At 43.5% G+C, this 72,089-nt stretch overlaps 1 long non-coding RNA gene and 1 pseudogene across 1 annotated transcript; both read right to left on the minus strand.

Moving 5' to 3' along the window:
- Window positions 1–14,406: 14,406 nt before the first annotated feature.
- Window positions 14,407–39,950, minus strand: LOC120931691. The gene is made up of 4 exons (XR_005747891.1): window positions 39,646–39,950; window positions 38,243–38,302; window positions 26,596–26,673; window positions 14,407–15,434 (listed from the first exon to the last, which is right to left on the minus strand). It is a non-coding gene; the product is annotated as an uncharacterized LOC120931691 (long non-coding RNA).
- LOC120925236 lies at window positions 24,461–24,596 on the minus strand (annotated as a pseudogene).
- Window positions 39,951–72,089: the final 32,139 nt, after the last annotated feature.

Raw genomic sequence — 72,089 nt, forward strand, 5'->3', positions numbered from 1 at the left:
TTCCAGAGGGCAAATAACAGGCGCTGAGGGGGCTTTATATCACCTCCTCACCGCCTGTTTTAACCCTTTAAAATCACATTCAATGCCACAACCACATGCATTGAATGTGATTCTGGGGGCTCCCCTATTCAGTTGAATGGGCATCATTTTTCCTGCACATCTGTGGCATATACTGTATACACGGCCATTCACTGCCTTTGTAGCTTAAGAGGGAGTGGTTGGGGGGCAATAAATACAGCTCAGCAACATGTTTTTACCACCCCAACCATAAGTTTAAACAAGGTCTTATTGGAGGCATTGAACGAACGGTATTGCTGCAGTCCTGGCACAGTTTGCCATGTGAAATCCTGGAAAGGACAGTACATGTTTAAAGGAGTTCTCTGGTCACAACATACACTTTCATTTTGAAAACATCAGCATTGTAATAGCAATACAAACAATAGTTATATTTGTTAACCCAATATAAATTAAATTAAAAAATCACCTTTTTTTGTTGTGAGTTCTGCCTGTCTAAAGCCCATCTCTTTCCACTCCATCCTGGATCCCTGCATCTTTTGCAGCTTCTCATCTGCTGCTTACCTTCAATTTCAAAGAACTACATATCCCATAGTGCAATGCTGCCTCCTCTTCTCAGCACCTCTCTACAGTAAATACATGTCACTGAATTCCAGGAAGTAAAAGTGTGGGGATCTTCACAAAGTAAGTTTACAAACTTCAAGATCATTCAGTTTAATATGAGCAGGCTACAAATCATTTTAATTAAGTGTGCTCAGGACCACCAGGATGCCAGAATGGACCATCAGGGATGCACCACCAGGTATGCCACATAGACCACCAGTGAAATGCCAATCTGTGCCCAGGCAGTTGCCAATCAATGCCCATCCACAATGCCTGCCAGTGCCATAAGGGATGCCCATTAGTGCCATCTATCAGTGATGCATAACAGTGCCCATCAGTGCAAAGTATCAGTGCCCAGCAGTGCCGCCTATCAGTGCCACTCATAAGTCCCTATCAGTGCAGCATTTTAGTGCCCATCAGTGTCACATATCAGTGCCTACCAGTGTCACCCATGAGTGCCCATCAGTGCCGCCTATCAATGCCCATCAGTGCTGCATATCAGTGCTACCCATCAGTGCCACCTACCAATGCCCATCAGCACTGCCTATCAGTGCCCATCGTCAGTGCCACCTCATCGTTGCCGCCTTATCAGTGCCCGTCAGTGCCCATCAGTGAAGGAAAAAACATACTTATTTACAAAAAAAATTTTTTCAAAACTTTCAGGCTTATTTTATTTGTTTAGCAAATAATTAAAACCACAGAGGTGATGAAATAGCACCAAAATAAAGATTTTCTTTTGTGGGAGCAAAATAAAAAAATTCTGTTTGGGTACAGTGTAGCATGACCGTGCAATTGTCATTTAAACAGCGACAGCGCTGAAAGCTGGGAATTAGCTTGGGCAGGAAGGGGGGTAAGTGCCTGGTATTGAAGTTAGTTAAAAAATCTGGTCAATTTACCAATCGATACACTTTGGCTGTAATTAACATTCTCATGGAGCTCTCATTTAAAGTGTCTCTGTCAGGAGAAAATATTGGAGCTGCCATTGCTGACCCTTTTTTAAAACAATACTTGTTGCCTGGTTATCTGGCTTTAATACTTTTAAGTCCCAGGCAGGTAACAAGCATGCTGTAAAAGAGTGTCAGGAAAGTGTGAAAATTCCTAATCTCTGTACTTGTTCTAAGTTCGAGACTCAGAATGCATTGAAGCCAAAGCATCAGCATGAGAGTCAGCAAACGAACATTCTCAAAGGAGATGTTATCATTGGAAGCCCCCACATTTTTCTCATGACTCATGAGTTACTTTAGGGAATACTGTTCAAAAATGTATTGAAGTTGTTAACTCTATGCCGTTAATACATGTTGATAGTATTCAGCATATTAATTCTTTATATATATATATATATATATATATATATATATATATATATATATATATATATATATATATATATATATATATATATATATATTTTCTTTCTCACATAAACATGAAGACCAAGCTGTCCACAAAAATGTCAAAGGTTGGGATAAACTATAACACTACCCTGTGCTTATACAACTTTTATATTTTATTCCCATGGCTTAAATCTTTCTCTGACTTCGCTTGCTTCAGGCTTGCTCTAGGACGGTCATTGACCAGAACATACGGAAGACAGAAGAATCATATGACAGACTAGCATGTTCAGAAATAGGTAAGGAATAACAGCCTTCATGTTTCCTTAACCACTTTAATACCAGGCACTTTCGCCCCTTCCCAGGACAATTTTCAGCTTTGAGCGTTGTCGCAATTTGAATGACAATTGCGCGGTCATGCAACACTGTTCTCTAACAACGTTTTTATCATTTTCTTTCCACAAATAGAGCTTTCTTTTGGTGGTATGTTTTGCTAAACAAACTAAAAAAGACCAATATTTTTTTTTTTAAGTTACGTTTTTCTTAGTTTCTATCATAAAATGTTGTTTTCTCCTTCACTGACGGGCGCTGATGAGGCAGCCCTGATGAGTTGGCATTGATAAGGAGGCACTGATATGTAGAATTGATGGGCATTGATATGCTGCACTCATATGCAGCACTGGTGGGCACTGATAGGTGGCACTGACCGGTGGCATTGATTGGCACTGACAGGTGGCACTGATGGGCACTGGCAGGTAACACCGATGGGCAGCACTGATGATGAGGTACTGACAGGTGTTACTGCTGGGCACTGATTGGCACTGTGGTGGGCTCTGTTTGGCACTGGGAGACATTATTGAGGGGCAATGACTGGCAGCTATTGGGCACTGATTGGCAGCTGATTGGCACATCTAATGGGGGCTGTGCCAATAATCAATGTGCTGATTATTAGCACAGACCCCCCCTCTGGCAGGGAGATCAGCCGATCGGCTCTCCCTGTCAGGGCGAACCGAGGTATGCAGTTTACCGGCACTTCCTGGTTCAAACGATGATCAGCTGTGATTGGTCACAGCTGATCACATTTTTAAGAAGCCTCCGTCAGAGGCACCTTACCATGATCGGAGATTCAGCGTGTCAGACTGAAATGCCGCACTCAAGATCACTGCGCTCCGTGCCCTGACGCCCAGTCAGGGTAACAGAACCACTTCCCAGCCGTCAATCTGCTATAGGCCGAGTGGGAAATAGTTAAAATGTTTCTAAAGTTAAAATGTTTATTACCTGAATTAATTGCCACTTGATGTGCCCCCCAAACGCTTACTTGAATCCTGCACTGTATCGATCCAGCACAATGCTCACCTGCTGTTTTTCGACCTTGTCTTTCTCTTCTCACAGGAGGATAGAACAGCAGCGGGAGCCATTGGCTCCTGCTGCTGTCAGTCATATAATGTGAGCAGAGAGTTGGGGGTGGGGCCAAGCCTTGCTGTGTGTGTCTCTGGACACACACAGCCCGGCCTGGATGCAAACTTCTACATCTGCCCTCAACGAAAACAGCTAGCTAGGGGGGCAGACACAGAAGAGGTGGAGCTAAGATCATCGGCAAAGGACCCCAGAAGATGAGGTTTGGGGCCCCTCTGTACAAGACCCTTGCACAGAGCAGGTGAGTATAATATATGTTTATTATTTAAAAAAAAAAAAAATGCTTTTAGAAATGCTTTAAGTAAATTTCTCAGATCATAACAAGTGGAACCTTCTTCTGCACCTCTTCTTTCACTTCGCTCAAAAGTACAGTCTTCCTCACCTATACATATTTGCCTTCCCATCCAACCACAAATTACCCAGGGGTCTCTCCTGCCATCCTCATCCTTTAGCAGAGCGCACAGATGCTTTGGCCCACCCATGAGATTGTTACCTTCACCCTGCTACAGTTGGCCATGAAGTTCCTAGTAAGACTGCTGTCAGAAGATCTCTTGGCGATAGTGATTCTTCCATACTGGCCCTGCAGGCCGTAGTTTCCCCTGGCCATGGAAATCTGTCTCCTGTCTCTGTCCCCTGAATCAGCTGCCAACTTTGGTCTCAGGGGGATTCCCTGCATCCTCTGCCCTTCAGGCCTGGTAGTTAAAAGGTAGAAGCTGGAGAAGATAGGTTGTTCGCCAGCTGAAATTTCAACACTGTAGAAGTCTCACAAACCAGCTAACACCTATCTCTGCATCTGGGTTAGATTCATTTAGCTAGATTCAGTAAGAGTTAGGCCAGCATATCAGTAGATACGCCGACCTAACTCGGAATCTGCGCCGACCTAGGTTTAAGTGTATTCTCAAACAGAGATACACTTAAACCTATCTAAGTTACGACGGCTTGCGCCGTCCTATCTTAGGGTGCAATATTTAGGCTGGCCGCTAGGTGGCGCTTCCATTGCGGTCGGCGTAGAATATGTAAATCACTAGATACGCCTATTCACCAACATACGCCCGGCCGACGCAGTACAGATACGCCGTTTACGTAACGCATTATCAGGCCTAAAGATATTCCATCAAATAGTTGGAATAGTAATGTTAAAGTATGGCCGCCGTTCCTGCGTCGAAATTTGAAAATTTTACGTCGTTTGCGTAAGTCGTCCGTGAATAGGGTTTTACGTCATTTACGTCCACGTTGAAATCAATAGGACCGTGCGGCGTACTTAGCCGCAATGCACACTGGGAAATGTAGGCGGACGGCGCATGCGCCGTTCCAAAAAAACCTCAATCACGTCAGGTCAAACCAAATTATCATAAAACACGCCCCCTCAGCCTATTCTGAATTAGGCGCACTTGCGCCCGCCGCATTTATTCTACGCAGCCGCAACTTAGCAGGCAAGTACTTTGTGAATCATGTACTTGCCTCGCTAACTTACGGCGGCGTAGTGTAAACACGATACACTACCCTGCCGCAAAGTTAGGGCGGCCTACCTGAATCTAGCTAATTGTATTTTTAGTTGAGCAGGAGTTGGACCTCAGCTTAGGTTCCCTGAAGGTTCCAATTTCCGCCATTTTGGCCTTTGTAACGATATCACGCACTGGACACACCAATAGCTGTAGCTAGTGGCCATGTTGTTTGAAACCGTCCGGCAGCCATGAAAGCTTAGCCAACAGTGTAAGTTCGCCATACAAATGAACTCACTCCCTCCTCCCTTATTCTCAGGAATTCATAGGCTTAATACTTCAAACGAGCTGTTATCTCAACAGAGAACGCTAGGCCTGGAAAAACACTGTCACCCCCTCACTTTAGAGGGCCAACAGACCCTGGTTGTAAATATTTTTAGTGCACATAAAGTTAAATCGTGGAATAAGTAGGACAGTTCATAACTTTCAAATAAAAAATAGCACCGCCATAATAGGAACATACCGTATTTTTCGGACTATAAGGCGCACTTAAAATCCTTTCATTTTCTCAAAAATCGACAGTGCGCCTTATGTATGGTTGTATTGAGCATTACAGACATACATGATAGGTTTACAGCATCCACTTACCGTATTTATCGCGGTATAACGCGCTCTGGCGTATACCGCGCACCCCCAAAGTGGCCCCCAATCCTGTGGGAAAAAAAGATTTTTTGTTGTTTTGTACTTACAGTTTTGATGTCTTTCGCGGCGTCCATCTGCGGCCTCGTCGGGTCCGGTGTCCTTCTGCGGCCTCGTCGGGTGTCCTCTTCGGCGGGTCCGGCGTCCGTCTTCGGCGGGTCGGGCGTCCATCTTCGGCGGGTCCGGTGTCCATCTTCGGCGGGTCCGGCGTCCTTCGGCGGCGTCCTCCCGCTCGTTTCCCGCCACGACTTTGAATACTGCGCCCGCATATAGCGAGCGCAGTACACTCGTGAATCTTCGGGCAGGCTCGGGCGCCTCTCGCACTGACGTCCTGTACGCTCAGGACGTCAGTACGAGAGGCGCCGAGACTGGCCGAAGATTCACGAGTGTACTGCGCTCGCTATATGCGGGCGCAGTATTCAAACTCATGGCGGGAAAGCGGGTATCGGCGTATATCGCGCACCCACGATTTTGCCCTGATTTTCAGGGCAAAATAGTGCGCGGTATACGCCGATAAATACGGTACATGTAAATAGTAGAGATCCGGCATGTAGATCATGGAAATAGTCTCTACTGTAACGTCCTTCCACACCAGATGTAAGCTGTAAAATGCTCCTATGCCCCTCTATGTCGAACCATCCGTATAGCAGTGAAACTAGCTGGTACAGTGACACTGTTGAAAGCGAGGCATGGGGCGCAGCGTGAGCCACGGTGACGTCACTGGAATGCGACGGCATTTCGGAGCTGGCGCTTGCGTGTGACAGAGGTGTGTGCATTCATTCATTAATTTTCTATACCCGAGTGCGCCTTATAACCCGGTGCGCCTTATAGTCCGAAAAATACGGTATTTAGTTTCCTCAGATAATTTGTAACGTTTCAAGTCCAGACATTAATATGATAGGTTATATGGAACGTCCCTGGCCCCCTTTATTCATCCTAGGTAAACTAGAAATGGCAAACTTGTCATGTCTGGACCTTTCTTAAAGCAAATATCACGCTGAACATTAAAATGGATATTGTTAGCCTGTAAACATTAGAGCTGCAGAGATATGAATATGTATCACAAAGTGTACTTGGGACATGGGCATGAATGTAGACCCCTCCCAGCAACCAACCCCTAAATAAGATGACTGGTCACTAATCGCTGTCAACACCCCTTTGATCTGACAGAAAAGAAAAGAAGCTAAGTCAATGGGGAGTTCTCCTTTTTACCATCCAAGCAGGAACATCTGCCAAGTTTGAGAACCGATTACCCAGTTCATCGATCAAACTCTGATCAACCCTTGGACATTAATTGCAAGTATTCTTCTTCTTCAATTCTACCTTATTACTTTGTGGCTGTATATTGTTATCTCTTTAAAACCTATTTTCTGTAACATTTTATTGCACCAACTTTGCCCTTTTCATAATAAACCCTTATGTTGAAAAGTGTTAACCTTGTCTCTAAAACTCTTAATGCAAGCTATAAACGAACCTCAGCCCCTTGAAGAGCGCTACTGTTGTAGAATAAGGCCTCTGAGCAGACCTGTCTGTGGTGACAGTGTGTGCTGCAGACGCTTATTCTAATTGGTGTTGCTAATTAATGGGAGTACTGAGGGCTTCCTCATCAAATGTCAGTGGTGGCAGTTAAAGGGTTAATTGTGTCATTAGCCCAGTGACAATCGCTCTCAGGCTGCTGGCACTTAGATGGTGGTCCCGCAAGCTGGAAAATCTTTGTGCTGGGCGCAGCGGAGAGTGGCATTGTTACGCAAGTGACAGCGTGGTGTGCGGTCGGCTTTTCCTTTGTCACAAGTTAGCGTGGGGGGCGAGGATCTGACACCCGCGTTCGTCACAGCCTTCAATTGCACTTTTTTTTTTTTTTGGTGATGGCATGGTTGAGCAGTTTATAAGGGCAGAATTTTTTTTTGCGGTCACAATGTAGAGTATAAGATTTCCTATCAGCTGTGCTCAGTCTTGCCACAAAGAGTTAATCCATCTCTGAGCAATCCGCTTTGTGAGTTTCTCATTTTCAGTGAGATAAACAGAAGAAAACTTTTGTCCGTTCTTCCCCCTTGCTGTGAAGGGCAGGTTATTTTCATATCTCATGCGCTAGCCTGAGCATTATTTTTTAATTCCCACCAATACTCCTTTTCTGAATTTTGACTGAATGTTAGTGACCATAGCAGAATTTCGTGTAAGGAATACACAGGAGAAAATTCATGCTGACAAGGGGAGTGTAGAGGAGGGCGGGAAGTCTACCGACATCATGACTCCACCCACCAAGCTCCACCACCCTCAGTCTTGCTCTATTTCTGCAGAACGTGTCAGTGCCTTTCTCTCACTCTTTTATAGATTTTAATCTAGTCCCGTAAGTAGGGGGAGCTTGATCACTAGTATGCTGCCTTAAATAGGCACCAGGAAAGTAAAAATTATGGTAAATATTTGACACATTTTTCTGGTTATAAAGCTTTCAGACAGATGCATCTGGTTTTATTGAAACCTCTAAAAGCACCATTCAACTTCAGTTTGTGGAGGTTAAAGATATTAAAGGGGAGTGCTGATGGTCACTTTTAAAAAAAAGCTGCTAGCTAATAAGCTTTAGCTGTACTTAAAGCCTGCTAGTATTTATTTTTTTCTTAAACAACTTTGCTATCCTAGAGTTACTGGATGGTAGAAATACTGTAAAAGAAAAGGCTAAAAACGTACATGTCTGGCAGGAATATTTGATCATATCTAGTGGGGTGCAGCTCCTGTTCTACACTTCTGGGAGTCTCATTCAGTGTGGCGATTCTTCCTGCTGACCCCTACTGTCTTCTATTATAATGTGGGGTTGGTGGGAGCAGGGAACATGCTTTATCATATCACTTCCTCAAACTCAATCTATCCAAAACTGAGCTCATATTTCCTCCCACACATGCCTCTGTCCCCGATTTCTCTATAAAAATTAACGGCTCAACTATTAAACCGTCCCCCCATGCCAAGGTGTAATCTTGGACTCAACTATCCTTTTGGCCCTACATCCAATCGCTGTCCAAAGCTTGCCGCCTCATCCTCTGCAACATCTCGAAGATATGCCCCTTCCTAACCCAATGACACCACAAAGCTTCTAATCCACTCCTTGATCAACTCTTCCCCTTGACTACTGAAACTCCCTCCTCATTGGCTTACCTCTAAAACAGGCTATCCCCCTTCAGTCCATCATGAATGCTGCTGCCATGCTCGGCGTCTGCTACCTCTCTCTGCCAATCCCTCCACTGGCTGCCACTCCTACCAATGAATTACATTCAAGATACTAACAATGACTTACAAACCAATCCACAACCTGGCCCCCAGCTACATTATCACTAACCTGGTCCCAAAATACCAACCAAATCATCCACTTCGCTCCTCCCAAGATCTCCTGCTCTCTAGCTCCCTTGTCACCTCATCTCATGCTCCCCTCCTGGACTTCTTTCAAGCCTCTCCCATCCTCTGGAATGCTCTACCCTAATCTGTTTGACTATCTCCTACTTGGTCTACTTTCAGACAATCCCTGAAAACTCATCTCTCTTTAGAGAAGCCAATGTGGCCCCCACCCAAGAACTGTACATTTATTTTCTCCAACAGCACATCTCCCACAGTTATTACCTCTTGTATCTCTCTACCCTCCCTCTTAGACTGTAAGCTCCAATGAGCAGGGCCCTCCGATTCCTACTGTATTAAAGTGTAATGTATTTGTACTGTCTACCCTCAAGTTGTAAAGAGCTGCATAAACGGTTGACCCTATATAAATCATGTATAATAATAAATTATATGACCTATTCAGATATGTCAAATGCTGGCAAATAGATGTAAACACCAAGGCCAGTCTTAGACGGTTCAAATAGCGGTAAGTTCAGCAGGAACCAGCTGAGGTTCAAACCATTAACAGGCAGAAAACCATTTGTGGCACGTCGGAAGCACTGCCCATTCTTTGCAATGGGCATGGGCATTTTGTGAGCGCTGTAGGACTTTTTCTAATGTCCCGCAAGCGCACCGACCGGGTAATAAAGCACCTATTCCAGAGAACGGGAAAACTGCCTCAGTGTAAAGGGGGTCTTAAAGACTTAACAGCTAGCCTCCTGCATCTGTGTTAATGTGAGGAAATTTAGTCTGTACTTGGGATAGGCGGATTTTGGGATAGTAAAATGCTTGCTTTCTGCCATGAGGCCTTCTCCCGAGAAACATATTTTTAGAACTAAGGCCCCTTTCACATGTATGGATCCCGTGAGGATCTGTACATGTGTATTCTTTTGCTCAGCAGGGATCGCTCCATTGATCCCCGCTGAGCCGGCAGATGACAAGGCGGTCCCTGCACACTGTGTAAGGACCGCCCTTTCAGAACTCCGCTCTCCCCTATGGGGGGATTGGATGAACATTGACCATATGTGCTCACCCAATCCGCTCTGGAGACGGATGGAAAAATAGGGATTTTTCTCCGTTGGCAGAATCGGAGGATTGCAGACACTGATGAGATCGGTGTCAGAGGACCCGCTATCTCATAGGGATCAATGTATGTTCCTTTTTAATCCATAAACAGATGGATGAAAAGCGGACATACGGTCCGCAGGTATGAAAGGGGCCTTATTGTTTTAAAAAAAAAAAAAAGTTTGGGTATGCTGTGTAAATGGGAATACATAACAAAAGTTTTCTAAAATTTCGAAGGGTTATCTAAAATTTGATAGCAGGTTGCAATACACTTCAAAATCAGTTTCCCGTTGCCATCTGTGTTTACTATCCACATTCTGGAACCAATGTTTGCTTTACAGCGGAACTAGACTCCCCTATTGTTTTCAGCCAAGTTGTTTGATCTTCAACTGCCATGATGCTGCACATGTGATCAGTTATGACAGCAAAAGTCAGCAATAACACCCACCTTACACCAATGTACCAGCAGTTTTCCAAAGTAAACAGGCGAAGAGGGGGAATAGGGGGCTACCATTGCTGACCTCTTAAAAACATTAGTTGCATTGCTGTTATGCTCCGAAGCTGATGATTTTGTTCCATAAAAAAGAAAACAATACACATTTAAATGTTTGAGCTTGCATGTTTATTGAACAAATTCTACTAAAATAGTTAAAATACATTGGGTACTTGAAGTGCATCATTAGAGATCACATTATTACAAAAGCTTGTCTTTATCAATACACAACTGCAACCATACATATATGCCACAACTGTTTAATATTGATTAAACTGCTCTATTATTTACAGCACAGCCAGTATCATCTATCCATACAATATGACACTCAAAAACAAACTACAAGATAAAAGGAAAATAATAATAAAAAACTTAGGCTAAGCATGCATTTGTATAGTAACAGTCAAAAGCTAAAACAGTTTAGAGCAGTCTGTCCTGTGAAGGAAGAGCTAAAGACAGGGGTATATAACAAAAAATAAGGTGGGCTTCCAGATTGTGTCTAACACAACAGCATTCCATGAGAAAGTTACTTTGTTTTGTCACTGAGAGCAAAAACAAAAGTGTAAAATTTAGGGGGGAACATTTTTTTTAATTTTTTTTAACATTAAAGAAAAAAATATATGCAAAATTAGCTGCCTCAATCCTAAAACTTAATACCTGCCACAGGTCCCAGGACATTCCAAAAAACGTGCCCTTTCTTATAAATGCACTTGCTAAGAAGAAGAAGTAGAAGAAATAAAAGTGAATTATTCCTACAACATTAGTGAAGGATTATTGCTATCTCTCTCTAATGTAGGGCCTGGAGCCTAAGATTAAAGAGTTTTTTTTTTTATAAATTACAGTTTTGTGATTGCTCCCACTACAGCTGGAACTTGTTGGTATATCTACTTTAAGTAAAGAAAAACAAATGAGACTTTTCTGACTTGCCCTGTTAGCATTTATTTACCCTAGTCAACTTTAATTAAAAAGCCACACTGAAGACAAAAAGAGTCAGTCCCGTCTATAGAACAACAATCAGGAAATATTACCGACACCTTCTTAGAACAAGAAAATAATTAAGAAAAAAAAAGAAAAGAAAAAACTCCCATCAGGGCTACCTTGCCAAGGAGCATGTTTAAAAGTCCAAAATAGCACCATTCATCAGTGTCTCATTACCCTGTGGCAGCTTCTCTGTCACTTACCACAAGGAAACAATGTGTTTCAAACAACTATCTATACATTTAAAGTGTACATGGATAAAATATAGAGCTATACAGACAATGGATGAAAAGAAACTAAACAGGTATGTTACATCTAGGTGAAAGGAATACATAATATAAGGGGGGACTCTTAGCCTCTGAGAGGATACTTCAATCAAAAAGTGCACCTTGTTGCTTATACACATTGGCAGTCATTGGACTGAACGTGTGTTGAGAATGCAGACTCTTTATTCATTAGGAATCGATGCCATCATTAAACATTAGTCACCCTTCTTTATAGAAGAGAAAGGACTCATGTTTGCCCTTTTAATGCCAGAAACATGAAATTAAGCATCTATTAAAGTGGTTGTATACCCTTATTTAGAATTTTTATAAAAATGAAGATCTCCTAAACCTGTACGGTTTAGGAGGTATTCACTCTGCATGCAGCCGCTGATGTCAGCGGTGCAAGCGCTGCGAGTGCCCCAGGTGAAGGTCTGCCAGACCTTCCCAGGAGAAAGGCTGCCGCGAGCATACGCAGGAGTGCAGTCATCGCGGCTCTGGAGCCGCACACCCGGAAGAGACGCAGAGGGCAAAAATGTCAGCTCCCTCGGCGTGGACCGGGCTGCAATACAGGGACCTCGTTCTAAGGTAAGTATTTCATAATGAGCTATTTTTTTTTTTTTTTTACATGTGTGGGTATACAACCGCTTTAAGTGTCTATAGACAAGACAATGCCAACAAAGCACCTCAGTGTTGTCACACAGACCCAATAAAATTTTAGGCTGGAGTCTCAGTACAAAAATAGTACGGCTTACACAATGGCTATTTGCACTATGTGCAAGCAGCAGGTACACTTTAGGGAGGAACCCGCATTTGGAAGGCTTGAAGTATTTAATAGGTCTTTATTGACGTATTTTAAAACGTCGAAATTCTGATACAGAAAGCAAATACTAAAGAGCCAGTAAGAGCAGAGAAAAAAGGGGAGAGGAGTAGATTAAAGGGACAAAGTTGACCTTAAAGTAGAACTAAAAAGGGAAAAAAAAACCTTTGTTTTTTATAGTTTTGGACATAGTGGAGATGGATTAGAATCGCTGTCAGTTTTTTTTAGCTGTCTGTGCCCCCATTAGGAAGGTTTACCCTCTCTATTTGTCCCGTTTACCATTATTATAGAAAGTGAATAGTAAAAGAAAAATGCCATATTTCAGGTCCCCAGAAAAGTAATAGAGCAGAAACCATTCAATGGAGGGCCGCAAGAGATTTACTTAATGCGGAGGTTCACCCTAAAAACATGTATTTAACATTCCATTCAGCATAACTCCAACATTTACACTATGCGTTTTTTTTTTTTTTTTTGCTGTACATACCGTCTTATTGTTATTTTCCACCCGGCTTCCGGGTTCTCACTCCCGCGGGAGTAGGCGTTCCTATGCAGAGGCTAGATGATTGACGCCTTGTGGAAAACTTCCCCCCGGCGCATAAGGCGCGTCACCATTTTTCCGAAAGTAGCCGAACTGCTAGTCGGCTCTATACAGCGCCTGCCGTGTAGAGCTGACTGCACAGGCGCCGTACAGAGCCGGCTACTTTCGGAAAACTGGTGACGCGCCTTATGCGCCGGGAAGAAGTTTTTCACAAGGCGTCAATCATCTAGCCTCTGCATAGGAACGCCTACTCCCGCGGGAGTGAGAACCCGGAAGCTGGGGGGAAAACAACAATAAGACGGTATGTAAATGTTGGAATTATGCTGAATGGAATGTTAAATACATGTTTTTAGGGTGAACCTCTGCTTTAATTTTCAGGCCCCATACACACGACCGAACATGTCTGCTGAAACTGGTCCGCGGACCAGTTTCAGCAGACATGTTCGGTCGTGTGTACGGCCGACCGGACAGGTTTCCAGCGGACATTTGTCCAGCCGACCGTTTTCCAGCGGACAAAAATTTCTTAGCATGCTAAGAAACATGTCCGCTGGAAGCCTGTCCGTCGGACATGTTCGGTCGTCTGTACAGACTCACCGTACATGTCCGCTCGCCAGCCATCCCTCGCATGCGTCGAAGCGATTCGACGCATGCGTGGAAGCATTGACCTTCCAGGGCCGCGCACATCGGCACGGCCACGTCACCGCGTATCGTGTACGCGCGGATTTCTGTCTGATGGTGTGTACAACCATCAGACAGAAATCTCCGGGCGGACATGTCCGCTGAAAACGGTCCGGTGGACCGTGGAATTGATGCAAACTTTACTGGAATTATGCCATAAAGATTTGTCTGCAGGAGCCCACATTGCACCCATTAGTCAAATTATTGTTCTAATGATTATGGGTGCAATGCATTCTAAGCTCCTGCAGGAAAAAATAATAAATGCACTTTTTTTTTGCATATGTGCATCTATAAAAAAAAAAAAAAAAAAAAAAAAAAATATGTAATAAAAAGGTGAACTTATCCTTTAAGAACACAAAGCGGAAGCTTCAGCCAGGAGTGGCGTTAATATAATTGTGAATGGATGGAATTAGAATATTAATGAACATTTGTGGGTTTTTCAGATTAAGCAGCAGAGCCACATACCTGGTTAGTGCATGTCACATTACATAAAATGAAAACAGACACCACTACAACTGTGGGAGCATGTTAAGCGAATAATATCACCAAACCATCCTCTTCATCATCAGTAATATGCTACCAACCAAGTATGTGTTATAAAGTAACAGAATAGTCAAAGTGTATGTCCAGGCAAACTTTTTTTCCCTTGTTTTGAATAGAGTGAGATAGCAAGTAGATAGTAAACATCTGACAGGAGCTCTAATCTTCCCCACTCTATCGAAAACTAGAACTGGTTTTGGCTTGATATATACTTTAAAAGCAAAGTTTACATGAGGTATATTTTGGGGCTACCACTGTCGACCTCCTGAAAATGCTAGCTGCCTGGGTATTACAAGGACCCGCTGGCTTCAATACTTTGACTCAATGACCAACAAAAAAGTATGTAGATCAGGAAGGTCTCAAATATAGAAGACCTTATCGGCATACTTGTTTTTGGTTAGTGACTCAATGTGTAGAAGCCAGGTCACCGGCCTGACAGCAAGCCAACAAGCATTTTGAGAAATGCCAGTCAGCAACAGCAGCCTCTGTGTTTCCATCAGAAGTCCACAAAGTTATCTTCACGAGGCACTGGGTAAAAACGCATATGACCATAGTGACACCAGCTCTGTCAAGTAGACAGTAGCTCTGCTACTTCCTCTCCACCTCAGGGAAAGAAGAAAAATAGCTGAAGGGTAAAGGAGAATTTGCTGGCTCAAAGAATACTAAACTACAATAAAGAGAACAACAAAGATAGCTCAGAAATCAAACTTAACTCCCCATATCTCTGAAAAACAACTGAGTGTTGTTTACCAGGTTATTGTAACAAGTTGTGTTGAAGTAGAGGAAGACGTTGTTGTGATAGAAACAGGCCACAAGGCCCACCTGTACTGTGTGTAATATGAATTCACAGTGTGAAGAGATTCACCTGACCTGTACTATAAAAAAATAACAAAAAATAAAATAAAAAAAATTGAGTTATGGTACAACTTGGTGGTAATTCTCTAAAGCAAGGCTCAGAGTCCCATATAGTCTTACACTTGATGATTTACATAGGGACGAGTCCCAATATATGACATAATGAGTATGTCAACAACCATAAACCAAACATACTACACGTGGAAGATACATGATTAACACAGGAGGAGGTACTTTTTTCAATGAAATGATGTATGCAGCCATTTTTCTGGAGTCAGGGTTCTGTAGGCCTCACTGTTCTCTTTGTGGATGACCCCGTTGTACAGATGGAGAGATCCCTGAAAAAGATTAATAAAAGGAGTCACTTTGTGATGGAGAAGAGCATTAAAAGAGCAAAACTACTTAAAACCACACTACCACGTGTTAAAGCATAAGTTTAGCTTTAAAAAAATAATTAAATGTGAACGCTCTACGCCCTCCCCACTTTCTAGTCCCCACTGTACTTACCTATATGGGTGATGGAGCAGTCAGTGCCCACATAGCTGGTATATCTGTCTGGGGATTTGATATTCCTGATATTTTTGCAGGGCTTCTGGGACAGATCAGAGCGATTCTGATTGATCAGTGCCAGCAAATAGAATCCCCACACTACTACACCGACATCTCATCATCCATGAAGGAAAGTACAATACTAGAGTAGGGTGTTCGTTCATCTTGAATAACCCTTTAATGCATAAATGAAGGCACACACTAAAATAGCCTCATTTAACCCAGTTGCATATCCATTTAAAATCCTTAAATATATCTGTCTTTACATTAGCCTCCTTAAACTTATTTTACAGCAAGGTTTAAACAGATGGTGATGCACCGACTTAATTTTGTTCATTTGCTGCTAAATCAACCTAAATTCAAGCCAAAGATGACCCTTTCTGCACCAACAACATTCAAACTAAAGATTGAAGTGGCAGGGTTGAAAACTGTTGACCGACTAGTGACTGCAACCATCGGCTGCAGTCACTTTTCAGGTATTCCGACAGCCACAGGTTTCCGGCTGTCGATAAACATGTAGCTGATAGGGGAGATTCCTCCATCCATGCTAAACTGCAGACTGAATAAAATAAATGTTTATGTGTATGGCCAGATTAGGTCAATGAAGGAGATCCCAGGCCTGACCTTACTGGTGTGCGACTGCTCGTAGCCTATAGCAGTCTTTGTCCAAGCTGTAGAAAAATCAAAACTCCCCCTAATATGGGATTTTAAACAGCAACACCACCACCAAAATGATGTAAAACCAATATTTATTGGAACATATATAAAATCTAAATCACTCACACAAGTGGTGGTCAATAAAATCACATAGAACAAGAGCAAATTACATGATCATTGTAAACATCACAAATTTACATAGGTATACATATGTCCAATTACTCTTCAGTAATCTGAGAAAAATCTTCGGTACCAAAGATTTTTCTCGGATTACTGGAGAGTAATTGGACATATGTATAATTATGAAAATTTGTGATGTTTACAATGATCATTTTATTTGCTCTTGTTCTATGTGATTTTATTGACCATCACTTGTGTGAGTGATCATATTTTTATTTAATTTTTTTAATTTTTTATTTATGCAAAATAGAAGACCGGCCCACATGGACCACAGCTATAAACATTACAACAGTTGTCATAGGCAGGCACACATATAAAAAATGGCAGTTACATGAAATGTTCGACTAAAGCCGTTAAGCCTCGTGTGTAGATACATCTCCCGGCCGGGGGCAGAAGCGCGCGCAACAGAGGGCGATTTGCCATCCGTCCCGCACCTCCGCCCCCCAGCCCAAGAACCGGCATCCCGACCCAAACAGTGCTCATGTGGTGCCTTCTGCATCTGGGCACTATGGAACCGCGTGCCAGCCCTCCACATTTTCCCTTTTCTCAGTGCAGCGGGGTATAGAAATTAGAAGTAGGAATGCGGATGCTGCTCAGTGAGCAGTCCAGAAGAAAGGAGGGAGAAGGGGGAATAGTGGGAGAGGAGGGAGAAAGAGAAGTGGGGGGTGAGGGAGTAAAGGAGAGGTTGGGAGGGGGGGGGGGGGGGAATTCGCGAGCATGGACCTGGCCCTCCTCAGAGTACTTAAACATTGTCCATAATTGCCAGGTCTGGGAGTAAAGTTCACTCCTATCTTGCTTTGACAGAACTAGATCCTCCATCCAACCAATCTCATCCACCTTCCGCAGCCACATGGCTACCGTCGGTGGATTGGAGGATTTCCAGCATAGCGGGACGCAGGCCTTGGCCGCATCCAGCAAGTGGCGTACAACCGACTTTTTGTATACACGCGCTGGGGTAGAAGTTGCGTGGAGAAGGAAATACGCTGGGTCGTCTGGGACTTCGCATTCCGTAAATTTTTGTGTAACTCGCCTGACCTCCTCCCAGAGTGATCATATTTTATATGTTTTATTAAATATTGGTTTTACATAATTTTGGTGGTGTTGTTGCTGTTTAAAATCCCATATTAGGGGGAATTTCCATTTTTCTAGTTTCCAGGGGTGTGGCAACCACCTACTAGGTTTTGCCATGGTGGAAAAAATGTATCAAAATTTGTCCAAGCAGTATTACCTTAACTGTAGTAGAGAAATATGAGGTCAAAACTGTCCGACACAGCCAGGATCGCAAAACTAGCTTAACAGAAGGACACATTTTTTGTAAGGCAAGACAGTTTGCACTTTGAACTCTGAGCACAGGCATTGACCGTCTTTCTTTGGTCTGTGACGGCTTTGGGCTTGTGTAGATGGCATCAGTAGGACATTTGTTGGCGCTACCAGCACTGCCTACAAGTCCGGTGTTAGTAAATAAAAAAAAATATTATTCAAGTTTAATCATCACATTAAGGCCATGATTGGCCGAAATCTGTAAGCATGGATGCCAGTTTGTATCTGTGTGATCAATGTTAACATAGAATTGGACTTTTACGAAGTGCTGGCCTATCAGGCTTTATGCATTGTAGAAGGTGCACACCACCCACTGTTGGCATGGAGAACACTGCCACATACAGCAACGTGGTCATCCTGTTTGGTGCCTTCTGCGTTTCTGGCTTGAGTAGCCAATTGCGAATGTTTGGGTGGGTATCCCTCTCTACCCATGTACTTTTAAGAAACTAATAGATGTAAAGAGATTTTGTGGATAAAGTAGGCGCAAAGTCAGACAAGCCCTTTGGCACTACAAACATTGCATACCCGATTGAAAGAAATGTTCAATGTGTTGTATGCATATTTCTGTATGTAAACATTCGTATTTAAAGTGCTGTAATGCGTTTCAGTTATATGCCAATTCTGTTCCATTTGCGTAAATACACATAGAGCTATAAAATATAATTGTTGATAGTAAATAAGAGGTTGTAAAATTTTCAGAGAGAACCAGCCTAAAGAGGTCTTTTTAAACTTTTTAGCAATGAAGAGGATTTGTGGTAGACATGGGTGTCATCTAGAGCCACTTACGATTTCTTCCTCCATACATTACTGCATACATTGCCGTTCACACCATGTTGTCATATGCCAATACATCATTTATCATTCAGTAAACTGACAAATGCATACTTCATGTTTGCTCTCACGAAAGGAAATCCAGAACACAGATCTGTGCTGTAGCAAACAAACGATTTAGCAGTTTATGTTTATACTGAATGGAGTTTATAATCCAAATAAACCAGAAGGAGCATACTAATATGTATTTCTAATTAAAAAATGATCAGATCAACAGAGCTGTCAGAAAATAGACTATTCACTGGGTGTTTTTTCCAGCCAGGCAATACAGCAGGATGTGGGAGGCAGTACACATCAATGGCACACAGACTGTAGTCTGGGAATAGCTCCCAAATTATTGTGCTGGGCAGTGCCTCTCAGCTGAGAAAATATTTAGGCAGAGGACGGATTGTCACGTGACCGTATACCATGGGACATTTCCATGTATTTAAAACAAATGGAAAAAGGTATCCTCCCTAACAGTAGAATACTCAAAGAAGGAAGCCAATTACAATGAAATGCCTTTATATTACAAAGTCAGTCAAATTTTCAGAAATATATATTTACTGTACATAACATTATAACACCTAATCAATAGAAAAGTGTTAACATTTATCTAAAACTCAAAAGCAAAAATGTACATTTATTACAGCTTGCAAGTCTATAGATGTGGTAGCTGCATTGGTTTTTATTTCTGTTTTAGGGTTACAATGGTCACCCTAGGAAAGAAAACGATTTCCTCGCTCCCTAGGAGGGTTTCTGTACGTTACAGAAAGAACTTACGAATGGCCGATAACATTGTTTGAGACTTAAATGCAGCATTGATGGGCACTTATTGATTTCTGGAAGGATCAACAGGTATTGTACATATCAAATAGATATCAGAAAAGGGTTATAAATTATATATTTAACTGACCAGGGAGCATACAAGATAGGTTCATTCTTAGGATTTGCATATCCTTTTTACATGTTAACCTGCAGTACCCCGAGCCTTGTAGTAGTATGATGTCAGAACTTGTTGAATAAGGCTAAATATTCTTACGCCAATGTTACTATACGTTTACGCTTGTATTCTGTTCAGAGAAAAGTTTTACATTATTGTAAAACATAAAAAATAGTAGTGACATAGCATCTGGGGAAGTATCTGACTCTCCTGGAATATCTGGATACCAGTGACCAGCTCTTCAAGAGAGAAATTAGTAAAGACTTTCTCAATCGGAACTAGTGATAACTGAATTAGGATAATCAATGATTTGCTAATATTCTATTTATATACAGACTTGCCTGACCCGCTGAGATTCATACATTTCAATAATCCAAGAAACCATCGTTTATGAATTGTATTATTGTCTACAGACTTTTTTTTTTTTAAATCGAGGCCTATCCAAAAAAAATTGCCTTTTACTCGATCTTCAAATCGATGCACCCATCAATAATTGTAAAGTTCAACGGAGGTGGAAAAAGTAGACGGCTGCCTTTGACACAGTTGACCACCTGCTCCTCCTCAAAAAAACTCCACTTGCCTGGCCTTTTGTGGCTTCCCAGATAGCATAGATACAACGACACAAATTTGTGGCAGTGTTGAATTGTGAGTGAGTAACTTGTATAGCGCAACAAATGCAAACTTAATCGCCTCAAGGCGCTTGCATCCAGTGTTGTCCTGATCCTTTAGAATAGGTGGGTTTACTGTTTTTTCCTGAAAGCCCAATGGTTTTCTTCCAAGCGGATGGTCGTGGGTCTATTAACGTGCAGCATATTTTCACTGGCAAGTTGTACACTTGCAGAGCACTTGAAGCTCTAGTTGACACTTTTCAAGTTTGTAGCAAATTTGTATGGCAAGTCTCCAGCAAGAACAAAGTGGCAGTGGCAAGTCTACAGCAAGAGTTCTGCAAGTCTACAGCACGATAATTTAGCCACAGTGACCCCTGTGGTGGGATGACTATTGCACAACATAACAACCATAACTCGCAGCAGACTTGCACACTGTTTGCAAAAAAAAAAGTTGATCTGGGGTCATGCAATGCAGATTTGCTGCAATTTTACAACAAACTTGTGAAGCCTGGCAAGTCTAGCAATAGCTTAGCAAGTCATTTTCAAACTTGCAGCACAATTGCTTGCTATCTGCGTTTGCTCTTCCCAGGTTTTCCTCCTACCTATCTCAGCACACCTTCAGTGTCACAACTCTCTTTCTCCCCCTCCCCTCCGTTGGGGTTCTCCAAGACTTAGTCCTCAGACCTATTCTCCCCCTTCATCTTTTCCTTGTGCCAGGTGATAACCTCCTACAGCTTCCAATATCATCTCTATGTGGATGACACCCAAACCTCTCTCTACTCAATCTCCTCATGCATTACTAATGTACCGACGTATCAGTATGGATATTAGACCACTTCCTTATCCTGTCAAAAACCAAGCTCCTAGTGTTAACACACACACACACACACACACAAAAAATTAAAAATAAAAATAATAATAACTTTTAAAAAGGACCCGTTTAACAAACTACATTTACTTCCACTGTGAACCCATAATGATTATTCCATTTTCATAGAACACATGTGGAAGACATTAACCTCTCAACCCCCCACCCCCCCTCAATTTTCAGAGGAAACTTGATGTTTCAGCATTTTCCACAAGGTTGGTTAGTAACAACAGGAAGTAAACATTCCATGTCTAAATACATAAAAAGGATTAGGCTACAGGCATGGTTAGTGCCGCGTCTTGCCAAATACAGATACCCAAAAACAATTAACCTGACTGCAAAATGTATTTCCCCTCCAATAAACAAGGAAATCCAACTTAAATCATACCTTTACCCATTAAATTAACTTTGTCCTTACACAATCACTGCTAGTTTGTATATGTTAGAACATTTTTCCACAGATTTCTCTTGTATAGTGGTGCAGCCCACCACCTCTTCACCTAGGCAAGGACATTTAGGGATTGGACACATGCTAGACTACCTCCTCCAACAGGAGTTTCAAGGTGGTGGCATGTAAGCAAAGTGGCAGAAGGAGAACTTGGACTACAAGCAAGACAATACTGGACTCCTAGTAAGTAAGTTCCCCTTATCATACAGGGACAATCATTAGAAAAAATATAATTAGGTGCAACATTGTGGGTATAGGATAGTGTATATAGTGGTTTTTGATTTGGTTGAAGTGGATTGGACTTTTTCGATCAGATTAACTACGCAACATTCCTTCCTATACTGTATTAAATTTCATTACTGATCGTTTAATAAGATTTCACATGCAGTGTACATTTTTGGTTTTCAAGTGAGAGAACTTTGCACTCCTTAAAAGTACAATTGCTATTTATTTTTTACCTAGTTGCTCTCACCCCATGAGTGCTGCCCACCAGGTCTTAATCTTCACTGTGTGACCGTGTTCCAAACACAACCTTTCCTCCGAAAATGCACAATTTGTATTTCCCCAGCCTATTCATTCCTTAGAAAAGTCCTTGTTCCCAAGTAGGGTTGCCACCTCATCCCTTTAAACCCGAACACATATGAATTACACAGGTTCTGTGGCCAATTTAATGCAGATAAGGCGCCAAGTGAGTTTAATTACCACCTTAATCAGCCGCAGAACCTGTGTAATTAATATGTTTTTCGGGTTTAAAGGGATGAGGTGGCAACCCTACTCCCAAGAGACTTTTGGAGGAACAGAATTAAGGAGAAGCTTGTGAACTGCAGTGTGAAGAGCCTAGTTTCTGAGTGATGGTATTTAGAAAGGAGTCATAGGTATGCATACTGTGCAGTGAAACTCACTAACCGCAAAAGGCATGAAAAGCAGGAAAAACCTAACCAACAGTTTGCAAAGCATGATCTGCTAAACTGAAATAACCACACCAATAGGTAATATTTCTAAACAGCTCTGCCTTAAGAAATTATTGACTGAGGTTTGTTTAGACTGGAGTTCTTTAGGTCTACATTTCTTAAAAATAGGACTGGGAACCAAAACAGCTCTCTTGGTCCGTGGAATTTGCTTTCAGAAGCAATAAATGACACAAACTTTTTAGAAAAACAACTCAGAGGACTAATAAATATATATATATATATATATATATATATATATATATATATATATATATATATATATATATATATATATATATATATACACATATATATATATATACACATACATACATACATACATACATACACACACACACACACACACACACACACACACATACATACATACATATATACATATATACACACACACACACACACACACACACACACACACACACACACACACACACACACACACACACACACACACACACACACACACACACACACACACACACACACACACACACACACTTGGTTTAGTCACATTTTGAAAAATCTGCCAGATAATCTTCTAGAGCCAAGATGAGTCATGCCACAACCAGACACTGAGAACAAACGTTAAAAAGGACCCCGCTATTAAAACTCGTTAAAGCTTGCCCAGCACATTTAGCGTTTTTTTAGCTTGTTTCCCCATCTGACTTCACTCAACATAGAGAATCCCATTCTTTCTAATTGTCCCTGTTCACATTTGTATGCTCAGGTTGTCCTACACTCTAGGCTCAAAATGGGCTGTTTTCATCAAGTGCTTGACAATATTTAAAGAGAGTCTCCAGGCTCCTCCCAAAAAAAAAAAAAAAAATACTGTAGCTGCTACAATTTAATAATAAGGACACTTACCTGTCCAGGGATTCAGCAATGTCCTCACCCTAGCTGATTCTTCAATCAGCTTCGGGTGCAGGCATAGACATCTTAAGTAAGGAAAACCAGCAGTGAAGCCGGTTTCCTCCAGCGGATGTACGAGTCATGCTGCAGTTTGGTGAATGCTCCTGCAGTCTTCTGGGACCTGTGATGTCTCCCAAAAGGCTGCAGGGGAAGAGGCAAACATCCATCTCAAATCACCACTTTCTTTCTATTGAAAAGCCTGTGGCGTGCAAAACGCAACCCCAAAACTCCACCCGGTGCAGAAAAAAATGTGCACACACAAAGAGTATCACAAAAACGTGCAACGGGTGCTGCGTCAAACGGTCCTCCTCACAAAGGACCTGAGCCTGATCCCCCGGGGCGTTAGGCTCCAGACGGGGACTGAGGTACTCAAGTGGTCTGAGCAGCCGAAGCTGACACGGACCCAACTTCGTCTGCCAAAACAGAACCCTCCCAGTACTAGGTGGGGCTAGCGAACTAAGCCAGAAGGCCATGTCCACCCACTCCCAAGATGTTCAGAGCTGGCCCGAGGATCGGCACTCTACTTATTACACTCAGTGTACATAAAGTGCACCAAACAAAGAAAAGACACAGTGACAAACTTGGGGGTAAAATAAAAAAGAAAGTGGGGGAGAAGGAAGGTGGGAAAGTGAGTGGAAAGTGACCATCGTGCAAAAAAGCCAAAAGGCCCGGCCCTAGAGGCAGGTGTGAAAAGGGTGTTTGTGGAGATGTGACCAAGGTGCCATACTTGTAAGTGCCCTCTCAAACACTTGTGCAAGGTACGGCACCCCTGGACTGCCACTCCAGGGGCACAATCTCCACAAGCTTTTCAACAGACCCCAACCCACGGCCAGGACCAGCAGCACCCATCCCAGCCAGGAAGGTAGGAGCTCTGAGAGATTGGGCAGAGAACATGTGAGCAGTCTACTCCCATCACTCCCTCCTAATCACGTTCGGGAAATACTAACCACTCCCCCCAAGGGAATGGAGGAGCTAGTGTTCTCTCCCGAACAACTGACCGGGGTAGGCACCACAAAATCCAGGACAGAGGCCAGGGGCCCGGCCCCTCAGCTTCGACCGCATGTTTCTCCATCTATATCAGAAGGCTTCCACCTCCACGCCAGCAGGTTTAGCATTTGCAAACCGCCACCCCTTTCCACCTCGCCGTGTACTAGGGACGGTTAGCATAGCACCACCTATTGGCAACTGATAAGAACAGATACTACACTTGATCTTAGCCAAAAGGCCGAGAAGCACCACAGTGCATTTGACCGAAGGCAGGAGCGGGCAATTGTCAAAACCTGGTACCTGCTTCCCCCAAAAAGCCAAAAAGTGCCAGTGGAGGGGGTGTGGGTGAAGTTCCACTTTAACCCACTTCCTGCGAGTCCAGACCATTCTGAACACCGCCTTGGAAGTGTGTCATCATTCTTGCATGTGCTTTAAAGGAATGGTGCAAGGAATGAGAGAGAAAGAAAAAAAAAAAAAAGAAAAAAAAAAGGACCTCTCTCCCTACATGCCCAGCCAGAAGCCACCCAGAGTTTAGGTATGTATTGGTAAAATGTAAAATGCAAATGTATGGGGGGGGGGGGGCAAACATTCCTAAAGTTGTGCTTTCATGAGAAGCTTGGAGCCATTATCCAATTCTGAGTCTTGTTATTGGTCCCTGGATAGAATGGGCCACCTGATTCGCCAACTTTTGGCGTTCTGAAGGTACAGGCCCAAGTTCGGCCTAAGAAGAGTATACATTTTTATTACTTTTTCGTTTATCTGCTGATCATTTTGACCTGCAGTTTTCAAGGTGCGGAACCTCGATGCATGCATTTTTTAATTAGGACTTCAGTGGAAATTGCCCAAGTTTGTAGCAGTTAAAGAGAAGTTAAAATGTTAGCCATCTGTGATGCTAATCTCTAGCTTTAATACTTTCCGAGTTACAGTTGCAGGAATATGGACACACATTTGGAGTTTTAGCATAAGTTTATTTCACTTGTTGCATGATTATTTTGTTGCATCACTGGGCATTTTCAGGGAGGGTCAGCAAAGGCAATCATCTTTACTCATTTCTCTCATAAGCACCATCATACCTCCAAGTCCAGCTCTGACACATTTAGTGAGTGTAAAGGCCCATACACGCGATCTAACTTTTTGACAACGGTCCGATGGACGTGTTTGATCAGACAATCCGACTATGTTTGCCCTATTGGACAATTGTTTTCGGTTTTTCCATCAGACAAATGTTCGCTGTGCATGCTCTCAAACTTCGACAACAAATGTCCGATGGAGGAGAATCCGATCATGTGTACACAAGTCCATCGGACTAAAGTACAAAGTACAAACAAGCATGCTCAGAGCCAATGCTAAACATCAGCCAACAATAGCAGAAGTTGCCCAAAAGGGTGGTGGTAAAGAGCTGAAAAACCACGTGATTTGGTGAAAGTTGGCTAAAAATTTCCTGCCGTGTTTATGCAGAACAAGTTTACGGCCAACAACCATTTGGACCAAAATCCACGGAACAGCCTGATGTAAGTCCGATCGTGCGTATGAGGCTTTAGTAACAATATTGTTGCCTTTAAATGGAGTAAGAGAGAGGGAAAATTAGTGACACTGTAGTTTACCCAGAGAAATTTTTTTAAGGGCTTGCGTAGATGGTCAAATGTAGCGTGCTTTCAGGTATATTCAGCTTGCATTTGAAATCAGTATTATATGTGCAGGAGGTCCTCCCAACAGTGCTGGATAGCAATAGCACTGGATAATGTCAGTGATACTGCTGACAGGCCAACTACAATGTTACTTAGACACAGCAAAAGTCATTAACCAAGGTTTGGGTAACATTGTTTCAAAGTAATACTATAATTTCTCATAGGTTTACTCTGTTGCATCTCAGTGCTACTGGTCTCCTAACGCTTCCTGTTTATACAGTATGCTCCAGTGTCATTGCACTGCACCAGTTTTTGACAGCAACAGTGGAACATTTTTAAGCAATGTGTGTTGGCACAGTCACTTGTAAACTCCATCAAGGGCACATGTGACAATGGAGGAGCACACTTAGGAAACAGTTGTTACACCTTATTAAAAGGCATTCCTAAATGAGCCCCCTTATGAAAGCTTTCAATTTAGAAACATAAACTTTTTTTGAAAGGACATTAACATGTTAAAACATAACTGAGGTTTTAGTGACTGTATAATTTAACCATCATCTTTGGTTTGGTAGCCCGATTATAACAAACACAATAACTACTACATCATGATATGGATTTTACCTTAGGAAATCTTCCATCTGCAAACGAGGTTTCACATGGGTCACCACTGCTGTAGAATGTTACATGGGGATTGCACACCTGTAGCCACAATGGTTAAAAAAAAAAAAAAAAAATACAATTTAAATACAGACTACATCTGTTAAGAAAAAGGTTTACATCCTCAAACTTCAGACAAACTAACATCTTAAAAAAAAAAAAAAAAAAATCTCCCCGAGCTCTTTATATAACCACTTGAGGACCGCACAACGCCGATATACATCGTCAGAATGGCACAGCTGGGCACAAGCACGTACAGGTACATTGCCCTTTAAGTGCCCAGCCGTCACTTGTGACCCGGTCCGAAGCTCCGTGACCGCGGGACCCGATCGGGTCACAGGAGCTGAGGAACGGGAGAGGCGAGTGTAAACAAACCTTCCCCGTTCTTCTCTGTGGCTTGTCACTGATCGTCTGTTCCCTGTTATAGGGAACGATGATCAGTGACGTCACACATCCAGCCACGTCCCCTACAGTAAAATTCACAAATCGGGGCACAATTAACCCCTTTAGCGCCCCCTAGTGGTTAACTCCTTTATTGCCATTGTAATTTTTACAGTAATCAGTGCATTTTTATAGCAATTTTCGCTGTGAAAATGACAATGGTCCCAAAAATGTGTCAAAAGTGTCCGATGTGTCCGTCATAATGTCGCAGTCATGAAAAAAAAAAAAAAGCTGATCGCCGACATTACTAGTAAAAAAAGAAATATTAATAAAAATGCCATAAAACTATCCCCTATTTTGTAAACGCTATAACGTTTGCGCAAACCAAACGCTTATTGCGATTTTTTTTTTTACGAAAAATATGTAGAAGGATACGTATCGGCCTAAACTGAGGAAAACATTTATTTTTTTTTAGATATATTTTTGGGGGATATTATGGTAAAAAGTAAAAAAATATATATTTTTTCAAAATTGTCGCTATATTTTTGTTTATAGCGCAAAAAACGCAGAGGTGATCAAATATCACCAAAAGAAAGCTCCATGTGTGGGGGAAAAAAGGACACCAATTTTGTTTGGGAGCCACGTCGCACGACCGCGCAAGTGTCAGTTAAAGCGACGCAGTGCCGAGTCGCAAAAAGTGCTCTGGTCTTTGACCAGCAATATGGTCCGGGGCTGAAGTGGTTAAAGGGGTTGTAAAAGCAGATGTTTTTATCTTAATGCACTCTACAGTTGTGCTTATAAGTTTACATACCCTGGCAGAATTTATGATTTCTTGGCCATTTTTCAGAGAATATGAATAACACAAAAACTTTTTTCACTCGCGGTTGGTGTTTAGCTGAAGACATTTATTATCAATCAACTGTGTTTACCCTTTTTAAATTAGAACAGAAACTACCCAAATTACCCTGATCAAAAGTTTTTATACCCCAGTTCTTAATACCCTGTATTGCCCCCTTTAACATCAATGACAGCTTGATGTATTGTGTGGTATTTGTGGATGAGGCTCTTTATCTTCTCAGATGGTAAAGCTGCCCATTCCTCTTGGCAAAAAGCCTCCAGTTCCTGTAAATTCTTGGCCTGTCTTGCATGAACTGCACGTTTGAGATCTCCCCAGAGAGGCTCAATGATATTGAGGTCAGGAGACTGAGATGGTCACTCCAGAAGCCTCACTTGATTCTGCTGTAGCCAATGACAGGTTGACTTGGCCTTGTGTTTTGGATCATTGTCATGTTGGAATGTCCAAGTACATCCCATGCACAGCTTCCTGGCTAATGAATGCAAATGTTCCTCCAGTATTTTTTGATAGCATACTGCAATCATCTTGCCAAAAAATGTGACCAAATTTCTTGTGCCTTTGTAGCTCACACATCCCCAAAACATCAGCGATCCACCTCCGTACATTTCATTATAGGCCTCGTTGACTCGTCTCCAAATGTAGCATTTATGGTTGTGGGCAAATGGCTCAATTTTGGTCTCATCGCTCCAAATGACTTTGTGCCAGAAAGTTTGAGGCTTGTTTCTGTTCCATTTGGCGTATCGTAAGCAGGATACTTTGTGGCATTTGCTTCGTAATGACTTTCTTCTGGCGACTCGACCATGCAGCCCATCTTTCTTCAAGTGCATATTGAAACAGCCACACCACAGCTTTTCCTGTATTTCACCTGAAGTTATTTGGAGGGTTTTTCTTTGCATCCCAGACAAATTTTCCTGGCTGTTGTGGCTGAAATTAGTTTGTCTACCTGACCCCTCATTTTCCATTTCTTGATTAAAGTTTAAACACTGCTGATTAGCATTCTCAATTCCTTGGATATCTTTATATATCCTTTTCCTGTTTTATACAGTTCAAACTACCTTTTCCTGCAGATCCTTTTGACAATTATTTTGCTTTCCCCATTACTCAGAATCCAGAAATGTCAGTGAAGCACTGGATGAAAGATGCAAGGGTCTGTCAGGAGTCAGAAACTCATTGACCCTTTATACACAAACACACCAATTACAAGCAAACAGATCACACGTGAGGATAGTTCCCTTTAATAGCCATTTAAACCCCTTTGTGTGTCAACTTGTGTGCATGCTGTCAGGCCAAAATCACCAGGGTGTGTAAACTTTTGATCAGGGTAATTTGGGTAGTTTCTGTTGCAATTATGATTTAAAGAGAGTAAACACAGTTGATTGATAATAAATGGCTTCAGCTAAACACTAATAAATGGCTTCAGCTAAACACTAATAGGTAGATTCAGGTAGAGTTAGGCCGACTTATCAGTAGATAAGTCGACCTAACTCAGAATCTACGCCGACCTATGTTTAAGCGTATGCTCAAACAAACAGAGATACGCTTAAACATATCTAAGATACGACGGCTTGCGCCGTCGTATCTTAGATTGCAATTTTTCGGATAGCCGCTAGGTGGCGCTTCCATTGCGGCCGGCGTAGAATATGTAAATGAGTTTCTACGTCGATTCACGAACGTACGCCCGTCCGCCGCAGTCGATTTACGCCGTTTCCGTAAGGCCTTAGGCGGCCTAAAGTTATTCCACCTATGAGGTGGAATAACAATGTTAAAGTATGGCCGCCGGTCCCGCCACGAGGTTAGAATTTTTTACGTCGTTTGCGTAAGTCGTCCGCGAATCGGGAGTTACGTCGTTTACGTCCACGTCAAAATCAATAGGCCCATACGGCGTACTTAGCCACAATGCGCACTGGGAAATGTAGGCGCCCGGCGCATGCGCAGTAGGCAAAAAACGTCAAAAACGTGAGGTCAAGCCTCATTACCATTAAACACGCCCCCCCGCCCATTTGAATTAGGCGCCCTTACGCCCGCCGCGTTTACACTACGCCGCCCTAAGTAAGGAGGTAAGTGCTTTGAGAATCATGTACTTGCCTCGCTTACTTAAGGCGGCGTAGTGTAAACACGCTAGGCTAAGCCGCCGCAAATTAGCGTGCCCCTACCTGAATCTACCTATAAGTATTAAGATAAAAAGCCTTCTGTGTACAGCAGACTACCCTCAGCACCTCTAATACTTACCTGAGCCCCATCTTGACTCAGCAATGTTGCAGCAGTGTCTCAGCTGCCCGGGACTCCCCTCCTTATTGGCTGAGACAGCAGCGTGGCGCCATTGGCTCCCACTTCTGTCAAAGTCAGCCAGCCAATGATAAAAAAGGTGGCGGGGCTGCCCACGGACTCAGTGCCATCATAGGAAGCTGCTTGCTGTGGGGGCACTCGTCAGGAGGGAGGGGCCAAAAGCAAAGAAGAGGGACCTGAGTAGAGGAGGATCCAGGCTGCTCTTTGCAAATCCACTGCACAGAGCAGGCAATTATGTGCATTTTTACAAAGGTAAATGGAAATAGCATGCAGGTTATACTTATCTGCTCTGTGCAATTGTATTGTACATAGCAGACACAAACCTCCTCTTCTTGTGTCAAGCTGTTTGCTATGAGGGCAGACGTGTGGGCTTTCTCCCAAGCCAGACTGTGTGTGTCCATATACACATACAATTCAGCTAGGCCCCGCACCCTACTGTCTACTCACAGTGTTTCACCGCAGCCTGATCCTCCTGAGAGAAGAGAGACATGGGAGAAAAACTGCAGATGGGCACAGAATTGGATTGATACACGACTCAGGTAAGTGTTTAGGGAGGGGGTACAGCAAGTGGCAAAATGTTTTTCACCTTAATGCAGGGTTAAAAAAAAAAAAAAAAAATTGCTTTAGTACCGCTTTAACCACTTAAGACCCGGACCATTATGCAGGTAAAGGACCTGGCCCCTTTTTGCGATTCGGCACTGCGTCGATTTAACTGACAATTGCGCGGTCATGCGACGTGACTTCCAAACGAAATTGGCGGGTTTTTTTCCCCCACAAATAGAGCTTTCTTTTTTTGGTATTTGATCACCTCTGCGGTTTTTATTTTTTGCGCTATAAACAAAATTAAAGCGACAAAAAAAAAAAAAAAAAATTAATATATATATATATATATATATATATATATATATATATATATATATATATATATATATATATATATATAAAATATATATATATATATATATATATCCCCTCAGTTTAGGCCGATACGTATTCTTCTACATATATTTGTTAAAAAAAAAAAAAAAAAAAATTAATATATATATATATATATATATATATATATATATATATATATATATATATATATATATATATATATATAAAATATATATATATATATATATATATCCCCTCAGTTTAGGCCGATACGTATTCTTCTACATATATTTGTTAAAAAAAAAAAAAAAAAAAAAAAAAAAAAAAAAAAAAAAAAAATCGCAATAAGCGTTTGGTTTGCACAAAAGTTATAGCGTTTACAAAATAGGGGATAGTTTTATTGCATTTTTATTATTATTTTTTTCATGCGATTTTTTCAGCGATTTTTTTCATGACTGCGACATTATGGCGGACACTTGACACATTTTTGGGACCATTGTCATTTTCAGAGAAAAGTGCTATAAAAATGCACTGATTACTGTGAAAATGACAATGGCAGTGAAGGGATTAACCACTAGGGGCTCTAAGGGGTTAAGTGTGTCCTGTTGTTTTTTTTACTGTAGGGGGGCGTGGCTGGACATGTGAGGTCACTAATCGTCGTTCCCTATATCAGACGAAAAATGGGGAAGGTTTGTTTACACTCACCTCTCCCCGTTCAGCTCCAGTGACCCGATAGCGGGACACCAGCGGCGATTGGGTCCACGGGCGCGGTCATGGAGCTCAGAACTAGGTCGCGCTGGGGCCAGCCGTGCCCTTCTGCCGATGTATATTGGCGTGAAGGGGTCCACAAGTGGTTAACCTACTGGCAGGTCATTGGAGTGTAGGAAGAAACCAGAGTACCCAGAGGAAACCCAAGCAAACACAGGCAGACAGTTGGAATTCAGACCAAGGAGCCTAGTGCTGCAAGACAGAAGTGCTAATCACCAAGCCATGCCATAGCATCAAACTTTGTTATTTATTTTAAGTTATTCAAGATTCTGAAATTAAATTTTTGGATTCTGCTAGCAAAAATAAATACAAAATTAACTATCTAATAAAGATAATTAGATACTTTTTTTGTAAATTTCAAATATTTTTCAGTGAAGTAGTATCATTTGATAATCACAGCAGTCCGGCAGTGAAAGAAGAAAAGCTTGCTTTGAATTACAGTACACGCTACATCAGTTTATCAAATAACCTAAACCAGTTAGGGTCAAATTGGATTAAGGTTAGTGCCTGAGGACCTCTCATTTAATCCATTTATAATCCTGGTATTCTGTACAATGACATTTTACCTTTTTTATTAGGTAGCTGAGCTATAATACAATAACTGCCCCCTTGTGGGAGATAAGAAAATTGCAGATGGCGCAGCCATCTTTCCTCTTTATTCTTAAAGGATAAGTTCAAAACGAATACATGCGCATCTCTGCAGGTAAAAAAATAAAACATTTTTTTAACCAAAAAAATCTATTGATTTGGGCTTGTTTTACTGTAGTCTATCCACCAGAGAAACCTACCTCCTGAAGTGGTAGCAATTTTCTGCCACCCTTACACATAATAAAAAAAAAAAAAAAAAAGGGGAGGCAGTGTTTACAGACTTATAAGCACCAAGATAAATTACAACACAGTGAAAAATAACTTCCACTGATAATCATTTTATTGTGCTTATTGTTGCACAAAATAAACTGCAAGTTCCTCTATATTGGACCCTTTACTCGGGGCCCAATTCTGCAGTGCTGGAGTGACCTTTCAGATCAGTTACACTAGGTTTAGGAAGCCCCCTGCCCCCAAGCATCCCATCCCATTTTTTCCAAACTGCAGAAATCAGCATGTGAGCCACAATCTCCATTCAGTCCTCACCAGAGCCTGAACTCTCCTATTCAACAAGTACAGAAAATACCTGTTGATCTTGTCATCAACAGTGTCCTTGTCATTTCCTGTGAGCTACATAAAATGCAAAAAAGCCTCAACATGCTTTATAAACTACTTTCATCAATCCACCATGTAATGGAGATAAACAAAGGAAGACACATTTGAAGTCCAACCTGTGTGACAACCACGGCTGTCTCCATAGATACAGTTGAGAAAAAAAGTAGACAATAAGGGGAAATAAAGTAGAGTTATTCACAGAATTGCCAGGTGAAAATGGAAATTTAAAAAGTCAGCAAAAAAATAAAAACACCTTGGAAGAGTTTGGCAGTCTGAGAAATCAAATATATAGAACAGCGAACATGGCTGTTTGTGATGCATCGTCTGCTGTTAGATTGTTGACAGTGAGGGCTGGTATCCCGTCAGATTAGGCGACCCGTCAGAATTGGTAACGGAAGTGACAGTCAGTCGCCATCTTGCTACACCCCGCACTCCATCACAGTAACGATACAGGGAGAAAGGGGGGCAAGCCAACATCTTGTTACACCCACCGGAGTTTTGAATTTCAGTTACCGTATTTATCGGGGTATTGCGCGCTCCGGCGAATAACGCGCACCCCTAAAGTGGACCCGCATTCCTGTGTAAAAAAGATTTTTGTACTTACAGTTTTGGTGTCTTGCGCGGCGTCCATCGGCGGCCTCGTCGAGTCCGGCGTCCGTCTGCGGCTTTGGGTGTCCTCTTCGTCGGGTCCGGCGTCCTCCCCGTGCCGAGTTGGAATACTGCGCCGGGAAAAATACCGAGCGGGGTCCACTCATTTATAGTCGGGCAGGCTCGGCTCCTCTCGCGCTCACGTCCTGTACGTCCAGGACCTGAGCGCGAGAGGAGCCGAGCCTGCCCGACTATACACGAGTGTACTGCGCTCGGTATATGCCGGCACAGTATTCAAACTCGGCGCGGGAAAGCGGGTATCGGCGTATATCGCGCACCCACGATTTTGCCCCGATTTTCAGGGCAAAAAAGTGCGCGGTATACGCCGATAAATACGGTATTTTTTTTACAGGAAACAGAGCTTATAAAAAGGTGAAATACCAGATTCAGAAATCCATCGGACTGTTTACATGTTGAATTAAAAAAAAAAAAAAAAAAATATGTGTTGTTCTGTTAGCAAACCTATGAGATCAGCAGCTTTGCTGCCGCTTTTAAAATTCAAAATCTAAAATCTAAACAGTCCGTTGGATTTCTAAATCCTTTATTTCACCTTATAAGTTCCGTTTACTGTTAAAAATAACTGTGAAATGCAAAACTCCAATGGGTGTAACAAGATGTCCGCTTGCCCCCTTCTTGGTGTATCTTTACTGTGGAGCAGTGCGGGGTGTAGCAAGATGGCGGTGGTGGCGGAAAGTTACTTCCGTTATCAATTCTGACGGGTCGCCATATCCGTTGGAACACCGGTTCACACCAGAATTGCACAGAAATGTGGAAGATTTCCTATGCGATTCCTACGTGTTCCCCCGCACAGCGATTTTGCAGCTGGGTATGCACTACTTTTGAATAATGTGCCACACCAAATTGCATTCTACTCCCTTCCCGAAGACTCCTGGGATGGAGCGAAGACTGGACAGCCGCACTTCCACGAAATTCTTAAAATGTTGCTTTTAATAGAATAAAAATGGAAACAGCACTACAAGTCACAGCAGACAGTGGGGTGGATACTGACGCGTTTCGCACTGGGGTATCAGCGCTTAGTCATAGCTTGAGATGGAGCCTGGAAGTAACTGAAGATAAGAAAGTATATTCTATTTTTTATTTTTACTTATCTATTTACTAATGCTAGTAGCACAAGGATTACAAATAGTCACTGTTGATTGAGAGAGTGAAGTTCTGCTTTAAGAAAAATCGAGTCCTGATGGCCCCTCTATTAGCTGCATTGTAAAATGAAGTGGGTTCACTAATCTATTCATGCTGCAGGCTGCTCTATGACTGATGTAACATCCATATGTGAGCTCAGGCAGGTTATGATAAACCAGCCAGGGTAGAAGTATAGGAGCGATTGCTGCGCTCTCATTTTTTAATATGCATGCTCCAGGTTGGCCAACTTCCGAGGAAGACACTTGCCCTGGAACAAGCATGAAGAAAAAAAAAAAAGAAGTGTTGGGACACCAGATTATCACATACTTGTTTTAAGTCAGTGACTCACTAAACAAATATATGTTCTCTTCTATCAAGAAACATTATACCATCACAAAAATATTTCAACTATGTAGATTACACCACATACATCTGTACCTGACCATTAAGATGCCCATGATCTGAGGTATGGGCAATTCTCAGTTTGATGTGACAATATTTTCAGTTACTGTAACATTTCCCTGAAACAATGTTTTATTCATCTCATTTTTCACTTGCCTGTATTTCATATGGCATGGTTGTCTGTCATATACAAATTATACAGAACTGTAAAGGCTCCCTCTAGTGGTTACCTGCATATCAGGGTATGCAATTCGTTTGCTCAGAACAAACCTGTGAAGTGATGTAATGTTGCCAAGCTGCCTTCTTTGTGTATAGGAGACAACACTAGGTGTCTGCACACATTTTTATTTCTACAGTATGTCAAAGTAGTCTGAAATCTTACAGTGTACTAGAAAAAAAACAACAGTCTGCATAATCACTTTGTCGCCCTCACTCTTCCTTCAGCCTAAGCCTTTGTATTGACCGATTAAGCCAGCCATCAAGATGCTGGCCAATAGGGATATGCGAGTGTTAAGAGGAGGCCTGAGATCACAGATTGTGGTGGCAGTTCCTCTAGGGCCCATTTACACTTTACATTTAGAATCACCTTATTTTTATTTAAAATAACAAACAGGTTATACTTACCTGTGCTGTGCAATAGTTTTGGAGAAGCCCAGGTCTTCCATTCCTCAGATCTCTGCTGGTGGTCCTGGCTCCACCACCTGCTGAGTGCCCCCATAGCAAGCTGTTTGCTAAGGGGCACTTGTGTGGGCTTGTTCCCAAGCCTCTGTCTGCATCTAAAGACAGACAGCAGGACTCAGTCCCGCCCCTCCCTCATCACTGGCTGCGATTGACAATGATTCGGCCTGCTGTCTCTGGGTCAATGATGAGGGAGAGAGCAGACAGAGCCTCTGCTCTTGTGCACATCGCTGGATCGAGATTGGGCTCTGGTAAGTATCGGGGGTGTCTGGGTCGGGGGACTGAATAGAATTCATTAAGGTAAAAAACCTTCTGCCTTTAGAACCACGTTAAGCGGCCTGTTGTGGTGCATTACTGCATGCCCTAATGGGTGAGCATTAATATAAACTATCACTAATCACCGGTAAAGAGGTGTGAAACGTGTCAGTTATTCACTCGATTCAGTATGCTATTTGTACTGCTTTCCATTCAATAAAAAGACATCACTTGGAGTGCGGCTATCCGGATCTTTTTTTCGTTTGCATGCAGTAACATATGTTGTGCTAAACCAGCCCATTATATATATATATATATATATATATATATATATATATATATATATATATATATATATATATATATATATATATATATATATATATATATATATATATATATATATATATATACACACACACACATATACACACACACACACACACACACACACACACACACACACACACCTTCTTTAACAAGGCAGTGCACAACACACAGTATATGCATTTTGGTGAGTTGGACCTGGAGGATATGTTTCGGGTACCATTCACCATGACTAGTTTCGGAACATGCTCAAAAGGCTCCTTCTGGAGGAACCTTTGAACATGCTTCAAAACTAGACACCTCCCCCTTGCTGAAGTCACTTCTGCCCCCCTTGTGTTCCATGGTGGCTTCAGGAAGTGCGGCAGCCATCTTGCTCCTCCAGACCATCGGTTCGTGCAGCTTCTGGTCAGCACAGTGACAGGGAAGACCATCTCTGGTAGACTTCATACATTGATGAGCCTGTTTACTCCGTAATCCTACAAGTTTTTTTTAAAACAGTTGATTTTTAATAATATTGCTGACATACTGCACTTAGAAGGACATATCTTTGAATAAAGACATCAGTCTATCCAGTTCAACCTGTGTGGGTGTATAAGTTTGTCTATATTTATGTCTCTACCAATTTCCATATCTATGTATATTTCAATTCAGTAAGATGCCTATCAAGAGCTTTTTTAACTTATCGACACTCTCCCCCGAGACCACAAATTGTGCGCCGTTTGTGATTAAACTGCTTCTCATCCAACTTGTGTCTTCATATTCTTCAGTGCAGCGCATAAGAAAGTGACAGAAGCAACAGGTATTTTCTGAAAATGTCTCAGCTTGGAAACCAAAAAACACTTACCTGCTCCACGGCTCCAGCGACGCGCCGGCCGGGGCTCCGCTCCTCGCCCCCCCTCGCCGGCTGGCGTCTTCATTCTTAGTGTGGGCACCCGGCAGTGACAGCTTTCGGCTTCACGGCCGGACACACACTGCGCATGCGCGAGCGGCGTGGCACCGTCCGATTGGACAGGCGCTCGCCTACAGGGAGGGGCTGTGAAAAGGCGATTAAGCTATTCGCCTTTTCAGCCCCTCGGCGGAAGGAGGAAGTGGGACAGGAAGTCCCCTTCTCCTGAAGCCCCCACTCCCCCCCCAAAAAAATTACATGCCAAATGTGGAATGTAAGGGGGCGAGGAGTGGGTGAAGAGGAAGTTCCATTTTTAGGTGGAACTCCTCTTTAAGTAGTGGATGTGTACGGGGATTTTTTTGGACAATCTGGGTATCATTTAGGTAAAACAAAAATAGGAATGCTTTCCACCCCCTGAAATAATGCTCTGGTGCTTCTGTGTTTTCAATAGCCAATAAACACATAAGGACTTGAGTAAATATGATTGTAAACCAAGTCCACAATGAATGAAATATTTACAATACAGAGCTCAGGAGTCAGGTATTGTATTACTCAGGGAAATGCAATAATTACTAATACATGAAAAACAATGGGATCATACATGCTAGTGACACACTGGGCTTCGTTTTCCTTCACTGATCAACCGATTCTAAGTTTACCAGGCATTTTAAGATCTTCCTGCCTTTTTATATGTCGGTGTTAACAAAGCAAACATTACATCCAGCTGAATAAAGAGCGGATGACAGCTATTGTCCCTGTTGGTACCGGCTTCTGAAATGGGAGGAGCTAATCAACCGGCAAGACAAAGTCAAGGGGAAGAGACAATGAAAATCCATGCACTAGAATAGGTGCAATGTAAGCATTAGAAATAAAAACATATGCATCGGATATTCATGTCATCTTACCGTACGACCCCGGCAGCAGCTATGACACTGCATGGTGGTCATGGTCACAAGGAGAACAATCTGCAAAAAAAAAAAATCACAATAATAATATAATAATCATAATAAATGATGGTCCATCAGGCAAATATTAAATGCAGTTATGCCTAATAAAAAAAATAAATACTAATAATTGGTTATGCACAAATAAAAAAAAACACAATATTAATAAAAATTATTCTAATAAGAATGGTAGTCCAACATGCAAGTCTTAAAAATGCATCTATACCTAATATATATTTAAAAAAAAAAAAAGAGAGAAGGGCTATAGACAAAAATATATATATATAATAATAATAATAATAATAATCTGGTATTGCAAAGCTGTACATTTTATAATATTCCCCAGTGATTGTCAGTCTGAGTATTCCATGTCCTGAATGCTTAACAGACATGACCCCCCCCCCCCCCCCCCCCCCGCCATGTCCTTGCAGAGCTCGATCTATTAATAGCCATCCTCACAACTTTAAAGTGCACTAGTGATTCATAGACCGAACCAGACAAAGAAAAATCCCCAAGAAATATTTATATCTCCACCATAACCCAGTGCCACCCCCGACCCCTCCACCTGAAAACAATAACCCAATTTTTTTTCACATCGCCAGTTATTTTTGGAAATGCCAATCTGCACCGCCTGTCCCTGATGGCAGCAGCAGGAACCAAAATCCGGTCAATCCATCATGCCGGCATTTTTCTGGGAACCCAAAGCCTGGTACACCATGGCAATATCGGAAAACAGCTAACATGACCACAGCAGTAACCATTTTTACATCATGTTACCTGCAATAAAATGCAATGTGTACATAAAATATAAATGCAATATAACAATTTCTAGGTAATAAAAAAAGTTGTGAACCTTTTTTCTTTTTTGCTGCACAGCAACATTTTGTAATCTACAAAATCCAAGCCTGTTCTTTATCAATCAAAGGAAAAAGGATAGCCGGCTGATCCCTTTCCAAGATTTTTTTTTTTTTTTTTGTAATCTACAAAATCCATGCCTGGTCTTTCTTAATCATTGGAAGAGGGTAGCCGGCTGATCCCTTTCAAGATTTTTTTTTTTTTGTAATCTACAAAATTCATTGCAATAAATCGATCTATAGGATGTGCAGTAAAGGATAGCCGGCTGATCGGATCCCTTTTTGGCAATGGATGTCGGTATGGAGAGGCGTGCAATCAAGGAATACTGTGGTATGGATGTGATCCTGGAGTCCTGGGAAGAAGTGTGTGTAGGTTGAGCTCCTCTGAAGCCGGCGATGATGTCATGCTTTCTGCAACTAGTAGCAGGCACAAGGCATTTTCCTGAGGTTGGTGATACACAGGAGCTGGCAATGCAGCAAGGAAGAATGGAAGGAAGGGGTGATACTTACAGGCTGCAGGCGTCCCTGCTCTGTGCCTCCTCCACTCCCTGTCCTGACTTGTACATAGTTAGCAGAGTGGTGTCTTTATGGAGGGGGGCATGGTGCTCTCTCCTGGAGACTTCCAGGAAGGAGAGTGCAGCCCTGGAATAGAGGGAAGAGAGAGACAAGCACGACTCCTGCCTGGGACCTAGTCTCTATTAATGAGCTAATTTGGACAATTCCCAGAGCCCCGGTGTATGCTGCTGCAGAGACAGACTGCTTAGTCTGCAATAATCTGCAACTCAAAGTCCCCCCACTGTCTGGCAGCCAGAGCTCTTCAGCCAATGGCAAGGCGCGGCCGCCGCCTGCAGCCCCGCCTTTCCCGGGGTGTAGCCCCTCCTCCTTGCTGCGGGTGGGATCCCCGAGCTCCCCCCCTCCCTCCAGTAATGCATAGCTCAGTCCTCGCATGATCCCTGCTGCCTCCATTCTGCAGACGGGAGACCGACCTCCCGCCTCAGCTCTTCGGCGGTAGGGGATTGGTGGTCTGAGGCGTCGGTCAGCGCTGGTAGGCGTGGGCTCTTTTTCACTGGCTACAAATAGAGCGGGCGAGGATTGGTGGAGCTCCTAGTCGTTGAATCCCGGGCGAGCTGCTGTATGGATGTGGCTGGATGCCAGGCGGCGGTGGGGGGAGGCGGAATGCTGTAACTGGAAACCTGCAGCAGAGGTCGTCTGAGGCAACCAGGACAGGGACGTGCCATTGCTGCCTTCCTTTTTTGTGCATATGTGATGAGGAGCGGACAGGGCTGTGCTGCAAGTGTCTGTGCCGGGGAGTAACCCGCTCATGGCCAGAGCCACCCTACTCTCTGCCCATGGGTAACTCTTCAGTATAGCAAGGGGCATGACTGGAACCGGGGGCATATGATTAACCCGCTCATGACCAGAGCCACCCTACTCTCTGCCCATGGGTAACTCTTCAGTATAGCAACAGGCATGACTGGAACCGGGGGCATATGATTAACCCTTTCCTGGCCAGAGCCACCCTACTCTCTGCCCATGGGTAACTCTTCAGTATAGCAACAGGCATGACTGGAACCGGGGGTATATGATTAACCCTTTCCTGGCCAGAGCCACCCTACTCTCTGCCCATGGGTAACTCTTCAGTATAGCAAGGGGCATGGCTGCAATAGGGGGCATATGATTAACCCGCTCATGACCAGAGCCACCCTACTCTCTGCCCATGGGTAACTCTTCAGTATAGCAAGTAATAGGGGGCATATGATTAACCCTTTCCTGGCCAGAGCCACCCTACTTACTGCCCATGGGTAACTCTTCAGTATAGCAAGGGGCATGACTGCAATAGGGGGCATATGATTAACCCTTTCCTGGCCAGAGCCACCCTACTCTCTGCCCATGGGTAACTCTTCAGTATAGCAAGGGGCATGGCTGCAATAGGGGGCATATGATTAACCCGCTCATGACCAGAGCCACCCTACTCTCTGCCCATGGGTAACTCTTCAGTATAGCAACAGGCATGACTGGAACCGGGGGCATATGATTAACCCTTTCCTGGCCAGAGCCACCCTACTCACTGCCTATGGGTAACCCTTTATCAGTGTTGCATGGGGTATGACTAGAACAGGAGGCATGGGATTAACCCTTTTGTGGCCAGCACTACTCTGCCCGCTGGTAACCCTTCATCAGTATTACATGGGGGCATAGTATTAACCCTTTCATGGCCAGCACCACCCTGCCCATGGGTGACCCTTCATCAGTATTGCATGGGGTATGACTGGAATGGGGGCATAGGATTAACACTTTCATGGCCAGAGCGTGGGGTATGACTGGAACGGGGCATAGGATTAACCCTTTCATGGCCAGAGCCACCCTACTCACTGCCCATGGGTAACCCTTCAGTATAGCGTGGGGTATGACTGGAACGGGGCATAGGATTAACCCTTACATGGCCAGAGCCACCCTACTCACTGCCCATGGGTATCCCTTCAGCATAGCGTGGGGTATGACTGGAAAGGGGCATAGGATTAACCCTTTCATTGCCAGAGCCACCCTGCTCACTGCCCATGGGTTGCCCTTCACCGTGTGACTGGAACCAAGGCATACGATTAACTCTTTCATGGCTAGAAACTCACTAATGCCTGGATAGGTTTACTCCTTCAGTTAGTCATGACTATTACCATTTATTTTATAGGTGTGTGCAATATATATAGTTCTGGCAGTTTACCCAGTGCTTTACATCCTGTATCTTCACACCAGTCCCTGCCTTCCAGCAGCTTGAAGTAGAACGTTATGTAAAGAATTGGCGAACAGGCAGTGCTTTGTCTCTCCTGCTTTAAAGCTATCTACAGTGCCTTGAAAAAGTATTCATACCCCTTGAAATGTTCCACATTTTGTTATGTTACAGCCAAATACTTAAATGTTTTTTATTGGGATATTATGTGATAGACCAACACAAAGTGGCACATAATTGTGAAGTGGAAGGAAAATGATAAATGGGTTTCAATTATTTTTTACAACTCAATATGTGAAAATTGTGGTGTGCGTTTGTATTCAGCCCCCTTTACTCTGATACCCCTAACTAACATAGTGGAACCAATTGCCTTCCGAAGTCAACTAATTGGTAAATTGAGTCCATCTGTGTGTAATTTAATCTCCATATAAATACAGCTGTTCTGTGAAGCCCTCAGAGGTTTGGTAGAAAACCTTTGTGAACAAACAGCATCATGAAGGCCAAGGAACACAGCAGACAGGTCAGAGATAAAGTGATGGAGATGTTTAAAATCAGTATTAGATTATAAAAAAAATATCCCACTGTTGCAAATGTAACTCAGTGTCATTTGATCCTTTGTATACTTTTGCATATGTGTAGCAGGTGTCTCACATTATAACCCACGACCCCCGCCAAGAAATCCAATGCAATGTACACAGGCTTTCCATCCTGAAAGAGGAAGAAAGCTGCCTGTCATGTCTGCATAGGCTTTTTCACCCCCATCTCTCCTCCCTCTTTCACTGAGTTTAATGTAATGTGAGCTGACTAACACAGACTATTCTGTTCCTCCCTTTGTTCCCATTGGCAGGAAGAAGAAAGCCAATTAAAAGGAGCAGTTACAGGAGCCAGCCAATCAGAGGGACTTTAACAAGCCGCAGTAAGTAGCCGCAAAGGACTCTGGAATATGAAGTCGGCACAGAGCAGCCTCACTCACTTTTACAGAGGCAGGACTGCAAATCCCAGCGTTCTCTGTGGGCAGGAAAGTAAAATACTCCATTTTAATTCCTGAAGAGAATCGGTCACCATGAAACCGTTAAAGAGATTAGACCTGAAGGAGAGATGCTGTCTCTCAGATAATCTCCCAGTACAATTCAGGCCCCCACCGCCAGTTGGGACATCTAACCTGAGAGAGGGGCATTCCAGGTGCTTATCGAGGCGTACCAGTACTGACGGTGAAACATTCCAGTGTGAGGTGACCAGTTGGGTTGCCAAGAGAGCCTGCCTGTTCCGGGACGTTCTTTTGGGCTTTAACCACAGGATTTGGTTAGAGGGCATTTTGCCCATCTGCAGGGAACAGAGACACTGCACCATAGAATTATGAACACTGTATACAGACATTGTTGCTGGTAGTCATCTTGCTGACACTTGTAGGGCCACAGGGATAAGGCTATCCATTTCTCGGACACTGTATACAGACATCATTGTCCTCTCACCTTTCTGAGGAAGATCCTGCCTGTTTCACTTGGTAATCTGGGCCAGTTGTGTTGTTTGGACAGGGATTTAAGTGCACCAACAAAAGTGGCTAGCTGAAGACACCAAATCCTATCTTTTCTGCAAAAGTACTGAAGCTACTAGTTCCATAAATATCCGCACACACATATTCAGGGCTTTCCATATGCATTGGGTGTGTGGGACAGTTTATCTATAACGTTAAGCCATTAATTGTTGACTTGAATAAGTGTGTAAAGTTGGGCCTGTGGTGTTAGGGGACAGCATTCAGCATGTGATGTCAGGGGATAGTCATTCCTCTACTCTCCTCATGCCTGGACTTATAGAGCCAATCTGAGTAAAGGTAACCAATCCAATTTAAAGTGCCATATTGTGCGTAATTTACTATTAAAGTGTGCCTCTACTCTTGGGGACATTCTCAGGTTTGGAATCCCCTGAAAGCAGCTTGAATGTAGGATTGAGAGCGACATTGCTCTTAAATCTCAGTTATTGCTCTCTCTAGTTGATTACTTGACTATATACAGTCATTGTTTGTTATTCGTCCACTGAAATATTGCAGTAAAGACAATTTCTGTGTTTTATCATAACGTGTGCATTTCTCATTGGTCATTGCATTTACACTACTTCCAGGTGTGCCAGAGGCGGCTGAGGCTGTTATTAAAGCGGTGGTTCCCCTAAAAATAAAATTTTGACATCGCATTTAGCAAATAAATTACAGTTAGAATCGGCTTGTTTTATTTAAAAAATACCTCCGTACGTATCGTTTCCTATATTCGGTCCCACCGCCACTTCCGGGTACGATGCAGGCGGTGGGCGTTCCTAATTGATTGACAGGCATCCGAACGACGCATCCATCGCGTCACGAGATGCCGAAAAAAGCCGAACGTCGGTGCGCATGCGCCGTATAGAGCCGCACCGACGTTCGGCTTTTTTCGGCATCTCGTGACGCGATGGATGCGTCGTTCGGATGCCTGTCAATCAATTAGGAACGCCCACCGCCTGCATCGTACCCGGAAGTGGCGGTGGGACCGAATATAGGAAACGATACGTACGGAGGTATTTTTTAAATAAAACGAGCCGATTCTAACTGTAATTTATTTGCTAAATGCGATGTCAAAATTTTATTTTTAGGGGAACCACCGCTTTAAGGTTGGGAGGAGTAACGGACTGAACTAACTTAAGCAGCTCCTTCGGGGGTATTGCTACATATGTATGTATATTTGGAATCTGCCTTTTTACTTTCTAAAATAAAAATGTGAAAAAAAATGTATCCCAAGCTTTGAACATTTCATGGAGCACTTCTGAAAATCAAGAGTATGGCACAACTGCAAACCTACCAAGACATGGCCATCCACCAAAACAGACAGGCCAGGCAAGGAGAGCATTAATCGGAGAAGCAGCCAAGAGGCCCATGGTAACTCTGGAGGAGCTTCAGAGATCCACAGCTCAGGTGGAATAATCTGTCCACAGTACAACTATTAGTTGTGCATTCTATAAATCTGGTCTTTATGGAGGAGTGACAAGAAGAAGGCCATTGTTGAAAGAATGCCATAAGAAGTCCCGTTTGCAGTTTTTGAGAAGCCATGTGGGGGACACAGCAAACATGTGGAAGAAGGTGCTCTGGTCAGATGAGACCAAAATTGAACTCTTTGGCCTAAAACAAAACGCTATGTGTGGGCAGAAAACTAACACTGCACATCACCCTGAACACATCCTCCCCACCATGAAAGCATCATGTTGTGGGAATGCTTTTCTTCAGCAGAGACAGGGAAGCTGGTTGAACATGATGGGAAGGTGGATGGAGTCAAATACAGGGAAATCTTAGAAGAAAACCTGTTAGAGTCTACAATAGACTTGAGAGTGGGGCAGAGGTTCACAGCCAGAGCTACAATGGAATGGTTAAGATCAAAGCATATTCATGTGTTAGAATGGCCCAGAGAAAGTCCAGACCTAAATCCAATTGAGAATCTGTGGCAAGTCTTAAAAATTGCTGTTCACAGACGCTCTCCATCCAATCTGACAGAAGCTATTTTGCAAATGGGCAATCATTTTACTCTCTAGATGAGCAAAGCTGGTAGAGACATACCCAAAAAGACTTGCAGCTGTAATTGCAGTGAAAGTTGATTATACAAAGTATTAACTCAGGGGCGCTTAATTCAAATGCACGCCACACTTTTTACATATATGTAAAAAAAATTGAAAAGCATTTATAATTTTTCAAAATTTGGCCAGTTTAGCAGGGACTGGCCAAATTTTGATCTATGTATGGGCAAGCTGGGTTTCCAGAAGCCAATCTAATGATTCATTTCTGTACAACAAGCCTGTTGGGAAACTTCTATACGATCAGAGCCACTGGCAGCGCTGATCAGTGTGTTCTGATGGTGGGGAAGTCTCCCTGCTGTTAGAATACAAAGACACAGTGGGAGTCATTACCCCATCCTCCTTGAATGTGTGTATAGGGGAATTGGGTATTTTTTTTTTTTTTCATCCTGCAGGTTGAATACAATTTTTTCCTAATGTATGTCTTCCACTCTCAGGCAGTGGTGGTCAACTTTCTTGATATGGGGGGCCTCAAGTGTGGTCCTCAATATCACCAAAGGGCCACACATAAAATTAACTGAATATTCAGCTTCAGAGAAAGCAGACACACAAAAGGATATAGTCAGAGACTGCGGACATGATACAAGAAATGGTCAGAGACTGCGAAAATTATACAAGAGATGGTCAGACTGCGAAAATTATACACGAGATGGTCAGAGACTACTGTCAAGATATATGAGATAGTTAAAGACTGCAGACATGATACAAGGGATGGTCAGGCACCACAGTAATGATACAAGAGATGGTCAGAGACTGCGGTCATGATACAATGGATAAAGGGATGGTCAGAGACTGTGGTCATGATAAAGGGATGGTCAGAGACTACAGTCATGTAACAGGAGATGATCAAAGACTAGAGACATAATACAAGAGATGGTCAGAGTCTGGTGGCATGGTACAGGAGATGGCCAGAGATGGCAGACATGATACAGAAGATGTTCAGAGATGGCAGACATAGTACAGCAGACGGTCAGAGATGGCAGACATGACTTGTGTGAGGGGCGGAGCCAACGGCCGACATGTAAGCAGCGCTGGTCCGGAGCTCCGTGCAAGGCAGAGTGATCCTGCACACATCCTGGGCGTCAGAGCCATCCCTTCTCGTCGACACGAGTAGCCGCAGACTCCTGAACCTGTGCTGATCACCCGGCGATGGTCAAATACGGCCGGACGCCGGTGGAGTCCCCCGGGAAACGTGTCTCCCAGCTTGCCTGGGGATCCCAAGATGGCGGCGGCCACGAGGCGGAGGAACAAGGCCCCAGCTTGGCACAGCCTGATGGCGATGACTGGCCTCCTCTGTCGGATAGCCAGGTAAGCCAGCTGCCTCCCAGAACTAAGGGACATAAGAAGGGCCCACACCGGGCCGTATTGCAGCCGCAGGCGGAGGGGGATGAGGTTCCTGACACAGGCGGGGGGGAGCCCTCCCTGAAGCAGATCATAAAAACAAGAGAAAGAAGCGCCTCTGAGTATACTGCTTTTAATTTAAAACATAAAAATATATATCCAGCACTTACATCAAAGTAGTATGGTGCAGTCGTGGAGGCTGGCGTGCATCTATGACAGACAGTCCGCAAAGCGTGAGATGTAGGCAGCCGGAGAGAGCCGGGGGGAGAAACGGCTAAGTCCTAGTTGTTATGCCGCTGCTGGGCAATGGAATCATCAGCTGTTGTCACCCCAATTTGGTGAATAGTTTTGTCGATCACTGTAATGTCAATCAGTTAGGACTCTCTTTCTCTTTTGTGTGGAATCAGGAATCTCTGGCCTTTCTCGACCTAGAATTATGTCACGAACACAACAATATATTCGTCCGCAACTACACTAAACCCACTGCAGGAAATTCTTACCTGCATTATGATAGTTGTCATCATCCATTATGGGTTAAAAACATACCTAAAGGCCAATTCTGCCGATTACGCCAAAACTGTACCAAAGATAGCGACTATATTCTCCAAAGTGCTCATTTAAAACAAAAATTCCTTGAAAAAGGATATCCCGAATCACTAATAGATCATGCTTACAATATCTTTCTCCCCGGAAAAAAACCCAAAACTGTTAAATCACCAGAAAAACCTGCTGTGCGTTTTATCACCGGTTTCCATGGACAATACAAAAAAATGGAACAAATCCTTTCAAAACATTGGAACATACTTAAACAGGACCCCCACTTAGCTACTACTTTGTGTGAAAAACCTAAAGTAACTTACAGAAGAGCTCCTACACTCAAAAATAAGATAGCACCCAGTAGGTTAAAAAGTCTTAAACCGCTAGATTCCACCTGTCTGATCCCATTAAAAGGGATGTACAGGTGCAACAAACCCAGGTGCAAAACCTGTCCATTTGTCACTCATGGCCAAAAAGATTTCTTCCACAGAGGTAAATCATACTCGCTGGACAATTTTCACAATTGTTCCAGCGACTATGTGGTGTACTGTATTACATGCCCCTGTAAACTACTTTATGTTGGTCGCACCATCAACCCTTTGAGACAGCGGTTTGGTGCACACCGACGCTTCGTTGAGGCTGGATGTGACGAACATAGTGTGCCTCGCCATTTCCTGGAGCATCACGACCGGTCTACGGAGGGCCTACGGGTATGGGTCATTGAATCCATACCTAGGGGCCTTTCTGAGGCTGAGCGTTTTTCCAGACTGTGCGAACGCGAGACTTTCTGGATATTTACTCTTGATTGTCTCTCTCCTCTCGGCCTCAACGAAGAACTAGATGTTAACGCCATTCTTTAAATATCCAAAAATATATATATTCTTTACATTTTAAACTTCACTGTGTTATTACATCTCAACATGTATATGTGGATGCATGCATATGTGTGTTTATGTATGCAGCCCCACCTACACGCCTATTTTTCCTTTTTCTTCTTTCCCCCCCCCCCCTCTTTTTTTCCCCCCCCCCCCCTCCCACCCCCTATATCCCCTTACACTTTATCACGTATCAGCCTCCATTTACACTTAGGCCTGATATGCTCAATGATTGTTCCTACTCGTCCTTATATTGTATTTTATTACTTATTATTATTTTTTGATATGATTAATTCTTATTTATATTTACATTTAATCTCATGTCATTTTCATATTTATATTTGTCTCATCACAGCCTTGCGGGTCTTATTGCCACTACCCGAAGCAACGCCCCTTATAAGTATTCCTATTATAATACAACTTTAAACTGAGGCACTGGCTCTATATATATGTTTTTCTCTGGCGGCCCTCTAGTGTCCAATGTTTTTAATACGTGGCTTTTATCTTTTAACCAGTCTAATCACGCTTCCCGCACTATATAGCTGCTTACATTATGCATATATAGATAATCATTTAATCTTCACCTTATTTAGATTATACTTTTCCAGTTTAAGTGTATATATATATAATCTTTGTCCCGCTGTCAGTTTCAACCAAGCAATTCCATTTATTTTAATTGCTCGTTATCCTTGTATGCCGATTGGTCGGCACGAACCACATGACTGTTTAAAATATGAGCTCTGTCTTCCATTCATTACACTTGAAAAAGGAGCGCGCTGGTCTTCTCCGTGCGCAGGCTCTGAAACGCGTTGTGGTCCCCCTCAGCCTCCGTCCGACCTGACGTCACGCAACAGCTGATGATTCCATTGCCCAGCAGCGGCATAACAACTAGGACTTAGCCGTTTCTCCCCCCGGCTCTCTCCGGCTGCCTACATCTCACGCTTTGCGGACTGTCTGTCATAGATGCACGCCAGCCTCCACGACTGCACCATACTACTTTGATGTAAGTGCTGGATATATATTTTTATGTTTTAAATTAAAAGCAGTATACTCAGAGGCGCTTCTTTCTCTTGTTTTTCTCTTGTATACACCGAGCTGGCTTCGCTCCCGGATAGCAGCCCTGAACTACTGCCTTCAACCACATCAGTTCCTTACTTTCATTTTCATCCACCACAGCCTTTTTAGGCTTTTTTGCTGGGACTGAACCTATCATGGATTTCTGATATGAACTACCATACTACATATCCCCAATGTGTTTTTATCTTAAACTAATCGATTCTTTCAACCAATTTTATCTTTATTATTTTTATTAATTTTTAACCCTTTATTTGATTGTTGTGTGCAAACACCCTGAGCGCTGTACTCCATCCATTTGTTTCTGAAGCAGATCATGGAAGCCATCTGTAACTGCCAGGCCACGCTGACCGAACATATAGATGGCATTAAGACAGAAATGTCATTCCTTAAACAGGACATGCAGACTATCAGGGAACGGGCGGGTGAAGCTGAACGGAGGATAAGTGACCTGGAAGATGTGGTCCGTCCCTTAGAAAACAAACTCCATGATGTCCACTCTGAAGTGGGGGCTCATACTGACAAGCTATGGGACATGGAAGACCGCCAAAGGAGGAACAATATACGCCTGGTGGGCTTCCCTGAAAAGGTGGAGGGCAAGCAGCCTGAAGACTTCCTTGAACTGTGGCTTAAAGATTCCTTCCCAGATACTACATTTTCCCGTTTGTTTGCTATTGAGAGGGCCCACCGTATACCATCGAAACCCCCCCCCCCGGGATCTCATCCACGCCCGATGATTGCACGTATCCTACATTTCAGAGACCGTGAAAATATCCTCCGTGCAGCTCGCACGCTGGGTGATCTACAATTTAATGGGAACAGAATCTCCATCTATCCTGATTTTTCTGCAGCTACGCAGAAACAGAGAGCTTGCTTCCTGCATGTTAAGAAGAGGTTGAGGGATGCACATATGGCCTACAGTATGATGTATCCAGCAAAGCTTAGAGTGGTCGATGAGGGTAAAGTCTTTTTCTTCACTTCTCCTACAGAGGCTTCCAGATGGCTGGATACTAAGGGGCGCCCTAGCCAGAGAAATGGCCACTGAAAGAAAGGCTGTCGTTGCCCGACCCTCATTATGGGCCTTTACTGGTTACCTCTTAGCCCTGCAGCACTTGAACTTTTGCGGATCTGTTCCGCGCTGCAATTTGCTCTGACGTCAAATTCTTCCTGGGCTATGCCTTGCTCGGTACTGCCGGTCCCGCCGGTAATTTGACTGACTTGGTTCCTGTTTTTTACCCCCCTTTTTTCTCTCTTTTTTTTTTTCCCCCCTTTGTTGGAAGGCTGACTCTGTGCCTTTGGCACTGACATTGTGAACTACGTGCTCCTTAGGGGGTGTAGGTGGAAAGAGGGTGGAGGCCTCATAACCCCCTGGAGTAATTCTGTTTTTTTGTGGTTATGGGATATAGGCACAAGGCATGTTGGGGCTGTGTGCGGGGTGGGGGGTGGGGAACTGTTCACTTTATGTTGGTTGGTGCCGTGTGCTGCTGTCTCTCTCTTTATCGATCCCCACAGGTTACAAGTACTGGTTCTACTTTGATGGACCAGGGAGTTCCTCAACACATATCACTGATGTGTCTACTCACTGAATGGCGGGTAAGATAAATATACTGTCCTGGAATGTACGGGGTCTGAACTCGAAGATAAAGCGCTCCCTTGTATTTGACTTTGTAAAAAGGTATAAACCCCATATTATCATGCTACAGGAGACGCATCTTCAAGGCTCTAAGGTTCTAGCGTTGAAAAAGGCTAATATTATGAGGGTTATACACGCTGAGTACTCCACCTATTCTAGAGGGGTGGCCATTTTAATCACTAAGAGGGCAGCTGCGCATGTGTTGCAGGTAAAAACTGATCCGAAGGGAAGATATGCTATCCTAGTATGTCAGATATTTGGGGTGTGTTTGACATTGGTATGTGTGTATATCCCCCCTCCTTTCTCTTTCCAGGTCCTGGAAGAGGTCCTTAGTGCTGCAGTACAGGTGGCACAGGGTCCGCTGCTCCTGCTGGGTGATTTTAATGTGGTGTCGGATGCGTCACTCGACAGGCATGGGTGTGTGGCTGGCCCTCGCCCTACTCTTTCCTCCTGGTTGGACAGCTATGCCCTCAGGGATGTGTGGCGCTGTCGTAACCCTGGGGTCAGGGCATATTCATGCCACTCGGGGACGCATCGGACACTCTCCAGGATAGACATGGTACTGTCCTCGGTTGATGCTCTCTCCATCGTTTCTGAGATTAGATACCTCCCCAGAGCTCTTTCTGATCACTCCCCCATGGAGGTCACATTGACTTTAGATGTGCCCAGCGGGAGACGGATGTGGCGTATGAAGACGCAATGGTTAGAGGAGGAGTATGTGACGATAAAATGCAAACTAGCCATGGAGCAATATTGGACTGAGAATGCTTTGGGCACCTCGGTGTCCACTCAATGGGATGCTTTTAAAGCCACTTTGAGGGGAGTGTTTGCCAGGGAGACACGGGAATTTGCAAAGGCACTAAACTCAGATGTTCAGCTAGCCGAGCAGGCTGCCGTGGCCGCTGAGCATCGTTACATACAGACCCCATCCCAGACCGCCTACAGCTCGTGGCAGGACCTGACAAGAAAATATAGGCTGCTGCTGACTGACCAGACTATGAAACTGCAGTTACGACAGGCCAGGTCTATTTTTGAGTTTGGTGACAAAAGCGGCAGACTTTTAGCTTTTCTGGCAAAGCCCCTGTATACACCTACTTCGGTTCTGCAGATTAAGAGCCCTGATGGTGATGTAGTGAGCGACTCCCAAGGTGTTCTTGACACATTCCTGCACTTTTATGATACTCTGTACCAATCCCAGTCTTGCTGTTCGGATCAGGAATTAGCTTCCTATCTGGAGGGTATGACTTTACCATCCCTGACGGAGGGGGACAGGACTACTCTTGACCAGCCCATCACATCTGAGGAAATAGCTGCTGCAATTGCTTCCTTTAAACAGGGAAAATCGCCCGGTTTGGACGGCTTCCCGGCGGAGTGGTACAAGCTGCATAGAGAGAGCTTGACTCCCCGTCTTCAGAAGGTGTTTATCACTGCAGAAAAGGAAGGTATACTACCGGAATCCATGCGAGAGGCTTTGATAGTGGTGATACCAAAGCCCGGTAAGGATCCTCTGGAATGCGAGTCATACAGGCCGATCTCGTTGATCAACACTGATGTCAAGATATTGGCCAAAATTCTGGCAGGTAGGCTGCAATCGGTGATACTTAAGCTAATTCATTCGGATCAAACCGGGTTTATACCGGGGAGATGCACTCAAATGAATTTGAGGAGGCTACATGTCAATCTGCAAATGCCTCATGCTAATTGTGGTAAGAGGGTGGTGGCCTCACTCGACACAAAAAAAGCATTCGACTCTGTCGAATGGAACTACCTCTTTGCCTTACTTCTGAAGCTGGGCCTTGGGCCTCGTTTCGTGGGCTGGGTTAGGTTGCTCTATAGGGAACCGAAAGCAAGTGTTAGGGTCAATGGACTTATCTCGCAATCGTTCAACATTGGCAGGGGAACGAGACAGGGTTGCCCCCTGTCACCACTTTTATTTGCCTTGGCCATAGAACCCCTGGCGGTTAAGCTTAGAAATCAGGCTGACATCAAAGGACTGTTGGTCGGGGACTTGGAGGAACGCGTATCATTATATGCTGATGACATGCTCCTGTATCTGGGAGACCCGGATGGGTCTCTGACGGCTGCTTTCTCCTTGATACAGGAATTCGGGGATTTCTCCGGATTCCGGATCAATTGGTCCAAATCGACGCTTTTCCCTCTAGATCCACAGCCGACCCTGACCACCCCCCTTCAATACCCGCTTAGGGTGACAACCCGTTTTAAATATCTAGGAATAAATATAGAGCTACCTATGGATAGATTCTCTGAGACAAATTTATGGCCGGTAATTAGAGACTTCAGGGACAGGATACAGAAGTGGAAGGACCTTCCGCTCACGCTGTTAGGGAGGGCCAACCTGTTTAAAATGATATACCTCCCAAAGTTTTTGTACATACTTTCTAACGCCCCCCTGTACATCCCCAGGAAGACCTTTAGATACATTGACTCCCTGCTGTCTTCCTTTTTATGGGGAAATGGAGCGGTTCGGGTGGCGCTGGCTGTGTTACAGCTACCAGTAGGGAGGGGAGGTCTGGCCATCCCCGACCTCCGCCTGTACTACTTGGCGTCGCAGCTAGTTCAGGCACACTGGCGAATGTTTCCTCAGCTGAACAACGCCGCGGTTGCGGTGGAGGCAGCTGCGGTGACCTCCTATGAGACACTGTTAAATTTCTTCTATAGGGGGGAAGCTCCGACGGAGGGTGGAATGGCGATCCTCCGACCAGCCAGGAGGGTGCTTGAGATCTGTATGAAGCATGTCCAGGATAATCCCCTACACCTGTCTCCCAATGCCCCTCTGGTTCAACCCCAGATTGGCGGAACTTCGCCTGCTGGAGGATGGGCATAGATGGGCCAAATTTGGCCTAGTATATCTCCATCAAATCTTTGATCGGGGGGAATTTAAGACATTCACACATATAAGGGGAGAGCTGGGGGTGCCTGCAGCTTGGCTGTTTCATTACACCAGACTGAGGCACGCTGTTCGCGCTCAGTTTGGCATGGGACCCGTCGCCCTGGGAAACACTAAGCTGGAGTCCTTGCTGCTGAAACCTGAACACACTAAACTGATCTCTACTTATTATGCGGTACTAATGGGAAAGACACAACCAAGGGAGGAAAAAGCGAAACTTAGATGGACGGCTATAATTCCTGAACTGACTGATTCCCACTGGGAGGAGGTACTACTATCCTATCTCCCTACGGTGATTTCCGCTAGGGACAAACTAATACAACTGAGGTACCTGCACCAAATGTACTATACACCACACAGATTATATAGAATGGGCAGAAGAGAGGACCCTGTTTGTCATAAGTGTCTGGTGGCAGAAGGCACCTTTATTCATATGGTGTGGGAGTGTGACAGGATCCGCCCGTTATGGTCACAGGTTACACAGTTTATTGCAGATACTTTCGATCTCCCAAATATATGTAGTCCACTTTTGTGCCTTTTAGGCATTATAGAAGATGAAGTTATGAGTAATAATATGCGAATATTTTTGAGGTTGCTCTTTTACTATGTCAGAAAACTCATAGTCCTAAACTGGGTGAAGAGGGAAGGTCTTACTCTATCTGCTTGGAAGGGGCTGGTAAACACAAATGTCACGATGTATAAAATGACTTATGAAGCAAGAGGGAGTAAGAAAAAATTCTGTAATGTATGGGGGAGATGGGTGGACTCCAAGGATACCACCCCTGATGAGACGTCAAGGCCGGCTGGCTTTGACTGAACCGTATAACAATCATTGTATACTTGTTGTTGAGAGAACTGTGGGGATTGGAGGGACAGCAGCGCACGGCACATAAATGGGGTTTTATAATTTTTCTATGCTGGGATATTTTTTTTTTTTTTTTTTTTTTTTTTTTTTTTCCTCTCGGCATTTTTCACTTCTCCACGATATGGACTAAAGTACTACTTGACGGGTATTAGACAGAAATGTGGAGCTTAGTTGTAGTTACAAGTTTGGAAAATATAAAAATGGCTATATGCACTTGAGGAGAACCCATGTTGGGATCTTCTTCTGTTATTTAGGTACGAAGAGACGTGCACTTGGGATATTCCATATCCTCTGCGTTCCAAGAATGCGTGCTATTATTCTTATACTTTGAATGCCTTGTGAATTTTCTATCCTCCTCACAAAAATGTACCATTGCTTTTGTACCCTGAATGCACTGTCGTTTCCTGAGAATGTGTTTTATGGCTAATAAAAACCTTTTTAAAAAAAAAAAGAGATGGCAGACATGATACAGAAGATGGTCACAGACAGCAGACATGATATAGGAGATAGTGATGACACACATGATACAGAAGATGGTCAGAAACGGCAGACATTCTGCAGAACTGTTAGAGAATGCGGATATGATATAGGAGTTGTGGAAGACTGTGGGTCATAGACTGGAGACTCATTACACAAGGCTCTAAGGTCACTGTCTCCCATGCATACATATAGAGCCAATTAACTTGCCAGCATGTCTTTGGAGACACAGGAGAACATGCAAACTCCATGCAGATAGCTCCCTGAACAGGATTCAAACTGAGGACCCCAGACCTGCAATTGTGCTAATCACAGAGCCACTGTGCAACTAACACTTTAATGGGCAGTGGTTGTATTAGTTCACAATTATGAGCAGCTCCATGGTGCCTATTTGTAGAAACGCTTTTATGACTTGGCTTCCCTGTACATATTAACCTTTTATGTGCTGATTGCAGCATACTGGGGTAAGGGAATACGAAGTGCCAGTTCACACTTGTGCGATGCGGGAACCTTGTGAATCCACTGCAGGTTCCCGCATTGCACCCGACATGCACGGCAGTTCATACTACCATATGCAAACTGCTGGGAGTGTCAATATATTGTTAATGAAACCCCCATTTCAGCTTGCATATCGCACTGCGAACTGACAGTTTGGACTTGAATGCATTCCAAATCTGGTGCGGACCAAAGTAAGGGTCCTGAATACGATGTAATATCAGCCATACTATCTGTATGGATGAAATTGCATCACACAAACTTTGCACGTGATTTTTTGCACCACATCACATGCGATCTAGCAGAGTGCACATATGTGAACCGGCACTAAACTTTCCCCCACAGTATAAGCTTTTCCCTGGTGCCTGTCACCCTTCCAGGCTATGACTCAGCTCCTTGACATCCCTCAGTAGCATAGAGTTCTACTTGCAAACATGCCAACAATTTTCAGCTCTGCTTGATACTTTTCACTCTGAGGGAGCTATTTTTCTTAGGGGATATCAACTATTGTAACCAGATTTAGCATATTACCAGCACCCAGGTATCCACATAAAACATCAGAGAACTTCCTGCAAACTCCCCAGCAACAGCCCAGGGACCTTCACATCCCAAGGAAGCTATATTCTGTAAGGGCTTGTTCACCCCTTAACTCCCTGTAGAATGCTTTGTAATGCACTTTTATCAGCCCAATAATCGGAGCAACCTGAACTGGCAAACAGAAAGTCACGGGTTGGTGATTGGGAAGCCACCTGTGTAATATAGTGTATCCGTGACTATGAACTGTGCTACTCTGTATCAAGTTACTGACTGCAAAAAGGTGGAGGTCAGGAGTGTGCTCTTAAACACTACACATGGATAGTATGTGACAATGGTGACTACGCTAAATGAAACAACTAACAGATGCCATAATGCTGGTTCATTTTAGGGACGAAGGGAATATTGGCTCACATCTTAATAGCTTGTTTTTGTTTGCGTATGGAGCATTTAAATTTCTAGTCAGGCACATTTTATGACACCACTGGATGAATTTAGACCTCAAACAGTTCATTGTCAGGTTGGTAAATATTGGCATGATAGGAATAGGTTCTACACCTGCCATATCATGGAATAAATACATGTATTAAAAAATTCCAATAACTTCTATATTGATTAGGTTTATTATAGTGTATTAAAGAGGTATTAAATCCCCAAAACAAAAATGTATTATATTACTTCTTACCAATCCTTGTTAATTCACATCCACTGTGGGTGCGGGTGTATGTCCCCAAATGTAGACAGTGTGAGTTCAGAGACATGCACCCACATCAACACGAATATCATATTGGGACACGGTGGCTGTGTACCGATTGGCATCAATGGGGCTCCATGGAACAATTGTGCATCCCAGAGTGGGTAAATATAGCCCTGCATGAGCTTACAATATTGTGGACATGTGCAATTTGTTTAGTTACGAATCGAAATTCAGCCAAAATTTTTGATGTTTGGATGTATTCGAATGATAATAGTAATGAATTTCAACTAATCCAAACTAAATTATAATTGAAACAACAAATTTGTTTGTATTCATTCGGATGACATGATGCGATAGTTTAAAGAAGGGGTGTCAAACACAATTTCATCTTGGGCCACATCAGCATTATGATTGCCCTCTAAGGCCTTGTACACACGACCAAACATGTCTGCTGAAACGGACAGATCCGACCGTGTGTACAGCCTAGCAGACAGGTTTCCAGCAGACAAAAGTTTTAAAGCATGCTTTAAAACTTGTCGGCTGGAAACCCGTCCGTCCAACATGTCCGCTGGTTAGTACACCTAATCAGCGGACAGAAATCTCCCGCATGCGTCGAATGGATTTGACGCATGCGTGGAAGTATTTTACCTTCTGATTTGGTGACGTGGCGGCGTCAACGTCACCGCGCTGTCTGTCCGCGGGTATTTCGGTTTGATGGTGTGTACAGCCATCAGACCAAAATCTCCCAGTGGACATGTCTGATGAAAACGGTCCGCGGACCGTTTTCATCGGACATGTTCTATCGTGTGTACAGGGCCTCAAGGGCCAGTTGTATCCGTAAGATAACATTTCCAGCGCATCCCCATTCCATATATTAGATGTCAAGAGCCACCCCACCATCAGAAGTTGAGTCCCCCACTCTCCCTTACATCACAGTGCACCCCCCTTTCCTTATGCTGCTGGTGGGAAGAAACTGGATGCATTGTTTGAAAGCGGAAAGTGAGGCCGCGTACACACGGTCGGTCCAAACCGATGAGAATGGACCGAAGTTCAGTTTCATCGGTCCAAACCGACCGCGTGTACGGCCCATCGGTCTTTTGTCCTTCGGACCAAAATTTAAAAACTTGCTTTAAAATCTAACCGATGGACCGCTGACCGATCGGTCCAAACCGATGGTTTGTATACAAAAGCATCGGTTCAAAACCCGCGCATGCTCAGAATCAAGTCGACGCATGCTTGGAAGCATTGAACTTCATTTTTTTCAGCACGTCGTTGTGTTTTACGTCACCGCGTTCTGACCCGATCAGATTTTGAACTGATGGTGTGTACACACATCAGACCATCAGGCCACATCAGCGGTGAACCAATGAAAACGGTCCGCCGGACCATTCTCATCGGATGGACCAGTCGTGTATACGCGACCTAAGGGTCTGGAGTAGGACCAGAGGAGGGCTGGAGCTCTCCTGCAGCTGCAGGACAGATGCGAGGGCTACATAAAATGGCCTGGAGGGCCGGATTCGGCCCGTGGGCCTTGTGTTTGACAAATGTGGTTTAAAGCATCCAAAATAATGTAATGAAAAAAACTAATTATCCACATTGATTTGGATCCTTTTGTTTTGTTCAGATGAGAGTGGCGTCGTAGTCTTTAACTCTTGGATAATCAGCTGATTCTTTATGCATTAACATTTTTCATTATTATAAAAAAATGCACTACATATGAAATGGAAACATATTGCAATTAATACAGTAAGGTATAAAAGTGAAATAAGATAATTTCTATTTATTGTGTTTGGGTTGGATGGAGGTGGATCTATCAGATTTTCCAAATCATAGCATAACAAATGAACTCAAAATTAATTTTGTTGCAATCCTTACTTTTGGATGCCATCGATATTGTCCAATCAGCTCATTCCATTTCATTTTGTGGATTGGACTAGCAGGGATGACTCAGTAATCTCCCAAAATAACAAATTAACATGTGTAGCACTCTCTAGTGTGCTAGATTAGGTGTACATAGTTAGTTTATATTGTAGGAGAGTTTATAGTGGCTGAGAGCCAGACGTGGGTATGAGCTTGGTCAGGGCTGAGTGACTCAGGGAGGCTGGATGACTCAGTAAGCAACATCACTGGTGACTCCACCTGCTTTATTGAACCTTTCAGAAGCTTTCAGAAGTAAAGGGTGAAGTCTAGGAGGAGCAACTTGGAGTATTGATGAGAGCCTCAGGCAATCCCCAACAAAATGGGCTGGCAGGTGGCAGGCCACCTCATAAATATTCATGAATCATGCTAGCAGGGGCAGTCAGGTGGAAGATGGAGAAGGAGTGCTAAAGAGGCTGTCGGTGATCGTTGAGGGTGCACCCTAGTTTTGGGGGGTGACCTTGGGCCTGGGGTTCAGGTGCTGGAGGGACCCTCTACAACACATGGTGGAATCCTTCCTGGAGGCACGGCAGCAAGGAGAGGACAGCAGATCAGCATGTACAGGTGGTATCCTGAGAAGTCAGTTGGGTGGGCTGATAAATGATCAGTCGAGCGGACTATGGAGAGAGAGAGTGTCAGCCTGGGAGGACTGTGGATAAGTAGCCAGAAGGGCTAGTGAAAGGGGCAGCTGAAGCCAGGTGGGCTGGCAGTACCTGAAGAGGTGGTGCTGAGATCAGTAGCCACAGGAGTGATCAAGCCGGCTGTTGCAATTTTGCTACACACTTAATGGGGCCTTGGGTTCCTGCCTATACCAGGTGCTTGCTCTAAATCTGCTTTGAGTGCTTTGTCAGAGACACAAGCAGTGTGCCAGCTGGAATTCTGCAAGCAAGTGTGCTGGAGGAAGTGAGGAGTGTATATAGACTCTGTATAGTAGAAGTTGTCTCTGAAGTTGTTTGAAGTTAAAGGGGTTGTAAAGGTAAAACAAATTTCCCTAAATAGCTTCCTTTACGTTAGTGCAGTCCTCTTTCAATTACATCATCCTTCGATTTTGCTTTTAAATGTGCTTATTTCTTCTGAGAAATCCTCACTTCCTGTTCTTCTGTCTGTAACTACACACAGTAATGCAAGGCTTTCTCCCTGGTGTGGAGAAAGCCTCTTGAGGGGGGAGGGGGTGAGCAGGAGTGTCAGGACGCCCACTAACACACAGCTCCTTTCTCTATCTGCAAAGTAGAGAGTGTCCTGACTTGCCTGCTTGCCCCCTCCCCCCTCAAGAGGCTTTCTCAACACCAAAGAGAAAGCTTTGCATTACTGTGTGGAGTTACAGACAGAAGAACAGGAAGTGAGGATTTCTCATAAGAAATAAGCACATATAAAAGCCAAATCGAAGGATGAGGTAAGTAAAGGAGGACTGCAATAACGTAAAGGAAGCTATTTAGGGAAAAAATGTTTTACCTTTACAACCTCTTTAAGTGGGCATCCCATCCCATAATTTTCCCAATCCCTATCTAAGTTATATCCCTAAAAAAAACAAAGTGCTGGACTGTTTCCTGACTCTAAAGTGACTGAGAAAATTTGGTGTGTCTGGCTGTGCAGGGTGGGGGATCCCAGTTATGTGTGGCTCCTTATGGAGTGTGCTACACACATTAAAACAAATATAGCAAATCTTCCAAACTTTCGAAAATATGAATTGATTTGGCACAACCAATACACCCAACGAATCTGAATATATGAAACGAATTACAAAAATGAATCATTCTAAGATACTGATTATGACGAAACTAAATGATTTACTTAAAGCGGTTGTAAACCCCAATTTATTTATTTTTTTCAATAAAAACCTGCAAGACAAAAGCATAATGAGCTAGTATGATTATGTATTACTTACCTTAGATCGAAGCCCCCATAGCCGTCCTCGTCTTCCTCTCCAGCCGCAGCCATCGCTCCCGGAGGTTACTTCCGGGTATCGCCGCTCCGGTGCTGTGATTGGCCAGAGTGGCGATGACGTCACTCCCACGCATGCGCGAGGAACCGTCACTTTCTGGCATATTTCTAGTTAAGACCTGGCGCACTCAGTGCGCCGTTGTCTACGGTGCACATGTGCCGTAGACAACGGTGCCCGATTTTCTGCAAATATCTCCTTAACCATGTAGTTCAGTCTACCTACTATTTTTACCTGACCCCCGTGGACAGGTGTGGTGAACCCAGTGACTGCACCCTTGCAATGACATGCAGCATTGACCACCCTTACCTTCAGGGGCTCTGGCAAATACTGGCTGTTGCTCATACTCTGCACCCTGTGGGTATCCCACTTTCCCTGTCCACATCATAACCTTTATGAGTATTTAGTCTTAAAGTGGAAGTCCTAAAACTAAAATCCCTGCATCTATAGCCACCAACATTCTAACACTAACCTATCTAGCTCTGTAAAGAAAAAAATCAGTATACATACCTTTTCTGCAGGAGATCCAACCCGATCTCCAACGCAGAAGTTTTGATCCCATGCTGAGCTGTCAGCCGTGGCTTCTCTGTGTGGGTGGGTGCAGAGGACACGTCCGACAACGGAAGCCCCATAGTAAGCCAATGGGTGGCATAACTCCCCATTCATTTCACAGCCGTTGTCGGACGTGTACTCAGCAGAGCTTCCGCCGCTGGCAATATATACCCAAGGTCCATTGTAAGCAGACCTTGGGCAAGTTGAATAGCTCTCATTAAGCTTTGTCTATAATGCTTCTATATTAAAGGAGTTGTAAAGGAAACATTTTTTTCACCTTAATGCAATCTATGCATTAAGGTGAAAAATATCTGATGATGCCACCCCCCAGCCCCCGTTTTACTTACCTGACCCCTCGAAAGTTCCGCGCTCGGTCCAGAGATCCTCTTCGCCGCTCAGCCTGGCCGCTGATTGGCTACAGCGGATGGATTGAGAGCAGCCCAGCCATTGGCTGGCGCTGTTGTCAATCACATCTAGTGACGCAGCGCGCCGAGGGACGGGGCAGAGTGATACAGTGAGTGGCTATGGCCACTCGCTGTATCACGGGAGTGCGCCCGCAAGGACTCATCACCATGCAAGCTCTCTCGCATGAATGTGATGAGTTCTTGCGGGGAGGACCAGAGACAGCGGCCGAGGGACCCCAGAAAATGTGGTTTGGGACCACTCTGTGCAAAATGAACTGCACAGTGGAGGTAAGTATAACATGTTTGTTATTTTAAAGAAACTTTTACATTTAGAAATTTTTCTATGAACTAAATAAGGGACAAATAAGGAAATACAAAAGCTGTCATATCATTATAACAGTCAGGCCCCGTACACACGTCCGAGGAACTCGACGGGCAAAACACATCGTTTTGCTCGTCAAGTTCCTTGTGAAGCCGCCAAGTTTCCTTATTGACTAACGAGGAAATAGAAAACATGTTCTCTATTTGGCCCGACGAGATCCTCTTCGGCTTCCTCGGCCAAAAGTGTACACACCACCGGGTTTCTCGGCAGAATGCAGCTCCGATCGAGTTTCTGGCTGAATTCTGCCGAGAAACTCGGTCGTGTGTACGGGGCCTAAGATAGAAAGGACAATATGTCCACAAAACTGATTTTCCTATTAACATTGCATAAATAAAATTGCATCTGCAGCATGAGTGTTTAGATAAATAGGTAGTAGTCCTTAATAATATTAGCATTAACAGTAATATTATTAAGTGTGTACATTAAAAGGAACTCTAATGTGACTTGGATCAGATTGACAAAATACCATTTTATGAAACAGAGATGATGCATATGAACCCATATTGTGTATGGTGGACTCCTAATGCCATTATGGCAATGATGTAAGCCAGAAGTACTAATTAGCTATTTTGCTTTCATAATTTAGAAAACTTTACTATAATAAGCATTGCCATACTGGCAAATTGAGAACGTACATTTTTTTGTCTTGTAATTTTGTTTAAATAAAGATACATCTAAGACAATTTGCATATGCATATACCTGATAAAAACAGAGCTCTTACACTGGATCTGTATAAGTTTACAATATGTGTTCTATGGCTCTTCATTGTACCTAATAATGTTATCATGCAAACTTATCCTGAAATGTCTTAGTCCTAGTGCATTGCAGCTCTGGGCAATTGAAAACTAGCATTTGGCAGTGTGCAGGCTTGCCAATCTTACCTGCCATCCGGCTTTCTATGTAACGGCCACATCCCAGTGGTAGGGAAAATATGTAAATTAGCCAATCACAATGTTTCATGTCATCTTCGGGGAGGGTCCGTGCTGTATGCGAAGTCTGACAGCTGATTACACATGCACGGTGAGAGTATAATGCCTTTTACACACAAGAGGAATTTCCGACAGAAGCTTTTCATCGGATATTCCGTTCGTGTGTATACCCCATCGGACAGATAGAGAACAGGTTCTCAATTTTTCCGATGAAAAAATTTTCTATCGGAATTTCTGTTCATCTGGATGCAATTCCGACGGACTAAAAACCATGCATGCTCAGAATCAAGTCGACGCATGCTCGGAAGCATTGAACTTAATTTTTCTCGGCTCGTCATAGTGTTGTATGTCACCGCGTTATTGACGGTCAGAATTTGGTGTGACCGTGGGTATACAAGACAGCTTGAGCGGAATTCCATCAGAACTCTGTCGGAAAAAACGTTGGAGTTTATTCCGACGGGAAAACCTGTCATGTGTACAGGGCATAAGGGGAGAGAAGTGAGGCTACAGCTGTTTTCCTACATTGAATATGCAGGTTACTATGAAGCACTAAGAAGATTACTAAGAATATTGGGCCAGATTCACAAATGAGATACAACGGCATTTCTCCTGATACGCGGTCGTATCTCTGTTTCTATCTATGCGATTGATTCATAGAATCAGTTACGCATAGATATCCCTAAGATCCGACAGGTGTAATTGTTTTACACTGTCGGATCTTAGGATGCAGTACCGCGGCCGCCGCTGGGGGGAGTGCGCGTCGTAAACCAGCGTCGGGTATGCAAATTAGGAGTTACGGCGGATCCACGACGGATTTTCGCGTTCGCTACGTCGCCGCTAGTCTAGTTTCACGTCGCAAAGTTTTTTTTGGTGCCCTAACTTTAGTCAGTAAGCGTATTGCTGTCTAAAGTATGGCCGTCATTCCCGCGTCGAAATTCAAAATTTAACGTCGTTTGCGTAAGCCGTCCGGGAATACGGAAGTACGCTACGCGCGTCGCCGTTCAAAAAAATGACGTCACGGCGCGTAAAGCACGGCGGGAGTTAAGAAACGGAGCATGCGCAGTAGGTCCGGCGCAGGAGCGCGCCTAATTTAAATGGCACACGCCCATTTAAATTGGCCCGCCTTGCGCCGGAGGCCGCCGGCGTAGTTTTCATCGCAAGTGCTTGGTGAATCAGGCACTTGCGATGAAAAATTGCGGCGGTGTAACGTATCTAGGATACGCTACGCCGCCGCGATTCTACGTGAATCTGGCCCATTCTTACTAGATTATTTAATGAATGCTGGCAAATGCAGCACATTTCTAGGGACTGGGAGAAAGAAGTGATCATAAGGTTCCACCAAAAAATAAAATGCTTCTGATTGCAATAATTGTTGGGGTATCACTCTGCTTTCAGTGTCAGGCAATGTCTTCTGCACCATCCTTCTTAACTGCTCACAAGATGCAACAGCCAGATTGCATTACTAAGGACAAGCTGAGTTTTGCAGGGTATGGTCATGGAGCAAACAGATATACATGCTTTGAAATATCATTGAACAATGCCTTGAATTTCAACAACCAGTTGCCATCAATTGAATTGACTTTAAAAAACGAAAGCCATCAAGATCCCATCAGAGGAAGCTGAACCAACTGTCCGAATTCAATGGAAAGCACTTGCTGCCCAATGCAACAAATTGTGCGGAAAGTCTAAATAAATCAATTGACTCATAGAAACTGGCAGAAAACTGGCAATTTTAAATAAAGCATGGATATAATTGCCCTCATTATCCTCTTGACCACCGCCCCATGTCTAAAAGACGTCCTGTTTTTAAAGATGAATATCTCGGTAACGGCAGCAGCTGCTGCCACAACCGAGATATTCATCTTTTCAGTGGGCGGTGGTGAACACGATAACGCCGGTCTCCGTGGCGGATTCGCCGTGAGATCGCCGTTATCGGTGGCGGGAGAGGCCCCCTCCCGCCGCTCTCCCGCGCCCTCCGCCGCTTACCGTAGCCGTTGGTAGCGGCGGAGGCAATCGGGACCATTCGGCAGCTGACTGGGGTTGCGAGTGAAGGAAAAATCTCCTTCACCCGTCCCCATAGCTCTGCTGGGCGGAAGTGACGTCAAAACGTCAGTCCCGCCCAGCGTCTTAAAGAAACATTTTTTTTTTGTCATTTGAAAAAATGACAGTTTCAAATTTTTTATTTATTTTTTGCATTTAAGTCTAAATATAAGATCTGAGGTCTTTTTGACCCCAGATCTTATATTTAAGAGGACCTGTCATGCTTTTTTCTATTACAAGGGATGTTTACATTCCTTGTAATAGGAATAAAAGTGATCAATTATTTTTTTTTTTTTATTTCAGTGTAAAAAATTATAAAACGAAATAAAAATAAATAAGAAAACAAAAAAAATGTTTTTTAAAGCGCCCCATCCCGACGAGCTCGCGCACAGAAGCGAACGCATACGCGAGTAGCGCCCGCATATGAAAACGGTGTTCAAACAACTCAAGTGAGGTATCGCCGCGATCGTTAGAGCGAGAGCAATAATTATAGCCCTAGACCTCCTCTGCAACTCAAAAAATGCAACCTGTAGAATTTTGTTAACGTCGCCTATCGAGATTTTTAAGGGTAAAAGTTTGACACCATGCCACGAGCGGGCGCAATTTTTAAGCGTGACATGTTGGGTATCATTTTACTCGGCGTAACATTATCTTTCACAATATATAAAAAAATTGGGCAAAATTTATTGTTGTCTTACTTTTTAATTCAAAAAAGTGTTTTTTTTCCAAAAAAAGTGCGCTTGTAAGACCGCTGCGCAAATACGGTGTGACAGAAAGTATTGCAATGACTGCCATTTTATTCTCTAGGGTGTTAGAAAAAAAATATATAATGTTTGGGGGTTTTAAGTAATTTTCTAGCAAAAAAAACTGTTTTAGTCTTGTAAACACCGAATCTGAAAAATTAGCCCGGTGGTAAAGAGGTTACATGTTGCTATGGTCTCACATCAACACGGTCTTTGGAGGTGATTGTTTTAGGACTTTTTAAAACCTAAATATACCCAAACAGATTTAACTAAGTTGACTTGAATAATCACTTTGACATGAAATGCTGAGACCACATATAATAATTACCGGTTATGCCACAAGGTAAAATATGTTTTCTTTATATGTTTATATTAGGGTTGTCCCGATACCACTTTTTTAGGACCGAGTACAAGTACGGATACTTTTTTTCATGTACTCGCCGATACCGAATACCGATACTTTTTTTAAATGTCATGTGACAGTTTTCAAACCACAATACAGACTAAGGATATTTTCTTTAGAATTATGAAGAACTTTAACTCAAGACATTATAAAAGAATAAAAATGTTTTATTTGCTTGTCACGCAGTAGTAAAAAACTCAAAGAATTGTCATAGAACATGTTGATAAATACAAAAAAAGTATTCGGCCAGGCATCGGGAGCATTTGCGTGAGTACAAGTAATCCCGCAAATACTCGGTATCGGTCCCGATACCGATACTAGTATCGGTATCTGGACAACCCTAGTTTATATTCTTTATAACAACAATAGGCTTTTTATACATTTGGTGCAGCTACAACTTGAACTATACTGGTTTAAAATAGACTTACCTCTCTGCATCCACCACGACAACGATGTATGTATGTTTTACTAATATAGATGATTAGCTTGAATTAAGTTAAGAAAATGTATCAGTATTCACTGTAACAGCTTCAGTTCTATGAATGCAATTGATTTACAAAACGTGCATTAATGTACAAGTACTTATGATGTTCCTACCTTGTTCATTCCTAAGAATATCATTATTACTCGTGGCATTCTCCTGATGTAGCAGGGCATCTTTCACTTGTGAAACGCATAGGGATATCTTTGCTCAATGAACAAAATAATAATCATCTTCAAATACTAATTTATTTAAATGCAATAATCAGAACATAACATTTGATATATAACAAATATATGTATATGGTCAATGGAAATATGGGGTAAAAGGTCTGGTGGCTTTTATTATGAATTGCTATAAGCCCATAGTCCAAAGTTACTGGATTTTTGTTACCTGTTAAAAAAATATACCGGATTGTTAGTACAATTTAACATAGATGTGTTTTAAATTTATGAAATAAATGTGACGATCTTTATGATTTTTTTGTGTGTCTACAAGAAAACATCCAGCAGTCATTTTAAATCTGTGACGACCTTGAAGCTAAGTGTAGCTAGATATAAAATATCCATTTATGTACTACTTACAAAAAAAACGAAATATTTTGAAATAGTTACCCAGATCTTTGGTTATGATGTCAGAAATAGAAAACTGGCAGAACATATTTACAAATTCTTTGCAAGGCAGTTCACACTCATACAAGGGTTCTTCAAAACGTTTCTTCATGTTTTTATCTCTATTAAATATACAGTAATAGGGCAGAAACTTTTTAAAGACCCCTTTTTTTCGAAGGCACAATTGTGAATTTAGCTGTTTGCCTTCATTTTAACTTTTAAAGGGATTCTGGTAAAATTGTATATATTTTTTGTAAATATCTAAAATCATATTTTATATTAGTGTAGCACCCCCTAGCTGTGTGTAACAGCCGCTTTTTCGCCGGCTGTTCCCTGTTATAACAAGCGCTCTGTGCGCCTTCTCTTTGCTAATAACAGGCGCCTGGCGCTGTGCTGTGTTCCAGCTTGGAACGCGGAAGTGTGCTGCAGCGAATCGGCGCTCCTCATCGAATTCAGTGCTGATGCACTGCAGCTGCTCCTTGCCTATAAAGGCATTGATTTTATCAAAGAACGTTGTTCTATTATTGTCGGCCGTAGCCGGATCGGCTACCAAAAGCCTGTAGCTACCATCCTTCCCTGGAGAGGAGGCATGCCACTATTAAACCTATAACAAACTACAGGTTCCAGCAGTCCTCAATCCTGGATGCCTACCTGATGGAAGCTAATGCAGACTGCACACCCTAAAGAGATCTTCCTACAGGACAATCTACACTACGGAATCCCTTGTTTCTACACTGAAGCCCTGCAAACGAAAAAGTAGCAATTGTGTCACTTGTAGTTTTACAGAAAGAACTGCTGCATACTTTTTTTTTTTTTTTTTTTTCCACTTCAGACTCAACCTCATAGAGTGTGCTTTATATGCTCATGTTCTGCGTACCAGCCCATTGCATCTCTATATTGGTTTTGCATCATAAGTGTCGTTTCTTTGTGTGTGGAAGTTGCTTTTTCTTCCCTTTTTGTTTTTTTTTGTTTTTTTCCCTTTTAAATATGAATACATATTATAGTTATTTATTTAGTATCACTCCACATGCTTAAGAGGCACAACAGAAAAAAAAAAAAAAAAAAGGAAATTATAATTTCAATTATCCCCCCCTAGCCCTTCCCCCCCATCCCCCCTATCTCACCTTAAACAATCTCTTATATCTCTAGTTCTCTCTAATTTTCTTCTAATATATCTTTTAAGTCTCTGCCCTTAATTTTTCTGCGTAACTCCACGATTTCTTGAAAGTCCTCCATTTATCCCATTTCGTGATTTGTAAGATGTTGTTGCCCTCTATAGCCTCTTTTAGTTCTTCCATTTTGTATGTTTCTTCAACCGCATCTATCCACTCCCAAATTAAGGGGCACTCCACCTCTTGCCACTTCCTTGGGATAAGTCTCTTAGCGGCATTGAGTAAGTGCGGTACTAGCGTTTTCCTGTAACTTTTTATACCTTTCTCCCCCCCATGGAATAGGATGACCCATGGGTCCATCTTGATCTTTTTCCCCGTGATCTCTTCCACACAGGCCAAAATTTTTTCCCAATACCTCTTAACCTTGGGGCTGCTGCATACTTTTAACTTAAAACAATTGCTGTTGTTTATCATGTGTTGTGGCTATCAACATACTATTTGGGATATACTGTTGTGCTAAGAACTGTTTGCTAAGGATTATCTTGAGGGACATTTACCCTCAAACAACCTGTGCGATATTTGGTGCTCATCTGCAACTATTACTATCTCAGCTATATTTGCTTCTCAAATGCAACTATTATTATCTGAGCTATAATTGACACTCTTATGCAATTATTAGTTGTCGCAACAACTCCTATTTACCACGTGTACTCTCAAAGTACCTGAGCTATATTGCCTCCTAGATGCAATTATTAGTTGTCGCAACAAATCCTATTTACTACGTGTACTCTCAAAGTACCTAAGCTATAATTGCTACTCTTATGTAACTAGTAGTTGCCACTACAACGCTTATTTACTACGTGCTGACATAAGTGCTACTTGTAAATGGGCCTATGCCCTAAAGTTGCGGAACATGTTCGCCTAAACTTTCAATGCTAAGGGTTGACGTATTCTATACCTTCTCCCTTAGTCGCCTAATGCACTACGCTATGTAATATTTATAAACCACTAGCGTACAGTTGTGCATTGCATTCTTTTAGTACATACTATAATTTTAAACGCTAAGCTCTGTTCGCATGTTGTAATGCGTCCAAGCTCAGTAGTTCAACGCCTATCTTTATGTGAGAGAGAGATGATGTAGAGAACCCCCAAACTCCTGTTTGTGTGGAGTGACGCCTGGGGCTTAATACTGATTTCTCACAAAAGGAAGATTATTGAAATCCTTGCTAACTGCAGTTGTGGTTCACTCCCGTTCCCTAGAGCTGTTACACTGTGTTGCTAGAGTTTTTGTATAGTACAGGTACATTTTTGCAGGCCTGGCTGTTTTTGTTTGCTGGTTTGGCAGAAATCCAGGTAGAGCTGGATGACTCACAGGCAGCATCACTGAGACCTTTTCCCTACTTCTCGAATGTTCTGGTGCCATCTAGAAGAATGGGAGGAGAGGTAAGGTGGAGCTGCCTGGAGCATTCTAAGCCCCCCTCAAATACTCAGGGTCGGCCAAACTGAAGAGGATTTGTTCGGGTGGAAGCTGGAGATGGAGCTTTAGGCTGTCGTGGCCTTTGAGGAAGCTCCCCAGTCTGGGGGAGGGGGTGGTTGTGACCTTGGGCCTGGGCTCCTGTGAGAATGGGGCCTTCCAAAACCAAAGAGGTGTCCTGGCCAGGAGGCACTGGGAGCAAAGAGGACAGTGGGAGAGCACTGCAAGGCAAGTCTCCAGGAGGAGGAACACCAGGAACGGCCAAGAGGGCTGGTGAGCAACACCCAGTCAGGCAGACTGGGAGGCACGCCTGAGAGGAATCGGATGGGTGCAGAGCCAGTAAAGAGGACTGCGGTGGGAAAGAAGCAGCTGCAGGGCCTGAAGAGGTGACACTGGGATCAGTAGCCAAGTGGGACAGATAGCACTAGGACTATCATATTTTGCTGAACGATAGGGACCCACGGTCCATGCCCGCCAAGGGCATTTTGCTATGGGCCTGGCTGAGCCAGTGTCTAGCCTTAAATTTAGTGCTAACTGGTCCTGGAAGTTGTCATTCTACAAGCAAGTCTGTGCTGGAGGTAGAAGAAGAAAAGTGTGTATTTTTCAGTGATGTATATAGTTGTGTCCCTGAAGGATCCGCTCTCCGGGGGGGTCTTCTTCTTCCGCTCACAGAAGACCGTGCTGGCTGCCTGCTAGTAATTGAGCTAACACACGAAGATAGCAGGCAGCCAGCGCTGAAGAAGAAGGCACCGGACAGCTGGAGAAGAACCGGGGTGCGCCGAGTCAACAGCGGAGAGCGGCGAAGATAGAAGAAGACCCCCGGAGAGCGGAGAAGACCCCCCCGGAGAGCGGAAGAAGAAGACCCCCCCGGAGAGCGGAGAAGACCCCCCCGGAAAGCGGAAGAAGAAGACCCCCCCGGAGAGCGGAGAAGACCCCCCCGGAGAGCGGAAGAAGAAGCCCCCCCTGGTATTAGAGCTAAAGAAGACAGGGGGGGGCCTCCGGAGCAGACTAATAAATGATTTTAAAAACCCTTGTGTTGTGTGTTTAATAACTATCACTTTGCCTCCAGGTGAATGGGTAGGGGTACGATGTACCCCATATCCATTCACTTAGGGTGGGGGGCCGGTATCTGGGGGCCCCCTTATTTGAGGGGACTCCCAGATTCCGATAAGCCCCCGCCTGCAGACCCCGACAACCAACGGCCAGGGTTGTCGGGAAGAGGTCCTGTCCTCATCAACATGGGGACAGGGTGCTCTGGGGTGGGGGGCCCCCCTGCCCCAGAGCACCCAACCCCCCCATGTTGAGGGCATGCGGCCTGGTACGGCTCAGGAGGGGGGGGGGTGCTCGCTCGTCCCCACTCCCATTCCTGGCCGGCCGGGTAGCGTGCTTTGGATACGGGTCTGGTATGGATTGTAGGGGGACCCCCTACGTCGATTTTTCGGCGTAGGGGGGGTCTCCTTACAACCCATACCAGACCTAAGGGCCTGGTATGCTCCTGGGGGGGAACCCATGCCGGTTTTGATTTTACAAATTGCCGTGGAGTTCTCCCTCAGGAATGCATACCAAATGCCGTCGCTTGAATGTGCTTTTACATGGTGTTACTAACTTTACACCATGTAAAAGCAGCCCTAATTTTACACTTGCAAACTAAAACTTACGGCGAAAAAACGAAGCTGAAAAGCTTTGTGGATCGCCCTAAGTGCTAATTTGCATACCCGAAGCGGCATTTCGACTCGAAATGCCCCCAGCGTCGGATGCGGTACTGCATCCTAAGATCCGGCAGTGTAAGTCCCTTACACATGTCGGATCTTCTGCCTAACTTTGGAAAACTGATTCTGTGGATCAGTTCCAAAGTTAGAACCAGGGATACGACGGCGTACGACGGCGTATCTCTTTTGAGGATATGCCCCACTGTGTGGTTAACTCCCAAACTGCAATTGTCATTTTCACAGTAAACAATGCAACGCTTATTGCGATTTATTTTACCAAAATTAGGTAGAAGAATACGTATCGGCCCAAACTGAGGAAATTTTTTTTTTATATATTTTTGGGGGATATTTATTATAGCAAAAAGTAAAAAATATTGAATTTTTTTCAAAATTGTTGCTCTATTTTTGTTTATAGCGCAAAAAATAAAAACCACAGAGGTGATCAAATACCACCAAAAGAAAGCTCTATTTGTGGGAAAAAAAGGACGCCAATTTTGTTTGGGAGCCA

This window comes from Rana temporaria, chromosome 1 (assembly GCF_905171775.1).
Source record: "Rana temporaria chromosome 1, aRanTem1.1, whole genome shotgun sequence".
NCBI classification, from domain to species: Eukaryota; Metazoa; Chordata; class Amphibia; order Anura; family Ranidae; genus Rana; species Rana temporaria.